This window comes from Daucus carota, chromosome 2, assembly GCF_001625215.2.
Source record: "Daucus carota subsp. sativus chromosome 2, DH1 v3.0, whole genome shotgun sequence".
In the NCBI taxonomy this organism is placed as follows: domain Eukaryota; kingdom Viridiplantae; phylum Streptophyta; class Magnoliopsida; order Apiales; family Apiaceae; genus Daucus; species Daucus carota.
The window spans coordinates 49,034,865-49,100,176 of NC_030382.2; the positions used below are offsets into that span (position 1 = coordinate 49,034,865).

Sequence of the window (65,312 nt, forward strand, 5' to 3'; positions counted from 1 at the left end):
AAAATTTGATTGATCTAAAATCTATCAGTTATCCCTCATTACGAAAATTGTAATATGATTGACATAATTATATCATATATTAAATATAAATGCTATGTATATAATGTATCAAAACTACTTAATCAAATAGTGAATCAATGGATACGTGATACAAATAAGAGTGTTTGGTTGAACTTGCAGATTGCTTATAAAATGATTGTGGTTAAACAAATTTTGATGAGTGACACTAAACTTGAAATGTTTATGTTTTTAGAAAAATGCATGAAATGAAGTCTAATTTTGACTTTTTGCTATTTAAATGAGCATCTTAACAAAAGCATGCATTCTTACTTGTACTGGTTGTTGTTTAAATATCATGCTCTGTCGACTTTTTGCTATTTAAATGAGCATCTTAACAAAATCCTGCATTCTTGCTTGTAATGGCTGTTTTTTGAATGTCATGCTCTGCTGCCTAGGATGTTAACTGTTATAGTTTATCATGATAGAGCTATTTCTCAAATATTTTAGCGATAATTACTTTTTGTAAAATTTTCATTAAATGATTAAAATTAGGTTAATATATTATAATGGAAAGGCTAAAAACAGAAAAGTTATAAAATTATAAACAATTATCAACATGTTATTGTCAAAATATAACGTAAAAACACTATTACTAATATTTTTGGACAGCCCATTGTGGTGTTAAAAACTATCAACTAAATTTATTAAATTATTTATAAATTTCTCCCTCATCTAATAATAAAATTACTTTATGAATGATATGAGTCAATTTAAACGAAAATAATATGAATCAATTAGAAAAATAAAATTATAATTTCTTTGTTTATTTAATGATATGAATCAACTATACAAATAAAATTATAATTTCTTTGTTTAATCAAAACTTTCATTCAACAAAAATATTTTATGTTGCATCAGAAACCAGGAGCCAGAGTACTGAGAGTTTCTGCATTCTAATCATCAACCTTCATTTGTCAAATCCTTTGTTACTTAATACTTTGCGGCAAGTACTTTTTGCCAGAAGATGCCTTGGCTAAACATATATAAAAAGAATCCTCCAAAAAATGAAAGTATTTTGACCATTGCTGTATCATCATATAAAGCTACATAACTCTTTTTTTTTTTTTTTGTTGCTAAGTCCATATATCAAAATTCCAGCAAAAGGAAACAATACAATGGAAAATCGTTTTGAGTCAGACCCCTGACATATAGCAAAAGCTAGCCAACAACATACTACCCATCATATTACCCACGTCAACTGGAAACCTAGATTACATAGAGGCTAGAAACTAAACTGGAATATTAGATACTTCCTGAGACAAATTGGTTCCATTCCATCATCACTTGAGCTACTTCCATTAAATCTGAATTCAAGCTTGAACTGTCATCCACCTCTTCCTCAGATATATCTTGAATCTGGACGGTGGAGTAGGAGGCACTCTGGCCTGAACATGCTTTCCAACCAATGACTGCAAGCTCCAGTACTTACTTTACCTTATGATATCACTCACATTTTACAGAACAAATAGATCTGATTAACATATGAAAAATATAAAATTTTCCTTGTCCTCTAGATGGCCAAAAGCTTTGGCATTGAAACTTACTAAGGGAAAGAAGACTAATATTGTTGTCACAGATTTATCTTCCCACCTGAAATTATCATCGAGATATTGAGCAGGGTCCCAATAGAATTTCATGGCAGACTTGCAAATGACAGTAAACAAAAGGCTAAAGAAGAGCATCCCACTTAATATAGGAGGCTCCTATATTATTCTAGAAATGAAAATTTTATCATAGAAACAGAAGATATGGCAGGCTTTTGCGGTCCTGTGTTGCTTATCACCCCTTTTTCTATAACTGATAAGCTGGAGTCTATAACTTTCAATCACAAAAGTGAATGGAGCATAATACTTGGTAATAACTTAGGAAGGGTACATTTTGCTGGTAAAACTGGCAATACCAAAAAGAAATATAAAGAAAATGAGATAATATAGCTAAGCATCAAGACATAAAAAGAAATTCACCATTTATGGTCTTCCCTTGGCAAGCTGCAGAGGAATATCTTTTAGACTTGAAATTCTATCAAACCTCTGTAAAACAGAACCTGATAGAATATTAGCAAAAAAGACATTCCATATTAGAAAGTACAGAACTTTGATGGAAGCACTCTTTTTTCTACAACTACAGGACCCTCTATTGCTGAGAAAACCATCATTTTTTTTTTTTTTTTGCTAACTTGAGAAAACCATCATTATTGGTGGAACACAGAAAATAAATAATGTCATCATTGCACTTGGTAGGTACCCCCGTAACCAAATCAAAGATCCAGTTTCTGGAAACAAATTGATTGTTTTGGAGGTAGAAGTCGCCTTTTTCTTTCTTTTAATTTCTTAATATAAGTCATGCAGTCTATCTTCTTTTGTCTTTTTTCTTCCATCATTCCACTCCCGAGCCTGTGGCTCATTTGATCACATGCCTAATTCTACAAATGATGCTAGCAAGTTCTTGACGCTTGCAGGACGGGAAAGCTTTACCTCATGGGCCTGTTGTCATATCGCCTGATGTCATTTCCTTCATTGTATCGAGAAGGTGAAATCTCATTCTTTAATAAATAATATTATCCCTCACACAGGCTTTACGCTACTTAATATTCAAGTTTAATTTAGTTTCACGGACTGTATCATATGCCTTTATGTACTTGTAAACATGTATGAGCGATCGTAGAACTTATTGTCTAGTCAAATATACTTGGTATTTGTAATTCAGCATGCATGTCTCTGCCTGTTAATTTGTGGAAGTGTAATTGATTTGTGATCCCTGAAATCCTCTATTCTTATCAGAAGTGTCTTTAAATAATTTATTTTTAAATAAATTAGGGCGTAATGTAATGTGATTTATATGATTGTACATTTTTGTTAGGTTCGATATTTATAGTGTAAACTTTCTTGCGCTAATCCAGCATTATCGAGTATCCCATAATTCTCGCAGCTACAAAAATTACAAATGAAAAAAAAAACAAAAACCAAACCAGCCCATACTTAAATATCGAACCTAACAAAAATGTACAATCATATAAATCACATTACATTACGCCCTAATTTTTAAAAAAAGTATTATCACTCCTAAAAGGAAGAATGAGGGCTAGCATAAATAATTGAAAAAACATAAAAAGGATTGACCTTGGATACTCAGAAGCCTTGATGTAGAAAATCATTGGCAACGATTGAAGAAGCGTGAGTTTTAGATTGAGAGGCGAACCATGCTTTTACTTCTGCTACTCGGGCCGGGTCTGACGCCGGTGGGAGATCGGCCATGGGACTGTGTCTGTGTATTGGTGTTGTGATTGGACTCCCAGTGAAAACGAAATCTAACCATTATCCATGGTAACTGGCTGAGAAGGAAGCGAGGTCCCAGAAGCAAGCGTGATCAGAGGATTGCGTAAGTTTGAAATCGAAGGAGTAACTGGCTGCTGAAATCGCAATGAGTGGAAGGCTTCACCGTCTTCGCATCCGTCGTTAGAGGAGTAAGGAAAACTGCAGGCTGAAATCGTGGGTTGTCACATCTGAAAAACCATTTCAAAAGTAGTTAGTGGATGATCCATGAAGATTCGGGTCCATCGGTAAAGAAGGAAGAAAATTGTTGATTTTTCAAATGGGTCGGTACCCGTTTTTAGTCGGGTGATCCAGTAAGCTTGAGTAATTACGCATAAGTCCTTTGGCAGTATTATAAATAAAAACTGGGAAGGGTATATCAGGTAATTTTCCAACTTGTTTGTATTCACAAATTAGGATTATATAGATATAGATATAGATATAGATAGATATAGATATAGATATAGATATAGATAGATTACAGTTATTTAGATGATAAATTGATCAACAAAAATCGCTGTAATCATCATGGACGTTCTAGAACAAAAGACTCTGAATGTTACAATTTGAATTTAAAATATCTTCAATACCACATTATAAAGATATTGGTCCGGATATCACATTAACGTTAGAGTTGAAAGAATAAAACGTTACACGTTATAGTGTTCAAGAGATATTTTATACGAATATTATTTGTTTGAACTTTCAACGTTAGATAAAGTAACGTTTCATCACCGGTATTTTCAAGATTTTTAGGTATTTTTCTATGAACTTGGGTTAAGAAAATGGTAAACATTATGCGTTATACAACATAGCGTTTTGCTTTTTAAAATAAAACTATAAATATCAAACAATGAATGTTATACAATGATATCTGGGATCAAAATATCAAATAATGAATGTTATACAATGATATTTGGGATCATACTTTTCGGATATGATATTTGAATTGTTATTATTTGATGAAAGGGGTGTTGGTTGGGAAGCCATGTGCATTGACACGTTTCTGTCATATTCGCGACAAACTGCACAGGACGATGATCAGGAGGATGGCTGCTGCTGGATGACAGGCGGAGGATGTGATACTCGATCAAGTATACATACCCCTGATGAGGCGATGTTCTTCAAGGTAAATGATGAGTATTTTCTGTTCCATATGGGAGAGGCTGCGAAAATCTTATAGGGGTAATTCTTACAACTAATTCTGATGCAGTAGTGTCCCTTTTTCTTTATAAGCTGTTTTGTTTTCTGTCAATGGAATCCTTTCTCCTGCTTCCTGTGGGTTTTGCCGTATGATGCTATAAATCTATCTCAGCTTAGATATCCATAGAGAGTATAAGATAAAACTATTCTGCTTCTCCTCTAGGTTCAAGTGCTCAACAGGTTTATAACATTCAGAGGTATTTAGGCAGTGATTTTGAACATTTCACTAGTAGATAAGCTGTGATATTTCAATTCCTAGAGTGTCGTGAGAATCATGATTCATGACCATATCATGCGTTAGCGTTTCAATTTTTTATGATATGGTAACTGTGAGTCTGTGACCATAGCATGTAAACATATAGTTATTGCATTTCACCTTCCTCTTCAACTGCAAAATAATACAAAAATCAGCATTCTTGTGTTTAAAAACGTCCGCAGTAAATTGATTTTTGCTTTCTCCTGCTGCTAGAAAAACTCCGGTTGAACTTTTAGTTTTCTGGGGGGATGATAACAGAAACATAAAATTAATCTGAAAAATACTATGATACAGGTAATGTGATTTAGGAAATCCCACCGAGCATTGACAGACACCAAAACACCAATATACTGTGAACATAAAATCCAGTATACCCTGCCATCAAGGTTGGCATATAAATCTTCCATTTAGCTTTCTATAACAGGGGGGCAAAATAAGTAAGACTATAGTCTGAGGGCGCAATAATACGTAATTTAGAACTTGAAAGAACAATGAAGGATACTATACACCATAAGTTGAGAGATTCCCAGATGTAGTTTATGGAGTAGAGATATTTTTATATGTTTTTTATGCATGTGATGTAATAATAGATGAATGAATAATAATCTGTTTAAATATGATATCTAGACTGCATCTCCGATGGCTGAGTCCTCAGGCATATAAAACTACTCATTAATTTTTTTTCTTTCAGCCAATTTTAAAAAACAAAAGAATATACACCAAGCACATCTATATAACCCATGAGAGCAGATCTAGAACTAGAATAAAAGATTCCTAGAATAAGAGATTCCGAACTTAACAAGAATAATTCTAATTCAGCTTCACAGTCCACAGAAGTAGATAATTCTATGAACATAATAACAACCTGATGAACCCATTATCCATCAGAATTCTCCCCCCCTGTGTCCCTAACAACTATTAGCCAAAAGGCTTTCAAGTGCCAAAGCAAAGCGACTCATAAGAACCTGTCATATGCACCTCAGGCCTTGGCAATTAAAATTTAAAATGCTCTTACACGCGTTACAATTACATAACCCAGTGCATGCACATACTCGATCAGAATGCACTTCAAAATGTATGTGTGTTACATTTGCAATGAGTGCTTGCTTTGTCACACATCATAGGTGTTAATCTAGAACCCAATTTTCTAGTATCTCTTTACAGAAACAAAAGCTAATAGAACATTTATCCTCTAAAATCAGCACTTGCAAAAAGTTTATTAATACAACTTTTTTCTTCGGCTTTACAAAATTGTGTCCCGAGAACAAAACCAGGAACTTGTAATTAAAGAGAGACCTTTTCCATTCAAAAACGATATCCTCTTTACTTTTTCTTCTTGTTTTGTTATGAACCAACACTTCTAGCTATCTATCATCTTCTAATCATATATAAAATAATCATAGCCATAAACCTCCTAACAATACATTTTAATACTAACATCAATAAAATCAGTCAGATATCTAAAAGATCGGTCCATAAGAACAAGAATTGCACCTGATCAAACCGCTCTCATTGCACACATTACACGTCCTAAATCCATCGTTCTTCTCCCTGTAACATTTATGGCTTCCATTACATTCCTCGCACACAACGAATTTAAATCCACCGCATTCCTCACAAACGCCAGCATCCGCCTCTGGCAATTCCGCAATCATTTTCTTCAACTCTCCGGTCTCATTCAATTGCCTCAACTCCTCCGCACCACCAATGTACTTTCCCCCGATAAAAACCCTAGGCAATGCCACTTGCGTCTCCTCACTCACGCCGAAGATTCTCTGCAGCTCAGAACTGAAAGAAGCGTCCATCGAGAGATCCCGCTCGTCGACATTCACTCGAAAACCGGTTAGAATCGATTGCACGGTCTTGCACGCCTCGAAAGTCGGCCGGACGACTCGCAATGAGGTCAAATAAACAACAACGCGGTCCTCGGCGCCGCTGAGCGAACTTTTCGGGTAAAGTTGGGGAGGTTGGATCGGTTCAGGCTCGGGAGGTTGGATTGGGTCGGGCTGTGGCGTTTGGATCGGTTCGGGCTGGGGAGTTCGGATCGGGTCGGGAGGTCGGGTCGTGGACGAAAAGGCGCGGAAAGCGGCCGAGGAGCGGCGAATACGGTGGAAAACCGCGGCAGTCTTCGACGGAGCCGATTGGCGGTCATTGTCGGAGAGAGACTCGACGTCTTTAAATGAATAGCTTTGAGACAACGATTTGTTCAGCGATTTGTTGCTATTAGGGATTATTTTCTCGCGGAAGCGCCACATGAGTGAATTTGATTGTAGATACAGATATCTGTGTGTATATTTGTGTGATGAAATGTGAGATGGTGAAAATGTGAAGATTTGTGTTTGGTGGATTTGTTGGGAGAATGAATAGGAGGAAGAAGAAGATGAATGAGAGAAAGGAGAGAAAAGAGGTTGTTTTTTCGGAGTAATTTTTTTTTAATTTTTTCGTCTTCCATTTGAGAGAATTATAAGGGCCAAATTTTAGTTTTGTTTTTTCTTTTGGATAAAAGTGATTCTTTGTTATTTTTAGGAACAGGATTTTTTATTCTTGTAAATAGATTTAGGTGATAGATACGCATGACTCATCTAATGATACTTGAATTTAGATGAAGAAATTAATAAAAATATTATATTATGATAAAATGATTCAAATTCTCAATATAGAAACAAACTTATAATCTGATGTGGTCTTAATTTTTTGAGTTTATAAATACTACAATTTTATGTTGAAATAAGTGGTGTGTAAATTACCGGGACTTGCATCTACGGTGTCAATGTGGAATACGCATGTCTAGCACAATTAAATTTCAGCAAGTCATTGTGAAAAAAATATATTGTGTAAAACATAAATTTAAATATGATGCCTACGAGTGAAAAAGTATACCCAAACATCGAATACTCTTGTGTCGAATTCATAGACAATTCTCACCCAATGGTAATGTTTCTAACTTTTTGATGCAATGTGTGCGTTTGTTTTAAAGAAGTTGGCTTCTACTTCTAGCTTCTGCTTCTTTGACCCGTTTGTGTAAAGAAGTAGAAGCACTTTTAAGAAGCTAGAAATGCTAGCTTCTCTCTCCCAGAAGTGCTTCTTTTCCAAACACTTTATCAACTTATTTACTTCTCACTTCTAATCCACTTCTTTACATATGTAAAGAAGCACTTTTTTTAAGCTTGCCCAAACGGCCCCAATGTGTGTCAAATTGACGAGAGAATAATGGATAAAGAATATGCTCTTTTTAACATCTTTTTTTTCCCTCTTTTTTTGTCATAATGCTCTTTTTAACTTCATTCTTTGTATAAAGTTAGGAAAAAAACTTAAAACAATGACTATTGTAAATTTCAGATCTTACTCACTAGTAAAAAAAAAAATTATTGTATTCATTTTTGTATATAAATAATTTTATTTGCAAACCGAGAAACCTGAGTCAATGGTCAACAGATTTGTTGTCAGTGTTCATATTATTTAAAAAGAAATGTGTGGTTAAAACAATTATTGTCTTCACTAGAATAGTGGAATGGTGGCACTAGTATACTACAATATTTGGATATGGACATGATTATTTATCTGTAAGAAGATGAATTACTCAACACCAGCTAACATTTTGTAAATTGCGAAGAATCAAGATTTTGTTACACTACTCAATTGTCTGGGGGTGTATTTCAATGGGGTATCCTACAAAGTTTAAAGTAAAAATGATGACAAAAACTTGTACCTAACCAATCATTTTAACCTCCTTTGGTCCCGAAGCATAAAGCAGCAACTAGCAAGATGAGAAATATCAGCTTATATCAGGACAAGAAAATCATAGGCCAGTGGGCTAAGTTAGTCCCCGATGTCCTTAAGTCTACGTAAGTAACTTTTAAGTACCGTTAAAACGGCTTTATAAACTCTTAGTTGAAGTTCATCCGCCTTTAAAGTTTGTGTTGAAACCAAACCCCAAACTGGTTGGCTAACGTTATTGAATAAACGACACCTGCTCTAAATAAATGGTCTGAATTGAGGCAAAGTGGCCACGAGCCCTAAGAGCAACTCCAATGCAATGCTATACTTGGTTCTATTGCTATATTATAGCATCAAAAGTAAAAAAACTCAACTCCAAAGGGGTGCTATATTTGGATGCATCCATGCATAGATGCATCCTTGGTTCTATATTTGAAACCAAGGATGGATCCATCCATGTTGCCACATCATCAATAAATAGAAATTGGAAACTATTTAATGAGTTAGGTAAAAAGTTAAAGAGTTGGTTCTATATAAAAGTTAGGTAAAAGTTAATGAGTTGGTTAAATTTGAAACATGTTATAGAACTTAGCATTGGAGTGCAAGTTTTATTTTAGCACCAAAAAACACTTTTTGATGCTATATTATAGCAATAACAATAGATATATAGCATCTAGCATTGGACTTGCTCTAATCATGTGTGGTTTATCCCAAGCCCAATCAGCCCACTCTTCTCTCCAAGTAGGGATGGAGATGTCTTTCATACCGGAGGGGGAAACCAGACAGATCACTTTAAAAACTGAAAAGAAATGAGCTTACTGGGGACCATAAACTTGTACTAGTCTGCATGTATAATTGCGTTACATGGTGTGCCTCTTCTAGTGCCAAAGTCATTGCTAAAGTTGAAACTCAGATGATGAGTCCTTTCGTCTCAATTATATTGTCCGGAAATATAACCCCACTTATTAATCTGTTATTAATCAACACCAACAGACCCTCTTACATGTATAAAAATCTCCTAACTAAGACCCAAGTAAATATCAAAATTAGGAAAATCCTGAATGACCCAAATAATTATCAAAATCTATAAAAACCCTACATGTCATGCATTGAGTTATGTCTGAATGTTCTAAAAAATGGCCGATTAACTGATTAATCCATCAATTAATTAATAATCGGACGTATTTCTATGCGATACAATAGATCAAAAATGGGTTAAATCATTACTTAACCCGTAGTTAATCAGTCAAAAAATCGAGCAAAATATTAAATTTTATAAGGATTTTGTGAAATATTCTTAATTTTAAAGTTAATTATATCTATAATTATATTATAAATAATATTAAATTTTTGTCAATTAATCATCTCCGATTAATAGCTTATCCGTCCTGACAACACTAGGTTCTGGTGATTTACGTTAATCTTTATCGTTTTTCAAATTAGACAAGCGCGGAGAAGGGTGTAATTGTGTGTGCAGTGGGTTCTGCAAAAGTAGCATGCTTATCTCTGTGCATAGATGGGAGATCTCTGAACCCACATCACATGCTTAGTCTTCACTACCAGTGACTTTGCGCACACATCTAATTTCAGGCCCTACTCATTTCCTTCTCTCTTTTAGTACAGACGAGATAGCACGTGAGCTTGACAAAATTGAACTGCATATGACTTTCGCCTTTTCTTTTCCTACTGCTAAACTTCACACTGATCTGATCCATGTGGACATGAATATATGACCAACTTTGCTATAGTCCCAATACAGATCGGAATTTATTACTCAGTTTTGGGTTTCGACAGTTGTAGTAAACAACACGTGCAGTTACATTTCATCTAAAGAGGCAATAACCGTGGAGGCCGGAAGTATATAACAATATATCCAGCTGATGTTGCTGATCTACTGGATACCAGCAACATCTCTGGAGACCTGTGTTAACTGTTGAGGCGGCAATGTCTAATTGGTTATTCCCAATACACGAAAATTGCTACCAAGCTTTCCAGCAAGTGTTATATAACTAGATTACTACATAGTTATATGACCATGGGAGAGATGGTTATAAATTTTACCGCGAAATATTGTGACAACTATGAACTACTGTCCAAAAAATCATTAACACGTAGTGCAGCAAACATAGAGTGAGACAACCAAGAACCAACACATACAAATATAAAACATAGTGAGCTTGTAGTAGACCTGATTGTCAACACCAAATAATGGTTCGGCAGGCAACAAGGGAAAATAGCTGCGATATCTTTGCAACTACTTCACCCTGTGAGAATCTCTCAACTATAGCACCCAGCAAAAAAGAGTGCAAGAAAACTTTGGAGACGATATAACACATGCAACACTTTAAACATAGGATATGAAAGCAAAATTGCTATATTAATATTCGCTATGCCTGAGAAATGCAGATAAGGTCATGTTAGTGTGTAAACAGATAAAAGACTACAAACACCATCAAAAGGCCAACCACCAATGATAGACTTCTTAAACACTTAATGGTCAGATAGATAAAACATATTCAGATTATAAACCTAAAAGGGGTATGCAACAATGAGATACTCATAGCTACCCTAATCAGATGTATGAAAAAAGTACATAAAGGGTAGATCAATGATTGTGCACTCCCATCAACTAACCTCATAAACTAGAGGGCAAGCAGCATAGCTGACAATATATTGATAAATCTAGCGGAAGTAAATGGATATCTGAGGAATATCAATATCATTGTCATCGTCATCCTCACAGGCCACTACAACATCAAAATGTCGACGGTAAGGCGGAAGCTCCAACTTTGCCACGTCCCTTGCCAAATCCACAACCTTTTTATCCATTCGGTCTTTGTGACGAGGGAACATGCTATTATAAAGAAGGCAACTTCCACACGAAATGCTATAGGCGTTTAGGCCCTTATCTGATAGCCATTTAAGGAGCTCCCTCAATGTTGGATTTCCTTCGACAATCCATCTGTCCCATACAGTCCATTTCATATCCCGGTGAACGAAGACTTTGGGAGGGACTGGCTCAGCGATTGAAAACAAAGGTAGAGCCAGGTTTGCAAATGTGTTGCGGTAGTCTTCCACTTTATGCCCTCCATTTAGAACCTTGTAGAGCTCAAGGCAAACAAGACCGGTAGCCATCGCAGTGGAGGTTGCAATTGCAGGGATAATTCTGCCGGCAATAAATTTTGCTTTCAGCTTGTCAACTTCAGGGATACTATAATTTCTCGCCCTCATGTTGGCCAGTGCAGCTATCATATCCATGTGGTAATTTGTATCATCATCCTGTGGATATTAAACATCAAGAAAACTTGTTAGGCAAATATGTTGTCTTGACAGTTCCATTGAAGTGATATATTTAATATATTAAAGAAAAATGTAATTTGCACTGCATACCAAATTATGATATACATGACAAATTATGGAAAAGGTTTATAGGTCCTATATAATAACAAATTCTTGTAGTTGTAGAAAGAGACCTTTTCAAACTGAATCGGTTTCATCTTAAACCCAGGCAACAGATTCTTCCGACACTGCTCCAGTTTCGTGATTAGTTCATTGATAACCGCACTGTCATCTATTGAAGATGCAGAGAGGTTTGTGGCTTTCTCATCAGTCTCAATTTTGACACCTTTCTTCGGTTGAAATTCGGGAACCATTACTCTATCAACAGCTTCTGCCAGAGCCTTAGGGTGTGTGGCCCAGTCAGGGATAGGAATGCCAAATGTCTCGGCACGTAAAATGGAAGCAGCCATGATAAAATGCAAGTGACTTGGATCAGAAGTAGTGAACTGCAGTGGTCGGGGAAAGCGTTTAGGTGCAGACCAAAATGGGGCTCCAGTACTTGTTGAGGCATCTTCCGGGAAAGTAAAAATCAACTGCTTCACACGGTTGGAGAAATAATCTTCAAACCTAAAGCCATGAAACAATATAAGAGACCATGCAATATGACAGTGTTGCTCATGCATCTATACAAGGGAAAAAAATAGTGAAAACTTAAACAAAGCTGAACCTTAAACGAGCCCATGTAATGCAGTCTTGAAATGCATCACATCTATCCTTATCGAGGCACTCGAGAACCCTTTCCAGTTTGTCCCTAGCCTGAGCATCGCCAGCGTTTACTATTGCAGAAGTATATTCACTTGTATTAGAAAGATAAGCATTCACTTCAGCAGGTGTTTTCTCTAGCAAGCCCTCGAACTCTGACCTCGCCCATGTCAAGCAATGGTCAATGTTGTGCGGAAATGAGTGCACAGTACACATTGGTGCCTGTTTCTCTGGTGGATCCCTTGAGGCACCGTAATTCTCTGTCAGATGAGGGATGACCATCTGTGTGTTGCATTTGGCCCCCAGAGTTCCAGACTCTAAAAGTGGCTTTTGAAAATACAAGCATCTCTGATCAACATACAGCCTAGCATTGACATTGTCCAGGGCATTCACAACTACACTTAGATTCTCCCAGTAGGTATCATCAAAAACATTCTCAGTCTCGGGGCCCACACGATTCTGCAATGCTTCAATATGTAGAGCCGGATTTATTAATGCAGCAGCAGTAGCAGCAACTGTTGATTTTGCCTGCCCAATGTTCCAATCACGAAAGAGAAACTGCCTGCTCAGGTTACTCTTCTCAATCACATCATCATCAGTGACAGTTAGTTTCCCCTGGTTGCCGCATGAAACTCCCATCAAAGCCAAATTTTTGAGGAATTCGCAACCCAGTGCACCAGAACCAACAACAAAAACCTGAGCATCTTCAAGTTTCTTTTGAAGTTTAGCCCCAAACACTGATATCTGTGCATCATAACGGCTGTTCAGCGGTTCAAAGTCCCTATTTTCCAATGATTCAGTGGGAAGCGACTCAACGGAGTCAAAGTAGAAGAACTGTAGAAAAATTTGCAAGATGTTGAAAAAATAGTGAGTCCTTACATAGTACCAAGATATAATGCACCAAGGAAAAAAATAGTGACAAACAGCTGTGCTATCTACAAATAACGAGATAAATACTCATTGAATATCAAGGAATGAAGTAAGAAATTAAAGATATTGAGATAACCTGGAAAAGTGGATGAAACTTTCCTGAACATGCCTTCATAACCTCCTGACCAACAATTCCACCAAACATAGCTGCCATTGGACTCAGCACTGCACGAGCACCAAAGGAAAATTGCCTTAGAAGTTTTGGGCTAATATTATCTACTTTCCTTTCTCCTAAGCTCTCATTCAGGGCACTGACAATGGATATGAGCTTCTGTGCATCTTCTTCAGAACCAGCAACTGGGAAGCGTCCTAATTCAGATACGTACTTGTCAAGTGCTTGAAAAGCCAAGTGCAGGAGTGGTGGCCGGTCAAATTTGGAGAAATCACTGAGCAGATATTCGCCTGGGTCTTCAAGTGCTTCTTTTAATGGCTTAAAATTCAAAACCTTGGGCTGCTTCACCTGAGTGACAATACCTCCTCTCTCATACTGCCCATACTCTGATGTGTCCTCTTCAAGGTTAAAGGAATAGGGTCTTGCATTAATTATCTTTCTTGGCTTCCCATCATTCAGTTCTGTCATACCACGAACCTCTGAAAACACAACAAGATCACCATCCTGGAATTCGAGCCTTTCATCGTCAACACATGATACAAGTGCAGATGCATCATTACTGATTGATGCAATGATGCCTGTGTGAGGTTCCTCGCCATCAACATCAACCACAGTGAACTCTGGGCCAAAATCACAGAACACATTACCAAATAGACCTCTCACTTCAGTCTTTATGAATGCAATAGATGGTTGATGATTATGGCAGTAATCACTAAATTCAATTGCAGTCTCCAAGTCTATATCCGTAAAAACCACAGCCTGACAGACATTAAAACGAAGTATTACTTCCAGGCATGTGAAATAATATAATAATGCACATCATATTATGCCCATCAGTTACAAGCATATACAGAGAGCGAAGCATATTAATTTGCTAATGGTGGAATTTGATAATTTAATAACTGCCAATTCCCTCCTATGCAAACATAGAAGATAGTACGCACAGATTAACAAATTAACGATTCTAATGGCAGTAAAACAATTATTTGAAGCTGAACATTAAAACTTCCAAACAAGGTGTATAATGACGAATACGAATCAATGACATGGTCATCCAAGTCAAAGACAACAGGAAATGTGAAGTACACACTCAGAATTGACATTGCATATTGCAGTGCACTAAGTCCCTCAAAAACAAGAGCAAAGGTCCATACAATCAGAGAAATAATATCAAAATTAGAGAACAGCAGATATCAAAAAATTATAATTCCAGGAAAACAATATTTGACTCGTTCCTGCGTTTACAAGAAATATTTGTAGTTGCCAACACCCTTATATAAAAAGAATATAACAAACTGTTCACTTCTCAAACTTTTGTAATTAAGAATTCCTCATGCAAAAAAGAACAGAGTATTTTAGGTCACAGGCTTGCACCCTGGCATGAATCATACAGTTCAATAAGGCTTCCTCCCCAAAGGAATATGTGCTATACTGTGAATTGTGAAACATCTAATTGTGTTTTTATTCTGTGCTGTTACTAGTTCCCCATTTTTCATCATTCGTTCTTGTAAAATTATTTATTTCTAGATCAGTAAACTAGTAAATGGTATGGTCCTATTTATATCAAATAATAGAAGATATTGTCATTGGTTATATCCAAGCATAAAATAATCCAGACATAATGATCCTACGAGACTACTTAAAAAGTTCAATCTTTCGAAAGATACTGGTGAACACAATAGACATAATAAATATTATTTCAAGGTCTCAACATGACAAGTCTTTTTATCTAAAATCTCATTATGCCTTAGAAACTTGCAAGTCATATCTATCCTCTCCCTTTCTCTCACGAGTTTAATATTTCTAATGAGTATGACAAGGCAAGTAAGAGGGATGCAGTTTTAATCTTGGCTTTTAGATGAATCTAATCTAATGACCTCCTAGAGGTCGCCGCACACAATTAAAATACACCCTCTTCCATATGATCCCACATAATCATCTACGTTTTTTAATTGATTTTTCACGTCAACTGATGAGATTTTTTGAAATCTGACTTCACTGTATATATCTTCATCTCCCAACAATCAATTTGCATACCATATGTGTTAAATTTCGATGTGATTTAGGAAAAAAATTATTTGAGTTTGTAGTTTATATTTTAAAGAGTTTTATATTATAATAATACCAATATAGCACATATGGTATACAAACTGATCGTTGAGAGATGAAGAAAAATATAGTGAAGTTAGATTTCGGAAAAAGCTCACCGGTTAACGGGAAAAACCAAATTAAAATTGGAGAAATTATGTGGGATCATGTGTGAGATGATGCATTTTAATTGTGTGTGATGACTTCTTGGGGCCATTGGATTAGATTCATCCAAGGGCCTAAATTAAGTTTGTAGTTAGTACTCTAAATTGGTTTGTATTTGAGCAATTGCATCTATGTTTCTATTGTTCTTTCTTTCTAACACACACATCATTCTGATATACATACACCCATATATGTATTATGTACACAAGTTCTTTGTTATTTGTGTTTTCATATATATACAATTGGAAAGTGTAGATGAATTTATTATTAGTTTATCACTTATCATTACTTATAAAAGAAAATTTGTGTCTACCTCTAATTTTATCTAGTAATAGTTACACCGACTCTGCTGGTCATGACCCTTTGTAAGATAAAGAAAGTGCATCCCACCGTCCAACAAATTGGATAATACCCATTTTGATGTGACCAATTATGCTATAATTGTGAATTGATAGATGACAATATATCAATAATAAAACCCTAAATGTGATATATAGAAAACCCTAAATGTCAGAATTTCTTTCTATCAATACCTAGGGTCTGGGAGAAACTTGACTTTAAGTCGTGTATCTTTCTAAATAAGTATGGTTTGATTATCCAATTTACTTGTTAGAATTTGCTAGTAGGACAACCCTATTTTTTGGCTCTACTTTGTCTACTTCTAGTCTCCAACTTTTGAGTCTGGTTTAGGATTTAAGCATTGCAAAGAATTGATAGTGATATGGACAGGGATAGGCTTCCATATGAACAACAATTTGGGTTGCTATCTTACAAGGCTACTAAGGGTCTGAAAGAATAAAGGGGCTGCATGGTTTACTCTCAGTTGTTAATACAACTAATTCGCTAGAGCTGGTGGCTCCGGCTTCTTTTGCCTTCAGGCAGCACTATTATTTTGATTTATCAACAAAATTGTCCTTCTCCAAAATATATGAAACAAAATCATGGACGCTAGTAAAACATTCATTTCTGGGGAACTAATTCAATCATATACATAATTAAGTTCTAATTCCAACTTTAAGGGTTAAAAAATGGTTAGCTCATTTTCCAGCAAAAGATAAAAATAGATATAGTAAGACCTCTAAATGGACTCGATAATGTAAGTTATAGTTGTATAGCGAACATATTGTAGCAGTTAAAAACTATCTATTCCCGTTAATGATGTGTCAATCAATCTGTAAAAATAAATCACACAAAAGATACCTGAAAATCAGATAATTGCTCCTTGGTCAATTTTTTTGTTAAGGTGGTAACAACAACAGCATTGTTAAGCTCCTGCAGCTTCTGAACAGAAGCGAGTGCTCTGTTCTTACCAATGTCATTCTCTGTAAAATTAAAGTTGCAGGACATATCCCATAATTCAACATTTCCTTCATCATGCAACGTCACGGACTTGACACCAGCTAGTATCAGATTCTTTGCTGCATGTAAGTTGAATATAAAACTGTCAAACAAGTAAGAATTAACTAACTAATGAAGACAGGATTACAGGAAAACTAACCCCAACCACCAAAAGAATTAATAATAATTAAAATCTATATTTAACCATATTTATTTTAATTAGAATACAAGAAAAGGATAATTTGTCAAACAAAATTGAATACACCAAGTTGATTTAGATCTCAGATATTAGTCACTTCTAACAAAGTATTACCACTTCCCATTTTGTCATTAGCCAAGACCCAAGAGTAGATGGCATACTCTAACAGCAAATACAGGATTAACAGGATTCTTAATTATAAGTTGGCATTATCAGATAAAGGTACAGAAAATTCTAAACTATATAGACCACAATGTACATTAAAATCAATCTAAGCAATCAATGAGACATATAATATTTCACAGTTTGAGAAGGGAAAGGAAAAAAAAACATCCAATCCAAATCTCTGTTCAATTCTAATTATAAATTCAACCAGGAATAATAAACAACAATTTTTGAATTAAATAAGTTTTGTTTTCACAACTAAAAATGATGACTCCTAACAGCACCGGAGCAAAACACTCTCAAAGTGTATAAATCATACAAATATACTTAAACACTACAAATAGTACCATAACATTCCTGAATAAAAAACACATACCTATTTCAGCACCAAGACCTTGCATTCCAGAAACAAGCACATTCGACGCAAAAAGCCGCCTCATCGTCTCTCGGCCATAAACCGCAAGCTGTCTACTATGCAGGTCCTCATCAATCTCCTGCTGATTTCCATCATCCAACGCCATACTCCGCTTCTCAACACTGCTACCTACTCCGCCTACTCCGCTTACACTACCTCCCATATTCCCAACCTTCGTATTTTCGTTACTCGAACTAAACAAACACCCTGTCTTCTGCTTCTTAACTACTTTACCAGAATCACTACTCGTATTTACGCTATCACCGCCTCCAGCTACTCCTTCAACAGATCTCTTTTTAGGAAGCATATAGTGCAACAAACTGTATATAACATCACAAATCATTTTTGTCACAACTAAAATTACGAAAAACGAAGATCAAGATCGTACAAATTAACACATATAAAACTCAAGTTATTAACAGATGATTAAGCCTGGCTTGATAAGTGCGATAGATATGAATAAATAATAAAAGTGATTATATACTTAAAGTGAAGATTAAGATAAGGATTATATTTAAGAGAGATAAGAAACGTACCGATCGGAGCTACGTGAAGTGAGATGATAAGTTAGGAATCAGAGATTGTTGAGTTGTGATATGATGCTTTTGTGTTCACAAAATGAGTTTTTTTGCCCAGCTAGGTTTCTTCGCTTAACTCAATTGTTCATCTCCATTCACGAGAGTAACAATTCAATAAAAATAAAAGTTGTAGTCATGTACCGTTACGTTACGGTATTAAACTGTGATGTTTAATAATTTTACGAGCCATTTTTCCTTTCACGCACTTTATTATATTTTTTTTTTTTCTTCTTACACAAATCAGGAATAGCAATAAAATAGTATATATAAACAGTGAATTCTAAAATTCTCAAACGCTAAAGTTGTGTTCGCTTGGAGTGAATGGAATGGGGGAGAATGGAATGAATTTTGTTATCTAAAATAGTGTTGATAAAAAAAAATGTATATAATTTTCATTCCTTCAATCATTCCAATCTTACTATTTTAACAATAATTCTAATCCACATGTTTTGGAATCACGTGAAATTTAATTACATTCATATTTTGTCACTATTATTTCATACTTTCTTCTTTCTCCTTAAAAATTCTATATAATTTTTCACAGCCTAATATTTTCTCTATTCTTGAAGACGAAGTAGCCTCCGATCCATCATGGGGCTTCCATCGAAATTTTAAATTATTAACTTAGCACTCTTACGAATTAGAAATTTTAAATTATTTAAAAAATTTCGCAAATACTTGCAAAATCTTTGTGTCTACTAACTTAGCACTCTTACGAATTTAGGAATTAGGATGAAACTAAATCCAAGTTGTTCGGATTTTTCTTAACCCAATTATCTGACTTCTTTATACGTGGCCACGTGGGTTTGTTTGGAATCATGTAAGATTTTGGCCGATACACACACTGATTTAACAATAAACTTTTAAATTTATTTATCAAATTATAGTAACAGTCTACATACACCATCGCCCATGTCTACATCGGTCAATTATGCGTGTGAAAACGATCCCTGGATGTCCCGGCGCTTAGTATATCACGGGCAGACAAGATGCACAAGGTATTAGGTATGTGTACAATGTAGAAGACTGAAACAACGTTAATATGCTGACAACTCTGAAAGACTGAAACCCCACCGAAAGAGAATATCTTACAAGCACAGATGAAGGAATATTTCACAAGCAAAGATGCTGCAGAACTATGTTTATATGTCAACAAATTCGGCCTCGGCCCATACTCTCGTGCTTTGAAATTCCACTGAATTAGTGTAAGAAGCTACATGATATGATCTCGATTAGTCGCACAGGAGTAGATGTGATCCGACACAAAGAAGTAAACAATTCAGATGACACATTTATGCACTTTCTTAAAAATAAACTATTACTCTGCAGCTATACTATATAACATAGAAAACGTACCCACGGGATTCTAGACTCTATATCAGACTTTGATAATTAATCACCATTCAACCATTCACATTGATAACCATGTGCCCTGCTCTTGAATAGCTCTTGAATAGCCTGCTAATGTGACCTCCAGTAGGCCATCTGCAAATTGACTAGTTACCAGAAAGAGTGGTACAGTATTATGATATTTCATGGACAATATATTTCCCTAATACATTTGAATGATTTTATGACCAATCTAAATATCCAGAAAAAGTGACCCATGATTAGTGTCATAACCTAGGACTTCCTTTCACATTTGCCCCGTCAATCCAAAATCAGCAAATAAACAAGCACTAATTGAGTGCCGGGTTCCGGGCATGGCGGATGAGAAATAGTCTCAAGAATTAAGACTTCTCAACTCCCACAAGATACATAAAACAAGAATGACCAGCGTTGGGACCCCGGGATAACCACCATAGAAACAAAAAGTGCATGCTTATACAAAAGCCATAAAGTACTCCTAACTTGCTGGTCCATTAGGACACAAACATCATATACTTCAATTGCATCTTTCTACTTTCTCCCTAACTTTTTATGATTCTTGATACAATATACAACATCACACGATACCTAATCTAACTTTTTAATGATTCTTACAAAATCATACAATACCTAATCCTTCATCATGGTAACACGTACCAGGAAAGCACAAAATTTGTTCCCCACTAGCCACATCTTCATATCATGTTTATACTTGTGTAAATATAATCACCTTTTCCCTTGCAAGTGAGAGGAGGTATGGGAGACTGACTAGAAATCACAGGAAGGCTATTATATTTAAATTTCTGCTGAGAAGACTGAACATTGTAGATCAACATCAGAAATGTGGGATAAAATAAGCTCAGAGATACATAATGCCTTTTGTACAAAAACAACTTTTTAACCCTCAAACTAGTGCGCGAGGATAATGTTTATATTTTACCTATTAGTGTTGTTCCCATTGTTTACGGGGCGTGTCAATATTGATAGAATATCTGAAAAATGAGGACGTTTTGAAGGACAGTTGTTCCAACATTTCGACATCAGCGCTCTCAGGAGTTGTGGGCAGTCTTTTGGGATGTCAGGTCTAAGTCCACAAGCAGCTATCTCAACAGCAGCCTGCACGGGCGAATATGCAGAATAAGCAACCTCACCAGTCACCATCTCCCATACTATCATCCCATAGCTATATACATTACTCATCCATGTTTCTGTTACACTTTCTGGGTCACCTGCAATGATCTATAAAAGACCAGAAAACAATATTAATGGCAGTTCCATATAATATCGGAAAGAAATTCGATTTAAGATAAATGATATGGAATGTACGAGAAGACAAACTTTTAGCACTGGGGGATCATCTTCATACAACTTCTCAAGTTTTAAAAAATTAAAAAATTGATGTTTTAATTTGGCCAAAAATAAAATCAAATAGTCTAGCTCTATCAGTTATCCACTACTAATATGATCCCCACCATATGGATAATAAGTGGTCCATAACAATAAATGCCTACAACTAAATTATTATAGAACCTTCTTCTATCTTTTCATTTTTAACAATAAAAACATAAGAATGCCTCCTTGGTCATCAAGTTGTCTTAGTCTGGAGAATATTGAATACTGTACTGAATTAACCAATATTAAATAAAATGGCAGTGACATTAATTAAACATTTATCATTTACTTTTAGTAATACTATCCCATCTTATTTATTAGTAACTGCAGAGAGAATTTTGAGATATATGGTTTGATACCAATGGTGACGGCGTGTAAATCATGCTCAGAAACGGTGATTTGATAAGTGACATAAAGCACTCTGTTTTTCTTTTTCTTATTTGCTAAATGACATAAAGGTCCCTTTAACTATCATGACCAAAGAAAGACTTGTTACATTCATCATATCCTATGGAAATTATTGATTATATTACTGTATCTAATGAATGAAAATATTCCTTACCAAAGTTACGGAAGGAAGGGTTATAGTAGATCATGACGAAGCAATTGAATGGTACAGTTCAAATTCAGATGTACCTCATGCATATTTAAAAGGTCCTACTACATGCTAAGCAATGCTAGCTAGCAATTTAATGTGGAATAGATGTAATATTGAGGTTATAATTTTTGCAAATCATCCTATAAAAATATACTGGCAAGTTAAATTATGGAAGTGTAATCCAAAAATACACCAATTTATAGTCTGTATTTTCATTAACCAAATTTAAAGTTGTAATTATTATATTACTACTTATTACTAGATACAAAAAGAAAGATAACAGACATTCTGTAATAGAATAATCTCAAATCTTAAGTTATTTCAGACAAACATAATCTTTGCCCTACTCTAGATTGTTATTCACTTATTTTTGGAGTGGTTATTTATCAACAGAAATTCGAAAACCTTAAAGGCAGAAAGTAGATGCCTGAAGCATACAAAAAAACACTTAGTGTGTGTGCAACTGTACGTAATACCCCTGGGAAGGAAATAGTATATGACTACCATTATCTAGCTAACCATTGTATTATACTGAAGTTAATATAAAGCAAGTAGTGTGGTTTTAAAAGATATACTTGAGTATAGGTGATATATACCTCAGGGGCTAGCCACCTGTAACCATCAGTTTCATACTCCATGGCTTCAGTAACACTTTTACAAGCCGCCACTACTCCCATATCTCCCAAGCAAGCATTTCCATGTCGATCCAACAGAATCCTATGTGTGTTCAGATCTCTGTATGCAACACCATGATCATTCATGAACTTGATTCCTTCCGCTACATCAGCAGCGATCCTAACAATTTCTTTATTCTGAAGTTTTTTATTCCTAAGCATAAGATCGTGAACTGATCCACCTTCCATCAATTTGGTCACAACGCATAACCCATGATTATCATCAATGCATACTCCACAGAATTGCAAGATATTCTTATGCCCACATGTCATTAACTCTAAAAGATCCTTTCTAATTTCAAACTCGTACGAATTTCCCTTATCACACCCTTTAAGCTTCTCAATTCCAACCTTTTTACCCTTGTAAAGTCCCTTGTATGTGCTGGATCCAATCTGATCCATAAACTCAAGATTATCAGGGTTCAGCAACCATCTACCAATTTCATCCCCTCCAGATTCCACAGTTTGCCACTCGTCAACTGAAACCACAAAAGCCGAATTTGACAAAGGCAATTGAAGCTGCACCCTTGAGTTTGAATTCTCACTCCCATTCCTACTTTCCCCAGAATCCTCGTCAACCTCTCCAACTCCAAGCTCTCTTCCCCTAGTACTCTCTTCTTGACACCCACATAACCCAAATGGAAGCTTCATCCCACTATTCTTCGGCTTCTTTAATCCCAGTTTCAACGCACTATCAATCCGATTCTTAAACAACTTTTCCTGACCAGACTGCACCAACACAAGAACTATCCCTAAAGTAAAACCCTTCTTCTCAAAGATCTGTATCTTCTTACAACAAATCGAAGCATTATCCAAAGCACCAGACATAGTCGGCCACGAAAGCGAAGAAGTACAAGCAAATACAAGCTTGAACACAGACCCTTGAACTTCATCATCAGACACCTCTTGTATCAGAATTGCTGGATGATCTTGCACAGATGCCTGCTCTATCAACTTAATATGCAAAAACACATCCTTCATTTCAAATCCAGCTTGCGCATAACTGTCAGTCCATTAAATTATCGAAATTCACTTAAATAAATCCATATATAAAATTAACACAAGTCAAACTAAAATAACACACAATAGAAGAAAAGGCTAATTCAAAATTAGAATTTGCAATGTAGTTACCTAAGAGGCAAAGAATCGTAATGCTTTCGAATATTCGAAACTAGTTTCTCGGGCAGCTGACTACCAGGATAAAGCTGAGTCAAGTTCCTCACAACTCCGGCCCACACATTCTTCCTGCAATTCTCAACCCGACCCGACGGCCCCGGGGAATCCAAATTCAACGAGTTCTTCAGCGACGCAATCGCCTCCGACACGTTCCGACTCAGCCTCTGAATCCTTTTCTGCATCGCCGACGTCTCCTTAAATCCGGCAGCGCCGCCGGGAGAAACAGCAGACGACAGTACGGCATCGTTTAGAGACTCGGATCTGTGTTGAGTTCGCATGAGGACTTGTTCGACCATGTCTTCGTCGGTGCTGGCGCGGCTTGACCAGCACTCTAGGGCGGCGGACATGGCGGAGATGCGGTGGTAGTTGAGATGTGTGTGTGTGTGTTGAGAGAGTGAGTATAGTTGCTTAGTTTTGTGACATGGAGAGAAATAAGAGGAATGGTGTGAGTTTTTAAATAGTAAAATTTTATTATAGTAACTAGGGCTGTGCATTCGGTTAACCGAAACCGAAACCGAATTTTTTTTCGGTTAACCGAAACCGAATTGTATATAAAATCTCTACCGAATACCGAACCGAATTAAATTCGGTTTTTAACCGAACCGAATTTTAAATTTCGGTTAAAACCGAAAACCGAAATTATAAACCGAATTTCTTAAATAGTGTATGAAAAACCAAAATTTGCTGTCAAAGTTAAAAATAAAATAGCAACAGACAAGCAAGCAGCCAAGCAGGTAAGATTTCAGTCTTTAGTCTTCACTCTGTAATCTAAAGACTTTACTCTTAATCGATACAAGAATATATACCTGGAGCCTGGAGGCTTTGAGCAGCAGGAAGCTAATGAGTAAGATAGTAATCGCCTATGCTTATCTGTAGTTAATGAACTGGGCTCTGCTTAGGAATTTAGATTTAGGTCATATACTCTCAGACTTTCAGTAGAAACATGCCTATACTTATAAGAATATTTATATTATTAATTAAAAATATTAATTTTTTTATAAAATATATGAAAAATCGGTTAACCATTCGGTTTTCGGTTAACCGAGGTTTAAAAACCGAATAACCGAAAAACCGAAATATCAAAATTTGGCTACCGAAAACCGAACCGGAATTTAAAATTCGGTTAACCGAACCGAAATTATTTCGGTTTTTCGGTTCGGTTTTCGGTTAACCGAACCGAATGCACGCCCCTAATAGTAACTGTGTGATTGACAGTGATGGAGTGTGACATAACACGACACTAATTATTTTTCTTCAACTCCCTCCGCCCCGGTCAATTCTATACGGTTTCCTTTTTGGGACGTCCCATCATTTCTATACATTCCAGTCAATTCTATACACTTTCCTTTTTGGGACGTCCCATCATTTCTATACATTCCAAAAATAGTAACTTTTAATAATATAAAACACTATTACACCTGCTACTTTCTTCAACTATCTTCATTCTATAATAATATAAACACTATTACACCCACTACTTTCCTCCACTATCTCAAATCTATCATTAAATATAATTGGGTCCCACCACTTTACCCACTTTTCCTCTAACTTCATTCTATAATAATATAAACACTATTACACCCACTACTTTCCTCCACTATCTCAAATCTATCATTAAATATAATTGGGTCCCACCACTTTACCCACTTTTCCTCTAACTTTACTCACTTTTTACACTTTTTCTTGGTCTCCGTGTCCAAACCATTTGTATATAAATGATTGGGACGGAGGGAGTACTTTTTGTGTAGGGATGCGATAACAGTGATAATGTTTTTGTTTTGTTTTCTCTCAGTAATACAGTAATGATTTATTATTACTAATCTACTATATTATATCTATTATACAAGAACAGCTCCGTTTCCTGAGCAAATTTATTCAGATGCAAAAGACGTTTTTATCCTTCCAAAACTAACGTACATGAGTAGTTTAGTTGTCTGAATAATAGAGAAAGACGTATTTGGCCTTCCAAACCTAATTCAAGACCTCGTTTCTTGAAATATTTTACCGTCACTGAGTTCTCCGTCTTCCCCCAAAATCTCCGTACCTTTATCCATCGTTTATCTACCTTACCGGCTTCGTCCCTTTCTATATCTCTCTTAACATAAAAGGTTAACATGAAAGGGTAAAAGAAACCCAAAACTTGAGGCTCCGTTCACTGCTCTGAACTCTCACTTTATTTGCTGTATACACATCTGCGCCGATGAACGTGATCTGGTCTCGGTTCCTACGAAAAGTCTGTTCTCCACTTGCTCCAGACATAAACTGGTAATTGCGTAATTTGTGTTTAGGATTTATTGATGATGATTGCGATGTTGATTATAGCGCTCGATGTTCTGTGGGACTGTATGTAATTGTTTTTTATTTGATTCTATAATTTGATTGTTCAATTAGGCTGGTATCCAATAATTGGGCATTTTTTCTGAGCATGCTCTTTGTTGGTGCTTATATGATTATAAACCGGCGCAATTCGTTGTCGGACTTTGAATGCATTGAAAATTGTTATGTTCCGGATATACTCACAAGAAAATTTTTTGCCCGTTATTTTTGATTTTACCTCATAGGACTTTCAGTTTATTTATATCTTCGATAAGTAATTGCTCACACAGATTTCCACTATTATATATAAAGTTGAAAATACCATATGACTATAATACTATTCAATTTTTAGTATTCTCTTGGTTCTGTGCAATTTATAGGGCACATTAATATGCAATGCTTGGTGTTTTCTTGTGTTAATTTTTTTGACTTGATCTACTTTTACTTATTTTCTAGCTGTGACTCCGAGACTCTTGTAGTATTTATGAAGGTGGTGTTATGTAGTTAACTATAATCAAGTTTGTGAGAGGACTTTGATTTTGATTTTACAATTGTTCAGATATAGGGGCTGCTAGAGTTCGCTGTTGTGCTTGTGAATATCTCGTCTAATAGGCCAAATCTTTATAATTTTGCTTTTACAATTGGTTGCATATGATGGCTCTACACTTACAGGGGTTATCTTCAGGAGCAAAGGGAATTGCAGTCCTCCCGCTGATGGAAACCCCCACGGGAATGATCGCAAAAGAATGAGGCGCCCATACCAGTCAAAGAATTAAAAAAGTGGAGATTTCCAATGGTGCAAAGATCCCAATGCAAGGCATTGCACAAGCTTTACATGGTCAGGACATTGTGAACTCTCAAGAAGCCCTAAGGTTTCTAGACATCATCCTCCGGCAGCATGCAGCTAAACAGTATGTTATTGTTCCTTATCATGTTTGGTTTTGTATTGCATAATTAATCGTTAATAAGGTGAACTGAAGGGGCCGCATCCTGGTGCGAAAATCATTCTTTCACAATGATGTGAATAACCTCACTGATGTTGGTGGTGGTGTTCTTGCTTGATCGTGTGCATGACACATATCTGCACCGCTTCTCCCCGATCCCCCTTCAGTCGTAAGTCCATGCTCATGTCAACGAATTAGCATATAAAAATGGTTATATCATTACAGATACTCTTCACCTTTTGTGGCCTCTTAGCAAATTAGGGATCACATGTCATGTTTAAGAGCAATTATTAATTACATAGACACATATCTAAAAGCATTCCACCCTTGACATGCTCAACTACAATCTGCAATATATATTAACATGTAACCTCTTATTGCATCATTTTTGAAATTGGCGTTAACCACATAGTCGTTAGGAAGAGTCCAGATGGTGCCCCACAAAGGATCAGCCTAGATATATTAGGCAGTGTTGACTGAATTCCAGGACAACCAAGAATTTTGTGATTAGCAACTAAATATATAGCTATTTTTGTGGGAGTGAGAGTGTGAAGCATAATGAACTGGGGATTCTTGTTTCTTCGTATATTTACATAAGAGTGTAGGGGTAAACGCGAAAGTAACAAGCTATCTGTACGTAATTTAGTCTGGAATATAAACAGTTTGAGACCAATGAAAGTATTTTGAAATATATATGTGGTATAGATAAGCTGCGTCCTCTCTCATTAAATTGAAAGTAAATTTGCTTCTACAACTTTCAAGCTGCAGAAAGATAATGAAGATATCTACATAGAAATAGAATGTGCGCCAATGACTCACCTCAATCACATACTTGCACGAGGCTTCATTAAGAAAGTCACAAGCTAAATTCTTTAAGGCCTTGTGGTGCGACTTATAATAATACCAGCAGGTACATATATTATGTTTTTTTAGTAAATTTGGATTTAGTTCTCGATGATCAAGTTGTGCCATTAAATGGTATACTCTATTCAGACCTTGATAAAAAGGTAGCATCTTGTGGAACAAATATTAGGAGCAAAATACCTTGCGAGTTGCGAATGGAGTGCAAAAGTCACTTTTGCTCTATATTTTGCACAAAAGTTTCCTTTAATTTAACAGGCAAGCGCTCTTGATGACAGTAACAAACGCAGGTCGACTTTGGACAAAGATAAACTATTTCTTTGATTCTTTCATTTTATTTTGTTTTATCGAATTTACTTCCTTCTTTCAGGCGTGTTCATGCTTGTATCTATGTAGAAACATACCTTTTCATTATATGCGCATGTATACATAATAATGCATATGTATATTATATATACAAGCATACCTTTATAATTTCATGTTTATGTCATTTTACTCTTAACTTGTGTCATGATTCAGGTCAAGCTACCGAGCGTTATGAAGCGGGGTTAGAGATTAATAATTTTCATCAAGATGCTAGGTGCAAGGTGGCGCAGAAGAAAACCTTGGTTCCAATTTCAAGAAGGTAGGAGCTGACATCATAATTGGGGGGGCAATATATTCCCCACGGTAAAAACCCAGGGCCAGGGCATGAACAATCTGCGAATAAAGCTAGAGCATAATTAAAAAGAACAGTAAAGGATATAACAAGCCAAACTTCATCCTTTCCAGGTTCTACATTATCAGGATACTCACTGGTGTCCATTTCATAATCTAAAATTACATGTCCGGTAGTCTAGCTACCATTGGCGACTGCCAGAATATGGCTCATATCTGCAAACAATTAGATGTAGAAGAAAATAGATATTTGAAGTCATATAAGAAAATAAACTCTTTTGCCACAATTTACAGCTTATTTTGCTCTCAGCTTATACAGATGCCTTCTAAACAGTTCAATTAAGGAAAAGCAACATAATGCCATATCATAGTGATAGTGTGCGCACATGCAGAAAGACTCAGTGCCCAGTTATTTCTTTGACAGTTCTAGTATTATTTCATCCACTTTTTTATATCAGAAATACTTGGGACATACAGAACCTTTAATCATAAGCTTTCTTTACCAAAAGATAAAGATCTAGATACTAGAGTACAATATTATATCGATATTTAAAAAAGACGATACAGAAGTCCAAAAAAAATCACAAAACGAAGTCTAAAATGATTACCATAAAGTGGTTGCAAATAATTATAAAACACATGATACAAATAAAAGATAATAGACACGTATGCAATTCAAAGCATAACATCATCCTCGTTCGCAAGGCCTAACATCCTCGTGTTTTTTTTTTCCCAAGTTTATTCAACAAAGTATATTGATTTACAAGGGAATAAAAAATTATGTCAAAAAAAAGTTGGATATTTTAAGAACCAAAAATATATATGTAGCGCATATTTGACTGTATTATCCTTACTAAAGCAGGCCATTGCACAGGCTTTGCGTGAATTTACAATATTTTTGAAAGATATATATGTGCACAAAATCATTATATGTATTTCGTTTTAACGGTTGATTTATCTTATTATATTCATTTATTTATTAATATAAATACTGTTTTTATTTAATCATATGTTCAGCTTGATCATAATAATTGTAAATTTGCCGCTTCACATTGTCCCCTCCAAAAATAATTTTTTTGTTAACAATTCTGTCATGAATATTTTTTCTCTAAATTCCTAAAATTTGTTGCTTAATAATCTTACAAAAATATAAATTATGCTTGATTTTTAGTAAATAGATAAAATTACATCTTTTATCATAAAATATTAATATAATATGAATTCTAACACGAGGCCCGTGCCTTGCACGGGCACTAATGCTAGTTGATAATTGATTACTTAAATTAATAGGAGAACAAACAAAAGAAATGGACTATTGAATCAAGTTTTCTCCCATAGCTAGTTGAGAAACCGCGCGTTATGGTGGGTTATAAATATTATATTAATAATTTAATATTAATATTTTTAAAATAAATTAAATTTACGGCAGCTTATAAAAATTATATTAATAATTTAAAATTAATATTTATAGAATAAAATAAATTTTATTTTATAAACATCTCGATGCAATACTAATATTAATATATAAAATTGCAAAATTGAATTAAAATTCATGAGTGAAGAAATGAAAATAAAAATCTGCATGTAATTAACGATTCAAAGCACGACAAATTTTAATTTTGGTTGTGTTTAGCATAGGTGCGTAAAAGCAGGGACGAAGCCAGCAAACATCCACAAGGGGGGCCAAAAAAATTTCTTCGGCACACTAAAATTTTTCGTTAACACAATAAAATATTCAATATAAAATAAATACAAAAATACTAGTAAAAAAAATTATAGTAAAACTTTGCGTTCTTTTAAATCAAGATATCAAATATATAATTGTGTCAACTAAAATATTTAGCTATTTATCTTCAAATATATATAAGTATAAAATATCAGGAAACTCATCATAATAACTCTAAGTTATACTGTTATCTTTAATTAGCAATTAATACACATTAAATGAAATTATATTATGAATAGAAGCAAATAAATTTTAACAATACCTCAAAAACTACATATTATGCCTATTAACCTTACAAAAACAACATATGATTATTTAGAAGATGACAAGTTACAGTTTAAACAAGTAAAAATGTTACTTGGATGATGAAATTTGAATTGACGATGAGTAAAATCAATATTAATATTAATATTAATTAAAAAACTGATAATACACGAGGACTAAATCTATTTTACGATAATGAGAAGTGAGGTATAAGTTTCTGAGACCTCCACCAAAGATTCTTGTTTTTTTAAAAGAACCATATTGATGTTTAACTTTATCACATATTACATTCTACATTTTTTTAAAAATAGTATAATTGTATGTATATTCATATATTTGTTTGTTTTTATTTTTAAATTTGGTCTAATACATGAATTAGAGAAATCTAAGAATTAAAACGTTATTTTACAATGTTAAATATTTTTTAGGAGCGAACAGATATTTTTTTTAGGGGGGCCAAATTTTTATATTTATATAATTATGTAGATAAAATATAATTTTTTTCAAAATTATATAACACAAATTATAACATTATAGAAAACCTAGGGGGGCCATGGCCCCTTCTGGCCCCTATGTAGCTTCGTCCCTGCGTAAAAGTCCGAAAGATATTGAGATGCAATTCCGAAACCATCCCTAATTTTAATTGGGATATACATTATGTTCTATTTGTAGAAATATTAATCATCTCAGGACATATGAACTCCAATCCATTCACGGGTTTATTAGTGATTCCTTCCTTTTGGGATTGGTTGTCCGCAAAAAATATCAATTTAAATCCATGAGATCGCGGTGTATAACTACCCTTACTTGCAAGTTGCAACAACCTTAATTTTTTTATACTATATGTATAAACAGTCTTCAATTAAAAGGTGCTTGAACCGAACAAACAGATATTGTGAAAGTGTTACATGAATAATCTTTTTCTCTATACAAATTAAATCATATAAAAATTAACAACAAACATGTCCGATGAACAAAACAAACATTATAAAAGAATAACGAACAAACATATATCCCTAAAAATTAATTTATTGATTTTTTCATCCATCAAGACTATATTGTTCCCCCGTGTTTGGATTTGTCGACTCCCACATTCGGCGAACTCTTACTCTATCAACCAATCATCTCTATCGCCATTCAAAGCATCTAGCATAGTGTAACTTATTATTGTATTAGATGGAGAAGACAAATAATCTAAAAAAAATTGTGTATGTTAAATTTCATGATGTCTGACCTCAATTTATAGGGGTTGATTTGAGAAAAGGCTGCTTATCAAAAATAATTTCTGTTTTTTATATACACCTTTTCCAAAAATATGATGATACTAATTCTGATTTGATTTTGATATTTTGAAAAAGGTAGTTCTGAAACTTTCTTCTAATATATCTGAAACTAAGAAAGACAGTTTTTATTTTTGATTTTTTTCATTCAAAAAATTCAGAAAATTAGAAAAATCAAACGGAGCTTTCTAAGACACGCCACCTAAACGCCCCATGCTTCTACTTTATATAAGTATATTGATGATTATCATGTTTACATTTTTAATTTTTAAATTAATTATTTATATATTTATATAAATTAATATTATATCTTTTGATTGTATGATATAATTTTATTTAATTTGATTGACCACAAATTTAAAACCTACAACTAAGCCGTGAGGAACTACTGGTTTTTTTTTTGAAGTAGATAGTTAGAGCAACTCCAAGAGTTAGCTTCACCGGCTCCCTACAAAAATGATTATAATATACACTCTTAACCTATTTAGCATAAAATGAACGGAATAACTCCAACAGCTCCTCAACATCTTGTCTATCCATTATGATTGATGGTGAAGTAATAACAAAACATAGAGAAATATCAGAGGGGTAAGGAAATCAAGGGTAGGTTTTGAAGGGAAATTAACAAATATTATATAAAATTGGTCTAGGAGTCAATATGTGCTCCTCTGTATTAAAGAGGCACTTGCAGCTCCTAACTTTTTAGGAGCGAATGAAGAGCCTGTTGGAGTCGAGTTTTCCATCAAATTCACTACAATATGACTTAAGAGGCAGCATAAGGAGTCTCTTGTTGTTGCTCTTACACCTTGTTCCCAAATCAGCAGGGCCTTAAGTTGGAGCGTTGGAGACGGTTGGTCACACAATGCATTTTCTTTTGGTAAATTTGTAAATAGTGTTTTTAAACAATACTTTTTAACTTAACGGTTGCTTTTGGAAAAGAAGGTTTTCCCTTATTTTTGAAAAAGTTGTTTTCCAATTCTTGTTGAAGTTGTCATAAATTTCATGATCTACCCTATTAAACAAACATTCATTTTTGGGTTAAAGTTTAAAATAACTTAAAACCGGGGTCAAAACGCCCCATTGAACAACCTCCTAATTAAACTTATATAAAATAAGAAGTATTGAAAACTAGAGACATTATATTACTACCTATAGTAAATACAGATTTTAATGTGCACGTTCGTGAAAATCTGTTCAGATTTATAAAATAAGAAGCATTTAAATTTTAAAACTAGATAAATTGTATCATTTATCTTTAAAGTTTGTTATTTTTATTTCCAAGTTGGTCTAAACAATTAATGGTTAAAATTTGCAAACAAATCATATAGATCACAACCAATAAGATATCGTAAAATATTCTAAATTTGATATTATTAATTATATCTGAAAGATATCAAAAATATATTATTAAATGACATAATATTTCTTCATAAATGCATATGTACATTTGATCACTATATAAGATCAAACAACACCTACAACATTATAACACAATTAGAGATTTCAAACTAAAGCAAAATGAATAGAATATTTGCTTATTCAATGTTGGTCATGTTAGTTATGAATATGGAGTTTTCACAAAGCTTATTTGTTGAACAAGATACAAGTAAGCATTTTTTCAAATTCATTTTTTAAAATTCATTGATAATTTGTATTTAAATTCCAAATTGACACTAAAATTTGACAATTTACATCCCTCATTTTAATAATTCTCGTTTATATAAAAAAAATTTGTTTGTTATATACAATGCATGTATTATTAGTTTCTAACGTTTACTGTTTTGATTTGACAGACAATAGACATAAAATGGATGAAATCAAGCTACCTGAGTTGTGTAATGACAAGATACCGTTAGATCAATGCATAGACAAACAAAAAGCTCAGAAACAATGCACATGGATATGCGTATTAAAACATGATAACAACCTAAAAGGCTCGGGTTGTCTCGATCAAAATTTTTGTAATTGTATGTATGATTGTTAAATAAATTTATAAAGTCAATTCAGATGAATATATTAAGTTGGAATTAAAACCTGGTGAAATAAACTTATATTTGAATATAGACATAATACATGATTTTACGATACATATCTTCTATAATATTATCTCATTGTTAATTAGAGGTGTCTTTCATTTTAGAAACATATATCTACACTATACAATTAAAGCCGAAACATTAAAATTTTAGTTACGGCATGTTATCATTTTAAAAGTAGTATTATAGATTTATATTATCTATTCATACCATACCATATTGTATGATATTATTATTCTATTAAAACTGAAATATAAATTGATGTTGCAGAAGTTGCAAGTCATATTTTCGTAACTAATTTGAAAAAATATTATATGCTTTAAAAAATTCCAATTTAACAGTATTTTTGTAAATAATTTATAAAAAATTGGTATATTTATAAACATTCCTTTAAAATTTTATAAGTATTTACCGAATGGTATACCATCTGTACATTTATTATCATGATTATGATATACAACTTATTATTACTATATTTAAATGATTGTTACATGATGACCATCCATTCTATTATAACCGAGTATAAACAAATTCTAAATTTTAATTTTAATATAGTATCCAATTCAAATCTACCCTCTCTTTATATATAATATAATATCAGTGGATATATATGGGTTGCAACCCACAATGAATTTTTTTTTAAAAAAAACAAAGTGCACTATCATAATATTTTATTTTTTATTAAAAATGATTTGTTAAGATTGTAATTTCATAATTAAAAACTAATTAAACGTAATTTATGAAATCTAACATCCAAACTCAACCAAATTATTAATATGAAATATTATGGGATCCAGAATAGAATCATGCATATATAATTTGCACGATAAATATTACATAAAATCATGTTATTTTTAATTAATATTTATTGTTAAACATGTTAAGTACCGTCATTATTCATAATAAAAGGTTAATTAGCTTAAAATTAGAATTTAATTCAAATTTTAAATGCATTATATTATATACTTATATATAATACGCGAAAGGGAGATAATTTGGTCGCATGGTCAAAAGCTTATCATCCGTTGGATCGTATATTGAACAAAAAGCATCTTAGATTAGAACAAAATTAACTTCTCTTGTGTAAGGCAACTGATATGTACTTACATGTTTATAATTCCTTTTCCGAATCCAAAACAAATTCGGTCTTTCACGTGTTTATAATTTTTTTAATTCAAAATAAATATTTCCTAACAATTTTATTTGTAAAATCATATAAATCGCACCGTCACAATTTTTATATAATATATATTAAAATTAATAAGCCTGATTTATTTGAGGAACGTATACAAAAACTTTTTCTTAATCCAAAACAGATTTCACCACATGTTTATGATTCCTTTTCTTAATTCAAAACAAATTATGTTTATCAATTTTAATTTAAAACCATATAAATTTTTAGAAAAATACCTAAATCACATTATAATAATTTTAATATAAAATACATTTATAAATATAATCTAATAGAAATTGGCGTCAAATATTCAACTCAAAATATATTAGAATTTGATAAAAAAAATTTAATACTTTGACATGATACATACGAGAAAAAGAATGGTTTTATTACGATAGTTTATTTGAAGCCATTAACCGCTGTGATGATGTATTTACAACACTTCTAACTTACAAACAAATCATAATTTCAAATTTTATTTTATTGAAAATTTTAATTTATTATTTATAAATTAAATTTTTTCACACCATTTAAAATATATTTAAAACGTTTATAAATAATTCAACTCAAAATATATTAGAATTTGATAAAAAAATTTTAATACTTTGACATGATACATACGAGAAAAAGAATGGTTTTATTACGATAGTTTATTTGAAGCCATTAACCGCTGTGATGATGTATTTACAACACTTCTAACTTACAAACAAATCATAATTTCAAATTTTATTTTATTGAAAATTTTAATTTATTATTTATAAATTAAATTTTTTCACACCATTTAAAATATATTTAAAACGTTTATAGATAATTAAAAAGCTCCCGTGCCTTGCACGGGCTATAAGCTAGTATTATATATATAATATCATCGATCAAAATCCATATTTAATGTGTCATGTCATCAGATCGAATATTGGTTCCAATTATTTTTCAACAAATTTATATAAATTTAAATGGCTTTCACAGGACTACTTCGAGAATGTCAAACAAAACAACATTAAAATAATTCCATATATGTGTAAATGGTCTAATAGAAATAAATTTTTTCATTAATTACTACTCCCTCTGTCCCCCTGAGTTGTATACATTGGGGGACGGGGACGCGACACGGACTTTAATGCTCCTGCAAAGTGTTGTTGTGTAATCTATTTTTAAAATTTTTCTTTTCTGAATTAAAGTTTGGATGTTATATTTTTATACAGAAAAAGAAAATCTCAAAAATAAGTTACGGAACTCTATTTTATAAGAACATTGAAATGCGTGTCGAGCAGTTAAAAAGAAACGTATACAATTAAATGGGACAGAGGGAGTATTTATTATAATATTATAATTTATACGTACAAGATAAAAATATAAATAAAAAAATTAAATAAAAAAATTCTAGTGAAACGTCCCAAAAGTTTTATTACGTAACTAGTAGAAAAAATATTAATTCAAATATATCTGAGAATTGGATAAAGGGTTTTTTGCTTTTTTTTTTGAAGCGTGGTATTTGCGTTTTTTTTACTAAGTATTATTATTATTATCATCGCGTATAGTTGGGCAAGCTACCATATAATAAAACCCTAACACAACATATATTAAAAATATATTATAGCGTGTACTCTCCTCTCTGTACCACAGAAACCCTAGATCATCATCATGTCTGGTATGTACGGTCACGAAGGCGACGGATCTGCTCCTCCGTCTTACGGCGGCGGCGGATATGGAGGCGGAGGGGGATACGGAGGCAGCCGTGATGCTGGAGGTTACGGCGGAGGTAATAGAGGAGGTTACGATGGCAGTGGCGGCGGCGGAGGTTACGGCGGTGGCGGAGGTCGTGATGGCGGTGGAGGAGGTTATGGGAATCGAGGCGGCGGAGGTGGCAGAGGCGGCGGCGGCGGAGGATATGGTGGTAATTCACAAAGTAGAGGTAATTGCTGTGTTGTCAATTCATATCTGCGTGTGTATTTTTAAATTATGTTGTGAAAGTAATTTCTGTGAATGTATAATTAATTTTGTAATTGTTTATTAGTTAGGTAGAGTTCGTGCTGTGGTTAAAATTGATTTTAATGGAAGTAATTTGTGTGTCTGTTTATTAGATTGTTAAACTGATTAGCCACAGAGAGTCACTGTTGTGCTTGAAGTTGAAGAAAGTGATTTTAAAGTCGGGTACTGGTTTGGGATGACAGATGTCTGTGTTTTCTTAATTATGATTTTTAGGTGGTGGATATCAAGGGGGAAGTGGTGGCAGAGGAGGTGGCCGTGGCGGTGGAGGAAGTGGCAGGGACGGAGATTGGCGTTGCCCTAATGCCAGGTATCGGGTTGTTCTTGAGGATCTGTTATACTTTTTCTGTACACTGAATTCTTTTGCTTATTCTAAACGTTGTTGACTTTGCTAATTGTTTGATTAGTTTTCAGAAAAACTATTGTTTAAAGTTATTGCAATGTATCCTCAAAATTTTTCTATTTGAGCTGAAAATATATGCAACTGGTGTGTTTATTTTTACTTGATTTTTGGAATTTTTATGTTATTTTTTCGTTTGTTTTATTGAGACTTACATATGTGTGTTTAGCTGTGGGAATATGAATTTTGCGAGAAGAGACAAGTGTAACAAGTGTGGTGCACCGTCTCCGGCTGGTCCTGGTGATAGTCATGGCAGTGACGGTGGCAATTACAGCAGAGGTGGTGGTGGTGGTGGGAGATATGGTGATAGCAGAGGTAAAGGTGATAACTATGACAGTGGGAGAGGTAGTGCGTCTTATGGAGGAAGAGACGGGGGTGGTTATAATCAAAGCGCTCCATCTTATGGTGGCTCTGGCAACAACTACCCACCACCATCGAACTCTTACAATGCGAACCCTATTTACGATGCTGATAATGCAGTTCCTCCACCGACAAGCTATACTGGTGGGCCTACATCGTATCCTCCATCATATGGCGCTTCTACTGGTTATGGGGGTGATGCTAATTCTGACTCTCGTGGTGGTGGTCGGGGTGGACCACCTGGTGGGCAACGTAATGATGGTGGTCTGTATGGCGCTCCTCCTGTAACTGAAGAAAAAGTGAAGCAATGTGATGATAAATGTGATGATACCTGCGACAATGCTAGAATTTACATATCTAATTTGCCTCCGGATGTCACCGTTGATGAACTGCAAAATCTCTTTGGAGGAATTGGACAAGTAATTTACACTGCTCTCTTTTTAATATAACTTCTACTCAATCTTTTACTTGACATATGTAATGGTTTAGTTCATCTTGTTCATAATTGAAGTGTGTACAATTGTTCAAGAACATTTTAGTTTTATCCTGGATCATGGCTACCAGTGATATCGAACTCTTTTTTACAATTAGAAAACAAAGCTTGCTATGAATCGCTAACATTGAAATCTTTTACTTGTTTGTGCTAGTATGTTTACTTTTGATTATATTGTGCCATTGGGAGTGTTAATACAGGTGGCACTTTTTATATTTAGGTTGCAAGAATCAAGCAAAAGAGAGGCTACAAGGATCAGTGGCCCTGGAACATTAAAATATACACAGATGAAAAAGGAAAATCCAAAGGCGATGGTTGTGTAGTCTATGAAGATCCTTCTGCAGCCCATTCTGCTGGGGGCTTTTTTAATAGTATATCTTGAGCAGATTTTATCTCTTCTTTCTAAAAGTATAATCTTTTTGTTAAGTTCTTATAGTAGTTTGTTTTTATCAGATTATGAAATGAGAGGCTATAAAATCACTGTTGGAATGGCTGAGAAGTCGGCACCAAGACCTGCTCCTGCACATGGTCAAGGGTAAATATCCTCCATTATCATTTTTTATTAAGTTTGCGAGTATTTGTCTTTCCCAACCTTGTTTATGGTCTGTTGTGTTATTTACGTTTATGCTAAGGTTTTTTCTGTTGGTTTGGTTACTGAATGTGCGGCATTGTGAATATGTGAACTATACCAAATATCTGGGGTTCGACAATTTTAAGTTTATAATTTTTTGTTTTCATGGAGATTAGACATGAAATGATGGGTGTGATGAGTCGGCTGTTATCTAATAGGTCATTTAGCAGTTACCTATCTTAAATACTGTTTGTGACTTTAAATTTGAAGATTCTCATTTGCATGTACTTACTAGATATGTGCGACCTATGTCTAAAAAAATTTAACAGCAATTAGCTTCGCGACTTATGACTAAAGACATTTGACAGCAATTAGCTGATCTTTTGAAAGTTGAAACAAGCTAAACATTCTGTACAGTTTAAAATCATCAACTAACATACTTGATGAATTATATGTGCAAAAACATAATGAGTTAAACATTCAGGTCTTGAGCTATTAAATGACTACTAGGACTGCAAAGTTCTTAAAATCAACTTAGATGGACAAATGAGATTCTGCAAACTGTTTGACTTCTGACCAGACGATTGATCTTGTGCATTTGAATCCTTAATAAATAAAGCTAAATATGTTCTTTCATTCTTATCAATGTTATGTTTTTTTGTTGGGAATATGGTTTGACATGTCAAATTGCATTTGGTTTCTCCACATTGTACTAATTTAGGGTTATCTCTATTATGGAGCAAAGGGTAAAATTGTATGCTGTGTATTGAATCCTAGATATCTGTGTTAAAATTGTTTCTTTGTTTTAATTTCTCGACATCAGTGCCATGATTATTTTCCTTTTTATGCTGAAATACTTGGATCTGTTTGTAGAAAATGATTATTTTTTTTTTTTTAAAAAAGACGAGAGATGGTAGCTATGGCAGACCTCCACTAATGTAAGAGGGGAAGGGTTTATGTTGTAGTGGGTGTCTGCTGATGATTTATTGGGTTATCAAATTTTTTAAACACAAATTGAAACATGGGCTTAACAATTGGTGGACGAACACAGCCTCTGTCCCACAAGTACATACTCTCTCTGTCCCATTCAATTGTATACGGTACTTTTTGGCACGCTTTTTAAGGCTCCTTTAAAGTATAGTTTCATAATATTTTTTAACTTCTTTTCCTGAATAAAAGTTTGATGTTTTAATTTTTATTCAAAAAAATAAAATTTTGAAAAAACATTAAGTAACTACTCCCTCCGTCCCCCTGAGTTGTATACATTGGGGGACGGGGACGCGGCACGGACTTTAATGCTCCTGTAAAGTGTAGTTGTGTAATTTATTTTTAAAATTTTCTTTTTCTGAATTAAAGTTTGGATGTTATATTTTTATTCAGAAAAAGAAAATCTCAAAAATAAGTTACGGAACTATATTTTATAAGAGCATTGAAATGCGTGTCGAGCAGTTGAAAAGAAACGTATACAATTAAATGGGACAGAGGGAGTATACTTTATAGGAGCCTCGAAATGCGTGCAAAAAGTGAACGTATACTACTCAGAGGAACGGAGGGAGTATATATAATGTTATATAATATTATTCGGCTTGACCCGAGAATGACCCATATTTTCAGTTTCAATTTTAATCGTCTTGAAACCAACCCAAAACTCAGCCTAATTCGTATTTTCCATGTCTGGGTTAGGGTCGTGTTCAATTTGGCCAGCCCTAGTAAGTGACAATATTATTATGGTGGAGTATTAGTTTTGTATGTATATCAATAATAATTTGATATTCCCATTTGAAGTACTATTATATTTTTTCAACTCGTTGCTCATCAAAATGTGGTCCAATTACCTAAAACTTTAAAGTCTATAAGCTAGTTAACCACTGTTTGAAATTCAGTAGTTTGTTTGAAAGTGTGTTCTTTGGTTTCAACTCCTAGGGATGTATAATTAATACTAGAGCTCGAGTGCTTGATACTATATAGTATGATGAACTGATCAAGTACTCTGAGGCAATTGAGTACATCGTTTGTGTAATTGTAAGCCTTATATGCTATACAGAGTAATAATTGATCTGATGACTTAAAGAGCTCAAATTGACAATCATAAGCTGTACCAGCGATCAAGAAGGATTATTTTAGCTTTCACAGTAGTATTTATGAGCAGCAGATTAGGATTCTATCATCTGACATTGGTAATAAAAGCTAGAATTAAGTTACAGACTACATATCCCACTGACAGAATACGAGTAAGATTTACAATTAGATAATGGCTATAGTTGAGTTTTATCTAATTGTTTTTGTGATTCTCCTACTTGAGTTGAACTTGAACTACTTCCATCATGGAAAAAGAATGGCGACGATAGAAAAAGTGATGTCGTACGAAAGTTAGCCAAATTGATCGGAATTAGTGGTTGATTTATTATTCTTGTTGATCTTTGTTTTTAAACTATTATTGGGCTCTATTACTGGGCTTGAAAAGAAGGCTCATACTAGATCTGAGAGAAGATCAATTAAAATAAGCTTAAGATAAGACAGACCTATCAGGTTTGAGGTTATATTTGCCATTTTGGCCCAGACAAAAGTGATGACGATGGAGCCCAATCGGTTGAAGTTGTTCTGATACCAAATCTGTGGGGATCGATAGATTGACATTTATATAATTATAGATTTTAGAAGGTGAATATAAATTATAGTCGAGTATAGCTGATATGTAGTGAGAAAATTAGAGAATAAAGATTAAAGAAATTAACTTGGAAAATGATAGAAGTTAAAAAAGAGAGATTAACTTGGAAAATGATAGAAGTCAAGAAGAAGAGGTGGTGTAAGAGAGATAATTTTAAATCATTCTACGTTAAAGAAAAGGGATGTAATCTGGAAAACTATTTTAGAGGCTGGTCAATTCATTCTCAGTCACAGTTAATTAGTTGTTGATTGATGTTTGACTTCTTCGAGAAACATATGGTGCTTCTAGTTTATTCATGTGGGAAGTATAAATTCTTACAATTGCAAGTTTTTTTAAAACAATATTTGGTTCCATGAAGGAGGGTTTGTTTCAGTTTCTTAGGTTGCTGCAATCTAATAGCTTACCAACTCAACTCTTATATATACTTTCCATAGTTCTAGATTATTGTAGATAATTATGCCACTTGTATATTATGTGAAATTCTTTACTTAATCTGTTCAACATATGTCTTTGCACTCTGTACAAATAACAGCTGGAATTGCCTAATGATATATCTGTGGAGCAATGATATGCACTGCTATTTTAATTTATTATTTTTTGACTGAAGTAAGAGTAATTGTACGAGTGATTGTACATGCGTCTAATTATATGATAGCATGTTTCTCTGACCTCTATACCAAATATTTATTTTTGTTTTTGCTTATGTGGACAAATCTGCATTTCTCCAAACAAGAAGCTTGCGTCTTAATTTTGGACTAGAAATTTGTCCGATTTTTTGTTTATTTGTTTAAATATCAATTTCTTCATGCTGACTGATTATGTGTTTATTTATTTATATAAATCTCATTTTCTCTATTGCAGAGGTCATATATAAATGGATGTGTTGGTACATTTAGTTTTTTTTTTATATAAAAAACTAACTGTTTGGTTGTATAACTCTTTTATTAGCAACACATGCTTCAAGCATTTAGCTTTCAATATCTAATATACTTGTGTGCCACAGAGGTGGAAGAGGAGGTGGAGGTGGGAGAGGTGGCTATGGTGGTGGTGGACGCAGAGACAACTATGGTGGTCCAGATAGGAACAACCGTGGCGGGAACCGTTCAAATCCATACTGAGCTTAAGCCTGAACAATTTATGTACTTGAAAAGCTATTGGTTGAAGGACTTTTTTTGTTTTTCTTTTTAATGCCTGTTTGGAAGTTGCTCTCTTAGATGTGGAAATAGGTAGGTTTACCTATCTATTCATGCCATTTTATTCTTTGTGCTGTTAATTGAGTTGGAATTAATCTGAACTATGCCAATGTTCTTATAGATTCAAGTGGAATGTCTACAAATTGCTGCTAAGATAGTTTGATATTATCAGGTGAGTGTTGCCTCTTTATGCTAGTTTTGGGATGAGAGGGTCCTGTGGATTTGCATGTTAATTATTTTCTTTCTATAATTTTCAGAACTAGTTGTAATATTTTTATATAATTGCTAACATAAACCTGCCATAGAGACCTAGTGTATATTATTAGACAGAATCCATGACTGTGATCCATAATTCATGAACTGCATTTTTTGTGTCTCTCTTTTATTGATTAGAAAGGTACCAGACATTGTGATGAATTGGCTTGTGCATATGATTAAATAGTTTTTTGGTTAATAAGATGGTGAGAGAGGTTGTAAAAGGATATATGAGGTTGAAATTAATTATTTTAAAATAATAGTGTATATTAGAGGTGGAGGGCAGGAAGATTATTGCATAGCAGGAGGATGTGTGGATAATACATAGACCTAACTCTTCTCAATTAAGATAATATTAATAAATGCGGAAGAACATATATCATGACTTTAATGCCGTCAATATAGCCAAACAGTACCCCGTAGCATTTTTAGAAATTTCAGTGAGAGTTATAAATATCATGACAAATGTTTACAAACTAGCGTAGCAATGCCCAAGTTTATTTCAAATTATTCTGTTTGTGCATTAATTATTATGACCAGTCTTTATGTTTACTTGCAAGTTGCAAACCATCTTGGTTCTGATTCGAGATTCAAAAAGAGAACATTAAAAAAGGATATAATTTTTCCTTAATAATTGTGCACTCGAGTTTTAAGAAGTGACGGGGAGACTGGAGTAGGAAGATCTGCCTTGCATTTGTAAGTGGGATGAACAAATTATGAGGACATGAAATAAGCTCCTTAGTTCTATAAATTACAAATATCTTTTTTTAGCAGACATGTTACTTTCTTCATCTCCATCATTTTAGTGCTTAATCTATTTATAATTTTTACCCTCTTGAGAACACACCCCAGAACAGTGGTATGGGATCCATAGCGCTTGGATGTATTCATTGTTTTTCAAACGATCAGTGCAAAACAATAAAGTCTATTAGCTCTTTCAGAACCTGCATAAACTTATGTTTTTCGTGGCCTCGGTATTAGGATTTTAGATTATAGGGCGCTTATGGGATGATATTCTAGAATGAGCTTAGGAAAGGGCTATTATTTCAGTAACATGGAAGTACAGTCCTGATGTTGATGTCATGTATTTGCATTTATCCTTTTGTAGTTTAAAAGTTCTGCAAGAGCTTTTCCTTATTATGTCTATCTTGATCAATTTAAACATTTGGTTTCATAATTTGTTGCCATATTTTGTTAATCATAAATGTGGCGCAAATGTCTTCCTAGTAGATGTGTTGCACAGTTATCTTTTAGTTGCTGATGTAGCCCTGGTTGCGTTCTACAATTGTGTGGGAGTGAGTTTGAAGTAAAAAAAATTTGATAAATGATTACAAATACATATATTCAAAGTGAATTTCAGTTAAAAAAATGTCTTTATTGTTCTCAATTTTATTTCTCGTGTGCTTGTTCAAGGCAGTAGCAACCCTAAGAGAGGAGTTGATGTGTTGACATTATGTGCTAGATATTGCCGAAAAAGGCGTGGTGACTCGTGATGTGTTAATATTACCTCTGATGTTTCATAAATCGGTGTGGAATGCTGTTTACGTTGGTAGAAACAATTGGAGAGTATTACCTGCAAAATGGCTGCTAGGCGAGCCAACTTCTGGTGATGAATGCAGAACATCACTTGCAATTGAAGCTGGGAATGCTTCTTTTAAACGTATATTTAGACTACAAATGAGATCATGAGAGGCATCTCTAGATAAACTGAAGCAGCAATATTTGCATAATATAACTACCTCAATGGGATCTCTGTTGTGTGCTTTAATAGAATAAATCATATTTTAATGCAAATTAACTTCTGTGCCGTGCTTTAGCTTAGAAATAAATGTAATTTAATGCAAATTAAATCTTTAATGAATATAACTCATTTTAAGTCTATTCATGTGTTTTTTATTGTTAGGAAGTTCATGTCAGTTCTAATTAATAAATAAACTAAATGAGCTGGCGTATATTTATACGGGAAAACGGCAAACTCCCAGCATAGAAAAACAGGTGAAAAATACAAGTACTGCTAGAATGCAGAATAAAGTCACAAAACCATAGCAAGATCGGTTAAACATAATTTTGTTCTTTATGCTCCTTCGATGAGAGAACTTTTCAAGAATTTATAGTCAGCCACATTTAAATTGCAAGGACGGGTTTCAATTTAAGATGTTGATACCAAATAACAAATGCCAAATGGGCCACTTGGGATTCGAATGACCCTCACCCAAGATCAGACATGCAAGAGTGTGCTGGTTAATATTTTTTCACTGAAAAATTAAGTACCACAATCACTTAATGGACACTTTTCAACATGCAATTTTTTTTAATCTGTTCAATAATCCCAGTTTATTTGATACTTCTAACACATGTTCATCATATATCTTATAGTTAATTTGGCTACGAATGATTGAAACTGAGTTGGTGTATGTCTGCTTGATTAAATATATTGACTAAATTGAATAATAGTAATATATTGGGTAAAATTTGCTTGTAAGAGATTTTATTTCGATGACTATATTGATTGATCATATTTTAAAAATGATATGTTATTGTTATTTTTGATTGTTATAAATAGAATATATTATTTTAAAGTAGTAATAGATAAATAATAGTAGATAATATGAAATTTTGCTAGAGGTCTTCCAAGGTGGGATAAATATATCTAACATCATGAGATTGACCAAAATATAAATAACATTAATGTATAGTTGGAGTTGACAATTTTTATATAATTTTCATAATATTTTTTTAAAGTTTTTATCAATTAATTTTAGCTATGGTAACTATAGCGGTCGAGACATTGTTACAATAATAAAATAAGAGCTTCGTTGGACGGAATTACGTTATGATAATAAAATTAATTTTTATTAGATATCAAATATATAATGTAGATCAACTATTTTAGTGTAAAATCAAAAATAGATATTATATATTACTTATTTGTGGACTATTTATAATGATAAAATATTAATGGTACCTAAGCACTACAAAATATTAAAAATATAGAAAATAAAAATAAATAAAAATTAGGAACACTAAAAATATTCAAAGAAATATAGAAAAAGCGTATCATATAAATGCAACTTAACTACTATATTAATATATTCGACAAAATCAAGAAAAAAAAACTATATTTAACGAAATAAAAAACAAAAAACACGTACACATGTTACTCCCTCTGTCCCATTTAATTGTATACGTTTATTTTCAACTGCTCGACACGCATTTCAATGCTCTTATAAAATATAGTTCCGTAATTTATTTTTGAAATTTTCTTTTTCTGAATAAAAATATAACATCCAAATTTTAATTCAGAAAAAAAAAATTTAAAAATAAATTACACAACTACACTTTACGGGAGCATTAATCCGTGCCGCGTCCCCGTCCCCCAATATATACAACTCAGGGGGACGGAGGGAGTAGATGGTAGTTATGCAACATAGAAGCTGTGTTAATGTAACAGACCAGTGGCAATAAATACTGGGAGTAAGAATCGGGGTCATACCCTCAACAATCTCTCTCTCTCCCTCTCTCTCTCAGTTATATTTGTTATTATGACCATATGTGCATACGACTCGGGACGAGAATTATGGTGCCGCGACGGCAAGGCCGCGGCTCACTTGAAACTCATTTCTATATTCATCATCTTTTTCACCAGCGTAATCGGCATCTCGCTGCCCGTATTATTCGCTCGTTTCTTCCAGGGCAAGCCGGCCTACGACAAGGCCGTGTTGCTCATCAAATGCTTCGCCGCCGGTGTAATTCTCTCCACCTCGCTCGTCCACGTCCTCCCCGACGCCTTCAACGCCCTCGCCGACTGCCAGGTCTCCTCCCACCATCCCTGGAAAGACTTCCCCTTCTCCGGCCTCGTCACGCTCGTCGGCGTTCTCATGGCGCTGCTCGTCGACTTGACGGCGAGCTCGCACGTGGACAGCCACAGTGAACGTGACGTCAGCGAGTATAAGCCGATTGGAGCGGCGGAGATGAAGTGTTGCGGCGGGAAGGTGGTGGAGAGAGAGGCGGATTTGGAGAGCGAGGAGAGGATGAGTGTGGCGGAGGAGGAGATGGCGGTGAGGGGTTTTGCTTAGGGCGTTTGGAATCAATTCTGCACACCCCTCTGGCGTATAGTTTCTTTGCATTGTTTGACGACCCTCCGGAGGCAAAGCCTCCTGATATGACATCGATGATCCTATCTGTGCCGACCGGGTTAGGCTGGTTAGGGTCTTCGCGTAATGCGAAGTGTGCCAGCTCGCCGCTCTGTATCTTGTTTTCAATTAGATTGCGGAGTTGGTAACACCTTTCGGTCGTATGGCCCGTATCTTCGTGATAGTCACAGTACTTGGAACTCGGAGGCCTGTTGGGATTCATCGGTCGTGGAGGGCGGTAATTTGGGTCCGTCTTCATTATGGCCAGGATGGACGTGATCTCAGTGTTTAATTTGGTGAAGTCCTTCTCCTCCCTCGGGGGGCGAGGAGGCCATGAACCTCTGGACCGCTGAGGCGCGGGGGCGCTTTGTGACTGTTGAGGCTCGGAGGCGTTTTGTGTAGAGTCCGGCTTTTCGGTTCCTTGGGGTACGCGACCCTCCAGCCTCCTTTGTTCCCACCTATTGCCTGCTCCAGGGCCCTTATCCCATCTTTTGGCCTGGGGCGAAGCCATCTGGATGCTGCCCACAGCCTCCTGGATTGTAAGCCTGTGCTCGAAGATTTCCATGGCCGCTTGGAGGGTTCTGGGGTTTTTCTCGAAGAATTCCTCCAAAATTCTACTATGTCTATTCTTGTCCACCCCTGCGGCTAAGTAGTTGATGGCCAATTCGTCGATTAAGTTAGGTATCACTGCCACCTCGTTCCTGAACCTGGCTAGGAAATCTCTGAGCGACTCAGAGGACTTCTGGCGAACCGTCATTAGGGAGGCTGTGATCTTACCACCTCTTTTGTTGCTTGAGAATCGGGTTCGGAACTTGTTTTTTAACGTGTTCCACGAGTCTATGGATCGTGGAGGTAGATTTTCGAACCATTCCAGAGCCGTGCCGCTGAGGCAGGTGCAGAAGAAACGGCAACGTGATATCTCCGAATGTCCGTAATAGCTCATTCTCCCATCGAACTGGCTGATGAAGTCCGATGGAGCCGTGGACCCATCGAACTGACCTATCGATGGAATTTTTTGGTGCTTATCCAATATATAGTTTTCGATCTCTTCTGAGAGAGGGCTCTCGGACGAAGTCTCTGTGCCTCCGGGGCCTGTTTTCATTTCTCTCCTTAGTTTAGCGAGCTCGCCCTTGAGCTTCATTATCTCGGTGCTATTTTTGATTTTGGACCCTGTTTCCTCCTCTTCCTCGTCTTCGTCGCGGATTGACTTCTTTTTGCGGTGGCGAGAACTATAGGAGCCTGCCGAATCCGCTCTAGTGGAGTATTCGCTATTGGCGGAGGACCTCCATGAGACTTCCTCATCGTCTTTGGTTTGATACTCCTGTGAGGCGTTGCCTATTTCAGCCTCGAGGCGGGCGATCTCCCTCTGTTGCCTCACCTTGGCGGCGAGCAAGCGCCTCTTGGTATCTAGGGCTTGGAGCTCATCTTCGAGGTTCACCGTCTCGTGCGCTTTTACTCGTTCCTCGTGCTGCTTCAACGCCTTAATCCTCTCCAGATGGAGCCGTGCATCACTAGTTAGGACATGGCGTCCTTGTGGAGTGAGTACGGTCTGCTTAGGGCCTCGTTTCCGTCCGCCTCCTGTAGGGTCGGAGCGTGCCGGAGCCGCTACCGATCCTTCCGGTGAAGCATCTCCGAACAGTAACCTTTTGGGATGTAAGTTACTGCCGAGATCAATCTCTGGTGAGCTAATGGTCCTTGTCAGCTTAGATTTAACTGTAGATCGCGTGTTTCGCTTTCGCTCTTCTCCTCCGGCCATCTTATGGTCGAAAGAGTGAATTTGTGTTGGAAAATAGTGGAGTCCCCTCCTTCTAGCGCCAAATGTTGGTACTTACAACCACAATATATGTATCTCCTTTCACTCTTCTCTTTTCCAACCCTTTTTACAGGTGTCTCTACTTTCTATATATACTAGTTCCTTCGTGTGCTCCTCACGTGCTAGGCCTATGAGGCTTTGGTGTTTGTGGGCTTTCCTGACGGGCCTTTCTTTCCCTGGGCTATGGCCCAACAAAGATGAAACAGAGATTAGTGTCGCAAGTGCTGGAAATAGGGATTATTTTTCATAGTGTGATTATTGGGGTTACGATGGGGATGTCGCAGAATAAGTGTACTATTAGGCCGCTTGTTGCTGCCTTGGCTTTTCATCAGATTTTTGAAGGCATGGGGCTTGGTGGTTGCATCGCACAGGTACATTTTGTTCTTTCACTTTGTTTTTAACTTGATCAATGGTTTAGTCAAAATAAGACAGCATCAATAGTATAGACTATATAGTCTATCCCACTACAAAATTTCTCTGTTTCGGATAATTTTCTATGAAAGTGGATTTCGTAAGTCCGGGGTAATTTGAAGGAAACGGAGATTCACACGTTGGATATCCATAATTCTGTGAAATAGGAGAAAATATTTATAAATTACTAAGGTTGCGTTCACAGGGAGAATTAAACGAAATTTGTACTCCAAGTTCAGTTTTCATTCCTTCAATAATTTCATTTCAACTATTTGAACTAGAAAGCAAACCCACGTATTCTGGAAGGAATGTTCATTCAACTTCCTCAACATGTTTCTACACAATCTTCATCATAAGAAATTTAGACTCACTCATATTTAGTCACCATTATCTCATAATTTCTTCCTTCTCCATAAAACTTCATTTCAATTTTCCATTCCATCCAAGTGAATGCAACCTAAACGTATATATTATTTACTAGCGGTTTTGGCATGATTTTGTTTCTATTTCAACTTTTTGTTGATTGTAGCCATTATTACTGTTGAGTTCTGCTAGTATTTTTCTTCTAGCAGTAAAGCATTTACTGAAAATAAGGTCTGTTTTGGTTTTCATTACATCTCATATATATTTCTCAATTTTTTGTGGGTGTAATAAGGACAAATAGATCAAAAGACTTGAGGAGCTGTATTTTGTGGTTGTGAAAATTGATTACGAGTCATAAAATACCAGAAAAGTCATTGAAGATAATCACATGATGTGCTTGGTTTTGGAATGAAAAAACTGGATGTCATCTCACTTGAACATCGTTATCACTGGCTTCTTCAGTTCTTCCTAGGAATTTTCTTCCTGAATATGACAATTGTATGATAGGGTCTATTTTTTCTACATCTTCAAATAACCGTCTCTGTGCTATTTATTTCATGTACTCCCTTTTAGCTTTTAAATACCTTTGCTGCAAAACTATAACACCATTTATATTTCTTCTAATGGAATAGCTACTTTACAACTGTCTCAAATCTTAGGCAGGTCACCCCGGAACTGTGAAGGCCCCATACTTAATTTTGGCCAAAGATCCCAACTCTTGGGGTCATGCTTTGTACAATGGAATGCAGTATTTTAGGTGGTCATGGAATGCAAAAATCAAGAACACAATACCATAAAAGAAGTATCTTAGGATCTCAATATATGATCTTCGGGTAAATAGCAGTCAGGATTAGATGTGCTTAAAACAAAAAAATACGGTAATTGGCCCTAAAAAAGTTGAGAGAATCTGATAGCAAGGCCGGTCAAATTCGTAATAGGTAACGATACCAAGGATAGATGAGTGTATTCTTTTATAAATATGATAGCTACTACTGTGGACTATGGAGTAATGAAATATTTGCAATATATGGAGACCTACAAATACTTCAATTAAGATACTCTATTACTCCATCGTAATGGTCTATAACTCAATTCCTTCTTATTTTTCCATGATGAACCAGCAACCAGTAATCGCATTATCTTATCCAATCATATGTATTTTTTTCCCAATTTTTAATTATTTATGTAGTCTTGATTACTGTTGCTGACTACTGACAGTATCAAACTGTGCAGGCAGGTTTCAGTTTTGGGACAACAGCATACATGTGTTTAATGTTCTCTGTAACAACTCCGATGGGGATAGTACTGGGAATGTTAGTATTTTTTGTTACAGGTTACGACGATCACAGCAGCAATGCCCTGATTATTGAAGGTCTACTGGGATCTTTATCATCGGGGATACTCATTTACATGGCTCTTGTCGATCTTATAGCCCTCGATTTTTTTCATAACAAATTAATGAATTCTGAAATATTCTTAAAGAAGGTTTCATTTCTTGCTCTTTTTCTTGGCTCTACATTCATGTCAATCCTTGCCCTGTGGGCTTGAACAGAGATGCAATTCTATTCGACGCGTGTATTTCACAACCCGCTCTTGTATCTTAAACCAGCTTGTAATAATTCTGTCATGTATGATTCTTTTGGTATATGCACATATGAACTAATCAATAGGTATATGTTAAAAGTTGAAGATGTTGAGTTATCATGTTTTCGGTACTAAGAGGTATTTGGTTAATGGTTAATAATGAGCTGGCTTAACGGGAATTGGAACCTGAATTTCATGTCTTAAGTGTTTGGATTAGTCATGGTTAAATATATCATTCCCATTAACCCTGTTCCCCGTAATGAATTAGATAATTGAATTGCAGATACTACAGTTATTGTGAGGTAAAGTTGAAATATGGATCTCGAAAAAAGAAACTGTTCTCCTAAATGCTTAATCGAAAACATTAGTTGAATTTGGCTTATTCAATTGGTTGAGAGGTGTTTTTGTCCTCTTCAATTTTTTTTAAAAATTCTCGACTTGGTTGAAGTCTATACACAACCCAATACGGGGCTAGAGTGGAAATCCAAACGTTGATTTGGTATATGTTTTTTTCAATCCAATAATTTGGGTAGCAACCTAGCTTTAGGAAGCCTTTTGAATGGAGAGCAGAGAGCGGTTATCTAGTTTGCTTCCACTACGACCCTTACGATATAAAGCAGTTGCTTCACGATAAAAAAGTTGTTTAAAGAGCTGTATGAAGCTGCCAAGTTATTTATATTCAACAACAAGTAGTGTGTTTTAGTCTTTACACGCAAGCGGTCCCGTAGCTCAGTTGGTTAGAGCGTTGGTCTTATGAGCCGAAGGTCGCGGGTTCGAGCCCCGCCGGGACCAACAGCTGTGTTATTTCATATTTTAATCTTGTGTGTTCTGTTTTCTTTTTGTTTTTCATGTCCGAAAATTCCAAATTGCTTCAACCTTTCTACTACTATACTATTAGAAGTAACGAATTGAACTATAAGAACAGTTTCATGTTACCAACTCCTGGGGATCAGACACTACAAGTCTGCAATATTAAGCGAGTTTATCCTGTTCAAACAGAACAAAGGTTTCAAGTATTATTGGCTTTTAGCATTTTGTTAATATGCTTTGTTTCATATGTGAAACCTAGCTTTTACGATATTATTACTATGTTGTATCCCAGTCTCCCAGAAATTAAACAGTGCAATGGGAAGACAACTCTTATTTTGAAGCTGAGTACTGAGAACTGAAGACCACTAACTAGGTTATCTATGAGAACATTATTAACAATTGAACCTAAATCATGACAAATTTATTATGAAACGAAGTCATATCGACTGAAACATAGGTTGCAAGGATGCTTTTAAATCCTATCCATCAGAAGTCCACAATATCACTTCCATGGACTAATCGAGTAATTTTGCAAACTAATTTAGCATTTAAACAAATATTTGCCTCCATTTTCTTCGTATTCCAGTAACTTCTGAGCCCTCACTTTCATATAGATGTTGAATTTCTGATCACAATTCAGACCTAGTTTTTCAGTGCCATCCAACGCAAACTTTTGGATGTGAAAGATCAACTCTTTAAGATCTTCATTAAAGGAGAAGATGCACGATATGTCTGCACCTTGTGGTGGCAGTCTCCGTCCTTCACTTTGTGTTATGTTCCTGTTATGGCCAAATATCAACTCGGCAGATGATTGCGTAGAACTCGCCTGTCAACACGGAAGGAACCAATCTCTGAGATTGTCCTCGCCCATTATATGGGTCTCGCCATATATGAAGCCCAGGAAGTGAGGACCCAGTAACATATGGACCCAGGTCAACAGGACGGTCCTCGCCCGGTATGGACCCTCGTCCTAGACATGTATCAGGCTACACGGCCCATTGGCTAGCGGCCCAGGTCTTCAAGAGAGAGTCCTCGCCCATTGCTGAAGGACCTCGCCCATTGCTTACCTTCCTCGCCCAATACTGAAAAGGGCCGAATACGTGTGACAGCCCTCAAATCCGGGGGTCTAGATTTGGTGCCACGTGTAAATAAAAATAATTTAAAACCTGTATTAGAGAAAGTAAAAACAAGTATTTCAAAACCTGGATATAAAAAAAATGATTTAAATTAAAACTCAATTTCACCCCCTTTAAAACAGGATCGCAAACAGGTTATAGTATTGAAATCAGAAAAGTAAAACTAATAAATCTTATTACATGATTTTACAACTAAATCAAGTTTAGACAACTCTAATTACCACTAGTCCCAAAGACTCGATCTTGGATACTCTTCCTGACCATCAGGTTGAAACTTAGTCACTTGCAATCCTTGCCTAGCATTACTCTTACACTTAGCATAAATAGGCGAACCATCTTTAACATTATCTGAAAGGGGTTAGAAGAAATAGCAAGAATGAGCAAAAGAATGCTCAGCAAGTATAATAGTTAAAAAGAAACAGGAGTTAATGCAGAGAAAGTAATTGAACTGGAAGTATACAAAACAACATGCTTTTAACTTGAAACCAAAACAGTTCAAAAGTATATATGAATTTCTAAAGCATTCAGATATATTGGACGTTAATAGTCACTGTAAATGATCAGTCTACAGTAACCCGGACAATGGTTACGCATTGCCCTAAAATAAAATGTTCCGGAACTGAAGACTAGCTAGGTCTCCATATAACGCTGGGCCAAGGGCCTCTTATAGGGCTGCTCATGGGTTGTCCAACCCGTTCAAACCAACCCAACCCAACCTTGAACTAGGCCGACTAACCCGACCCATTCCAAACCGTGGGTTAATTGGGTTGATTTTTGGTTGAGCCGTTTATAATGGGTTGGGTCGAAATATGACTTTTAAAAACCCTAAACCAACCCAACCCGGTCAAAATATATCTTTAACACTCCCTCCGTTTCTTTATTCTTTTCTCGTTTTATATGTCGGGACTGTTCATAACATGAGACTAATTATTAATTTACGTTTAATCTATAAGACTAAATATAGTCGTGAGTGATTTTGTTGGATTCGTATTTACGAGTACTTTAATACAATAAAGTTTTTATATTTAACACTAATACAAAATTAATGATATTAAGGATCAAAAGTGTGTATTGGCAAACGTGCTAGAGAGAAACAGGAAAAGTAATAAGAGACGGAGGGAGTAGAATATTTTTGGTTGCTTACGGAACTATATTTACTTATTTGATGATAGAATGTGCAGTGAGTGTAGTGCAGTGTGCAGAAACAATTAGAAATAAAGCTAGTTCTTATGATTATATATCATGGCGGAAACATGATTTTTAATAGTTATTAGTGTATTAAGATTCAGTTGTCCACCTTAGTATGTCGAGAATATCTGTACTCTAAAAGCACCTGATATTTTGTATCGGTGCAATGTCCTATGTTATTGCTAATTATATACAACAAAATGGTGCAAAACATATTTTGGATTATGCTTATCTTGCAAATTTTTCAACCCGATCAACCCTACCCTAACCAACCCAACCCGTCATACAATTAGTAGGGTTGGGTTTCTAATTCTTTTTATGATTAATGGGTTAAATTTTTCTAACCCGTACTACATGGGTTGGGTAGCTTGAATGGCCGAAACCGGCCCAACCCAGCCCATGTGCAGCCCTAGCCTCTTATGCAAACAAAACAATAGGCTGGGCATAGACCTCTTACGCAAAGCTGGGCATCGGCCTCTTACGCAAACAAAACAATAGTCCAATGATTATATCTGAATTTTTCTTTTACTTCCCAGTTTCAAAAAATTTCAATGTAATTTAAGTGTCTCCTTTGGAAGGATAATAAGTACTATTCCCATAAAGCATTCATTAATCGTTCCAATTCAAGTTTTAGGAAAGACTTTTTCCCAAGGTACAAGTGTTAAATAAAAGCAGTATTCATAGAGAAAGATTGGTTAGATATACTTGCTTTTAAATAAAGAAGTAGCATAGGAATACTTGCAGTAATTTCAAGTTGAGAATAGAGTTACTCGCAAGAAAGCTTGAGAGAAATTAATCTATCAATATCATGATTGAACAAAATATCTCACTTGAACAATAAGTGAAGAGTTATAGTACTTGCCTCAGTTCTGCTGATTTTCACACCAATTAATTTCTATCGGACTATCTCACAGCACAGCTTCATCTTAAGGAACTATTCCTGATTCCATTCACAAAGCTATTCAACTACGTCTGAATGTCCTTGATATACAAGTCTCAGTTGATTCTCCACGAGTAACACGGTACTTCGGCTGTCGATGCCGACGGAGTTAACTAATATCGAATAGCGTATAAAATCTGTAATTAGCTACCCTTCGTAAATCCATATACATACCACATAGTCAGATAAACACATAGCACATAGTTGAACAATTAACTTTTATAACTATTAACAGTCAATATTGATAAGTTAACAAATAACATGTTCCAATCAACCATGTCGCCTTATTCTTAACTATTTAATATCTTTTAACAAATAAACATATATAAATTCTAATGAAAATCCGGCAGCACCTCCTCTATTTATAGGACTATCCACCTGTTTTCTTATACTACTCAACAAATAATCAACCCAATCCAACTCAATAAACCAATCAAATAACATTAACCATTACTCATTGACTGAATTTAAATAATTAGCAAATTCTGAAATCATAGCTAAATTATAAGTCATAATTCAACTTTTTAACAGAATATTTCTCAGAGATCTTTATAAATCTTATATGCAGAGTTCACAGAAATTTCAAACTCAACTCATAGATTCAACTTGCAAAAACAATTCTCTTTGTGACATCAAAACTGAATTTTCACAAGTTTGCGCTACTAACATTCAAACATTTTTAATAAATCAAAAATACATGATTTTTACTTGAAATTTTTAGGAGACCTCCCTGAACTCCTTGAACAGCTACAAAATAAGTTTTGGCTTAAAAATCAAAGTTTAAGTAATTTAAGTATAATTTAGAAAGTTAAAAAGCGAAGCAGTTTTGTACTCTGCACATACTATACCAAAATAATCATAACTAATAGCTCGTTAACTCAAATAACACAAGGTTTTCGCGTGGACAAACTAGACTCCGAGTAGAACATTCCCATCCTATACCCACTATACAAAATAAGGGACAAGCAGTCACGATATACCATAACAGAACAGGACAGTGCAGATTCCAGTTCATATCAATTTCACTACTAAACAACTCATATAACTGCATAAAATTGTATATATAACTGATTTAAATCAACACTAACAATTCACAAAACCCCAACACAACACAAACGAGTTATACGCATATACATACATGGGGACCCTACATACATACATACATAACTAATAGAGGAGACAATTCGAGATATACCCAATCAGAATAATCAAAGAAAGGGTGGACTGCTGGCCAGAAAACGGAGTTAATTGGCCGAAGAATTGAAGGACAACTACTGGCTTCGAGCAGAGTAAAAACGGAGGACATAGCAGCGGTGGTGGAGATTGGCAGCGGCTGGAAATCACGGCGAAGTCTGGAGGCAGTGAATTTAAAGGTGAAAGATGGAAACGGAAAGGTGTGTAGGGATGTAGCGATCGTCTCGGTGGAGTTGAGGGAGAGAGGCGGTGAGGTCGAGAGATTAACAGAGGGGTTGATACGTGGCACAAAACAAGAAAAAGGGTGTGAGCACCTGTTATTATCACAATTAGCCCACTATAGTTCAATTGCTCACTAATCACTTATATTATATCCTTTAACTAATTTACGGGAAGGGTTAATTATCAAATTGGGCATCCACTTCACACCAATATATCATCCGGGACACTCTCGAATTTTCGATCTCATTTGAAACACCGTTTTCAGAAATTGTATCAGTCTTAAAAATAAAACATTAAATTCAAAAACAAATCGACAGTTTGAGAAGTGTTACTCATGGGGCTTTGATAGAATAGGCTATAGAGATTATGTAGGTACGATTAACTTAATTTTTACATTCAAAAAATGGGTAAAATTGATGGTGGAAGAGATATGTTATGAAAAACCCTAATAATCCATATATAGCCATTTTCTTGAGGCGGAAATTCAATTAATCGTGCCTACATAATCTCTATAGCCTATTGTGTTAAAGCCTCATGAGTAACACTTGTCATACCGTCGATTTGTTTTCAAATTTAACGTTTTATTTCTAAGAATGATACAATTTCTGAAAATGGTGTTCCAAATGAGACCGAAAATTCGAGAGTGTCCCGGATGATATATTTGTGTGAAGTGAGTGCCCAATTAGATAATTAACCCTTTACGGGAATAACATACTAGTAAGATTTCTCCCGACAACTACCGAAATATTTTTACAAATCTCGGAATATTATAAAACTAATCAAATAAAAGTTTTAGGATTTATAGAGTATTTTCACAATTTATACAAAATTACGAAGTTAGCTGCGTTCGGAAACTAATTAAAAATCATGTCCTTATAGAAATATAATTTTAATATTTTTAAAAACTCCTAAAAATATTTATAATCACTATCGAGCAATTATAATAATTTCTCAAATTATCTTTATATTTTTCCAAAAATAACACTCCATTTAGGGGGATAACAAATTTTAATAAAATTATATAATAAGATCAAATACATAAATAAATGCACACACAAGCATAATTGTACACAAATAAATCAATTAAATCTCATAACAGATAATTGCACGATCAACAGATATTTTCCCATAACCCCGATGACCAGTAAAATATTTAAACAAATATATATATATATATATATATATATATATATATATATTTTTTTTACCAAACTGGAATAAAATATTAAATTTTATTCCTCCTTTTTATAAAAACCATTAATAAAATATTTTGAAAAATCCGGGTTGTCACAATACGCCTGGCTCTCAGGCCTAGTTATTATTGTTTTAACCAGGGCCCAGGCCCACCATCAGCCTCGCCCTAAGAGAGGACGGAGGGTTGGCCCAAACAGCTGAGTCTAAGGAGGTCCACGTGGGCTAGTGCTGGTCAGCCCACCTAGTTCCATGCTCCTCGGAGGAAGCTGGGCTCCAGAAGCCCATATCCGTCTGATCTAAAGCGGTGGCCCATAGCCGGAACCAGGGAATAAGAAACCTATTCTGATTAGGTTACTTGTTCCCCAAGAACTACGTATGGCTTGATCCCTATAAATAGGGTACGTAGGCACATCGTTTGGGATAAGTCACAACCCTTGCAAGAACGAATACTCCTTCGCTCTTGTGAGAAAACCCTGATTCCCTGAACGATCTCAGCCAAACCTAAAATCACCACCCATACTCCGTCGTCCGCTGTCATCGTCCACCACAAGTTCCAGCAACCCTCCCCGAATCTTGTTATCACCAGATTCCTCCGTTAACAATTGGCGCTAGAAGGAGGGGCTTTTGACATCTATTGGAGGAAGGATGTCTCAGGATATGAACAAAGACGCTACGGATCAGAACCAGAAGGCTCCGGTAGACCCAACTGTCATAGAGATTACTGATGCACCACCGCCGCCACCGTCCGACAATCAACAATCCCTACTCAATACTCCCCTGACGACAATTCAAGCACCCATCATGATGTCCAACACCCAGATCTTCGACACCTTCGCCGCCTTCACCAATACCATGAAAGCTGTCTCCACCCGCCTGGACTCCATGGAAGACGTGGTACGGTCGCTGTCGAAAAACACCGGGAAGCCACACGGGCAGAATCGTCGTCACCACACTGGAGGAGATGGGAGCGGGGCGAGGTCCCCCCATAGGACACATCGCCAAGGGAAAGAACCCATAACAGAACCACCAGAATCAAACAAGAAGGCTGATGATAGGTTTCGCACTATAACACCCCGGAGCTTGCACTACGATACTCCCGGGACGCGACGTCCCCTTGAAGACCAAAGACAAGCAAAAATCGTGATCTCCCAATACATCGACAAATCCTTAACTGAAGAGCAACGACGGGAGGCCAATAGAAAGCACGAAGAAGAACTTGCCCGGGATATCCGCAGCATCAGACAACAACATCGACTTGCAACCGTCAAAAGTGAGTTCGAGGGCCATCCCCCACCACCAATCAGAGGCAATAAGAAAGTCCTTGAACCATCCTCGGAAGGGAAACGTTCTTCTGGGAACGAGAAAGCTAACGAGGAGAAACAACTGGTAGTATATGAAGGAAAGAGGAAACCAGCCTATCCGGAAAAGACATATGCAGGAAGTTACTATAGAGAGAATCGCCCTTCGTCACTTCCCAGGCGTCAAGACTACCGACAGAACTCCTCCCAGAACCATCGCTTGGGTTATCACCGAAATTCATCTCAGGACTACCACGGGAACTACCGACGTACCTCGCCTCACTACTATCGCCGCCCGAGAACACCTCCGATGTACCGTAGCTCAGCATCACAGTCTGACGGGCGCGTAACTCCCTCCAGCAGCCGAGGCCCAACTCCACAAGGAAACCTTCCTCCTCCTCCACAAGGAAACCTTCCTCCTCCACAAGGAAACCTTCCTCCTCCTCCACAAGGAAACCTTCCTCCTCCACAAGGAAACCTTCCTCCTCATCCACAAGGGAACCCGGTAATGATTGCAGGGCTAGATGGTGTATCTGTTGACGCTCTGAAAGGATTGTTGGTACAATTCGGCGTGCAAGGTCACACGGTTCCAGAGGAAGCAGCCTCCCCCTTCTCCACCGCGGTACGACAATCCCCCCTACCGGCAACCTTCCGAGGCACAGGAGATCTAAGGTATAATGGAACAACGGATCCGGCAGAGTACATTGGGCGCTTTACAACGGAGATGGAGTTACACCAGGTATCTGATCTGACCAAGTGTCGACTTTTAGCTTCAACTTTGAGGGGAAATGCCCACCAATGGTTTCAGAAGATCGGACCAGGTAGCATTGGGTCATGGGAGCAGATGCGTAGAATGTTCCTCACTCAGTTTCAATCATCAATCCACTATGCCCCGCCTGTTACCACTTTAGCCAATATCAGACAGAAGGAAGGAGAGACTCTTCAAGCCTATTTCCGGAGGTTCAACGCTGAAGTCCCACAGGTGAGAGGAGCAACCGACGAGACCGTTAAGAATTTCTTGATAGCAGGAGTAAGAGTAGGCACGGACTTTTGGAAGGCGCTTCAGAGGAAAGAACCACCTACACTAGCAGCCCTGTATCTCTTGGCAGAACCGTATAAGAGGGAGGAAGAGGCTCTCGCAAGTATTACCAGACATGACGCCAGTTCATCAAGGACATCTAGGCAAAGGAAGAGAGATAGGACACCTAGTCCCAGGAAGGAGAAAAAGAATACGGTCAACGCCCTTGATATCAGACCTGTCTCGGAAGAACGGAACAGCCCACCACGCCAACCTAGCCCTATAAGAAGAAGGTCAGATATCGATCATTACACTCCCTTGGTTGCATCTATTGAACATATATTCGAGGTGAACAAGAAATCAGGAATCTTTAAAAAACCAAATCCACTGACCTCTACTCAAGTCAAAGATAAGAAGAAGTATTGTGCCTACCACGAATCACATGGTCATGATACCCACGAGTGTCGCCAACTTAAGGAAGAGATTGAACAGTTGATCAGGAGTGGTAAGCTGACGGATTGGGTTGTCAGAGAGGTGAGAAAGCATAAGGATACTCCCATCATCACTTTAGTACCCGAAGCCGAGTCTGAAGCACCCGCATCTACTGAACCCCCAAGAACAGCCAGAGAAGGTAGCATTCATACAATTTTTGGAGGTCCACATGTGGGAGGAGACAGCAGGAGTGCCATGGATAGGTATGCCAGGGAAGCTAAACAACCCCCTCTCACTAATGTCTTTCGTCTTTCGGAGAGACCACCTAAGTTGTTCAAGGGAGAAGATACCCAGATCATATTCTCAGAGGAAGATGCTCGATGGGTCCATCACCCCCACGCTGATGCTCTGGTCATAAATGTAAGGATTGGATCGAGGAACGTTCACAGGGTGTTTGTGGACAATGGCAGCTCTGTAAACCTATTGTACTACTCCACTTTCCAGAAGATGGGTTTACTAGACAAGGATATGACTCGAAAGACAACCTACCTATACGGTTTCACGGGGGATGCAATCAGAGTTAAAGGGACTATAAGGCTACCGGTAACGCTCGGAGAGGACCCGGTCTCCGCTACCCAAGTGGCTGAGTTTATGATCGTAGAAGCCCCAGCCTACTATAATGCTCTAATCGGGAGACCTATTTTGAAAGACATGAGAGTTGTAACCTCCATATATCATCTGTCTATGAAGTTCCCAACTCCCAGGGGGGTAGGTTGTATCAAAGGTTGTCAATATGACTCTAGGGATTGCTATAACCGTACCATAAAGACAGCCTCGAAGTTCAAAGCTGATATTGATCCTGACGAAGAGATGCTCGACTTCAAAGAAGAGAATGCGGAGGAGACAAAAAGATCCTTTAGACCACTCAGGTTCACCAAAGGCTCCACCAACATGATTTATACGGTACAGTTCCCCGAAGAAAAGAACCCACAGCAAATTGGATGGGAAGAAGAAAAGCAGAAGAGGTTAGAATGGAAAGAGACGATAACCGCATTCCCCAACCAAACCATATTGCAAATCGAAGGACCTCCGCCTATGCCATCCGACACATTCGTCGAAGGGATAGTCGAAGAAGCCAGCGAAGATGAAACGGAAGAGCAGAAGCTGATGCGGGCGAGAAAGGGAAAGATGGTTATTAACGATCCAGCATTACACCCATCAGATTACCCGAGGCTCCCCCCGTTTGAAGGAGAAAGTTCAAAGTCTGCTGACACTGTTCATCCGAAGGATAATGATGACGATCTAAGAGATGTCGATCTTGACCCCAGACTACCAGAAACACTGCGGAAGGTAGGACCAGCCGAGGACACAGTTGGGATCCTGGTTGATGAGAATGATGCAACGAAAGTCTTATTCATTGGTACTCGTCTTGACAATCTGATGAGAAAGAAGATGGTGGATTTTTTGAAAAGCAATCTTGATGTATTCGCCTGGAGCCATGCTGATATGACAGGAATTGATCCGAACATTATGTGTCACCACTTGAACATTGATCCAAGGAAGAAAGGTATCAGACAAAAACGAAGACCCATCAGCGGTGAACGAGCAGAAGCACTAAAAGCGGAGGTCGATAGACTTCAGAAGGTTGGTTTGGTTAAAGAAGCTTATTACCCGGAATGGCTGGCGAACCCAGTGCTGGTGAAGAAGGCCAATGGAAAATGGAGGGTATGTATCGATTTCACAGATCTGAATAAGGCATGTCCAAAAGACAGTTTTCCCCTTCCAAGGATAGATCAACTAGTTGACGCTACTGCTGGCCACGCCCTGTTAAGCTTTATGGATGCCTACTCCGGCTACAATCAGATCCCAATGTATGAGCCAGACCAGGAACACACCTCTTTCATCACGGACCGTGGTCTCTACTGCTACATTGGAATGCCTTTTGGACTTTTGAACGCTGGTGCTACTTATCAAAGACTAGTGAATATGATGTTTAAAGACTTGATAGGGAAGACGATGGAGGTCTACGTTGATGATATGCTTGTGAAGTCTAAGAAGGCCCCAGACCACATCAAACACCTTTCCGAGATGTTTTCGATACTCAGGAAGTTTAACATGAAACTCAACCCACAGAAGTGCGTCTTTGGCGTGGAGTCGGGAAAGTTTTTGGGATTTATGGTAAATCACAGAGGTATAGAGGCTAACCCAGCAAAGATACAAGCCTTGCTTGACATGAGATCGCCCAGCACTGTGAAGGAGGTCCAAAGTCTTACAGGAAGGATAGCCGCCCTCAACAGGTTCGTCTCTAAGTCAACTGATAGATGCCAAGAATTCTTCAAGGTCATCAAAGGAGTTGGGAAAGATTTCAGGTGGACGGCCGAATGCGAAGCAGCTTTCTAGAGTTTGAAGAACCATCTTGCCACACCTCCCATGCTTGCCAAACCTCTCGAAGGTGAAACACTTATCCTTTATTTGGCTGTCTCTGATTATGCTATTAGTGCTGTTCTTGTTAGAGAAGAGGGGAACTTGCAGCTGCCTGTGTATTATGTGAGCAAAAGGTTGCTCGATGCTGAGACTAGATACACGAATATGGAAAGGCTGGTTTTCGCCTTACTCCTGGCAGCGAGGAAACTTAGACCATACTTCCAGGCTCATAAAATCGAGGTACGAACCTCCTACCCGTTGCGCCAAGTTCTGTACAAACCTGAGGCTTCAGGAAGGATGTTGAAGTGGGCAGTTGAGTTAGGACAATTCGATATCGAGTGCAAGCCCAGAAGTTCCATCAAAGGCCAGGCGTTGGCCGACTTCATATTAGAGTTTCCGAACGACCCTGTGTTGGTGGATGAGGTATCATGTAGCGAGGTAGAAGTTAGGACCGGAGAAGAAGAAGAGGCTTCCTATCCATGGTGGGTGATGAACGTTGATGGGGCAGTTAATCAGGATGGTGCCGGCACTGGCATCTTACTTACCAGCCCCGAGGGAAGGAAGTTTAAAAGCGCCATACATCTTGGCTTCCCTGCCACCAATAACGACGCTGAATATGAAGCCTTAATTGCTGGATTGAGATTCGCAAAAGAGTTGGGCGTCCAGAGAATCGCAATCCACAGTGACTCGATGTTGGTAGTCTACCAGGTCAATGGGGGGTACCAGGTAAAGGCATACAGAACAGAACTTTACATGAACCTAGTCCGAAGGCTGATTGAAAATTTCAAGACGGTTAGACTCGAACAAATCCCAAGAGAAAGTAACGCCGAAGCTGACTCCCTGGCCAAGGCCGCATCCCAGAAAGATCCTGGAGTTTTAGGAATGGTCTCTCTTGAGCTACTTGATCACCCTAGCGTGCCCGAAGCGGAGATACACCAGATCGAAGCTGAAGAGGCTGTCGACACATGGATGACCCCAATCTGGTCTTACATCAAGAATGGTACCCTTCCAGAAGACAAGATGGAGGCAAGAAAACTACGCTATAAGGCAGCCAGGTACGTTGATTATGAGGGGTCACTCTACAAGCGAGGCTTTAACCAACCTCTACTGAAGTGCATCGGAGGCGATGAATGTAACTACATCCTGAGAGAGGTACACGAGGGAATATGCGGTAACCACTCGGGGGGTAGCTCGTTGGCCCAAAAGATACTTCGGCAAGGGTACTACTGGCCTACACTAAAAGAGGATGCACTGAAATTTGCTAAGGCTTGCGATAAGTGTCAGAGGTTCGCCAACTACGTCAACAGTCCTGCAGCTCCGCTTACATCATTGACGAGTCCATGGCCCTTTGCTATGTGGGGAATAGACCTGATTGGCGAGCTACCAAAAGGCAAAGGAGGTGTCAAATATGCAGTGGTAGCGGTTGATTATTTCACGAAGTGGACAGAAGCAGAGCCATTAACAACTATCACGGCGAAGAAGTTGGTCGAATTTGTATATAGAGCTATAGTGTGCCGCTTCGGCATTCCGTATAAATTGATCTCCGACAACGGAAAACAGTTCGACTGCAAAGAGATGAGGGAGTTATGTGACAACCTAGGAATCAAGAAAGGTTTCTCCGCTGTCAGCCACCCACAGTCGAATGGCCAGACGGAAGCAGTTAACAAGATCATAAAGCATACTCTGAAGGCGAAGCTTGAAGACAAGAAAGGCAATTGGCCTGAAGAGCTACCCAATGTGCTTTGGTCCTACAACACGACTCCTAGAACAACAACCGAGGAGTCACCTTTCAACCTTACCTATGGATGTGAAGCTATGATACCTGTGGAGCTAGGAGCCGGATCATTCAGAAGAGATAATTTCAACCCAGAAGTGAACGAGGTCAACCATCGTCTACACCTGGATATGCTCGAAGAAACCAGATCAGGAGCTCAGCTAAGGATTGCATCATACCAGCAAAGAGTGGCGAGGCATTATAACACCAAAGTCAAGGCTAGGCCATTCCAGGTAGGCGATCTAGTTCTGCGAAGAGTCATGCCAAACACCAAGGTGGCGAGCCATGGAGTCTTCGGAGCTAATTGGGAAGGACCGTACAAGGTAAGAGTGGTGCTGTTTTCTGGAACATATTACTTGGCAGACCTAGAAGGGAGAGACATCCCCCGAGCATGGAATGCCGAACATC

The 65,312-nt window shown here is 36.3% G+C and overlaps 6 protein-coding genes, 2 long non-coding RNA genes and 1 other non-coding gene across 11 annotated transcripts in view; 5 read left to right on the plus strand and 4 right to left on the minus strand.

Annotated features, from left to right (window-relative positions):
• Positions 1–5,987: 5,987 nt before the first annotated feature.
• LOC108210199 (uncharacterized protein At5g39865) lies at positions 5,988–7,296 on the minus strand. Its single transcript, XM_017381490.2, has one exon. It carries the CDS (start codon positions 7,083–7,085, stop codon positions 6,291–6,293), a length of 795 nt encoding a protein of 264 aa, XP_017236979.2. The 5' UTR covers positions 7,086–7,296; the 3' UTR covers positions 5,988–6,290.
• Positions 7,297–10,941: 3,645 nt separating this feature from the next.
• Positions 10,942–18,717, minus strand: LOC108209462 (ubiquitin-activating enzyme E1 1). The gene is made up of 7 exons (XM_017380380.2): positions 18,537–18,717; positions 17,962–18,320; positions 17,084–17,301; positions 13,595–14,389; positions 12,554–13,422; positions 12,021–12,453; positions 10,942–11,826 (listed from the first exon to the last, which is right to left on the minus strand). Exons 2-7 carry the CDS (start codon positions 18,305–18,307, stop codon positions 11,230–11,232), a joined length of 3,258 nt encoding a protein of 1,085 aa, XP_017235869.1. The 5' UTR covers positions 18,308–18,320; positions 18,537–18,717; the 3' UTR covers positions 10,942–11,229.
• A 1,665-nt stretch (positions 18,718–20,382) lies between these two features.
• LOC108205594 (serine/threonine-protein kinase STY46) lies at positions 20,383–24,239 on the minus strand. The gene is made up of 3 exons (XM_017375557.2): positions 23,742–24,239; positions 22,533–23,613; positions 20,383–21,185 (listed from the first exon to the last, which is right to left on the minus strand). Exons 1-3 carry the CDS (start codon positions 24,131–24,133, stop codon positions 20,883–20,885), a joined length of 1,776 nt encoding a protein of 591 aa, XP_017231046.2. The 5' UTR covers positions 24,134–24,239; the 3' UTR covers positions 20,383–20,882.
• A 1,154-nt stretch (positions 24,240–25,393) lies between these two features.
• Positions 25,394–28,724, plus strand: LOC108208627 (uncharacterized). The gene is made up of 3 exons (XR_001804357.2): positions 25,394–26,051; positions 26,775–27,013; positions 28,427–28,724. It is a non-coding gene; the product is annotated as an uncharacterized LOC108208627 (long non-coding RNA).
• Positions 28,725–36,614: 7,890 nt separating this feature from the next.
• On the plus strand, positions 36,615–43,091 carry LOC108209269 (transcription initiation factor TFIID subunit 15b). 2 transcript variants are annotated; one of them, XR_001804543.2, is made up of 7 exons: positions 36,615–36,956; positions 37,247–37,340; positions 37,600–38,209; positions 38,504–38,654; positions 38,737–38,818; positions 42,526–42,748; positions 42,837–43,091. XR_001804543.2 is itself a non-coding variant. In XM_017380088.2 (6 exons), the coding sequence occupies exons 1-6, from the start codon at positions 36,686–36,688 to the stop codon at positions 42,638–42,640; spliced, it is 1,323 nt and encodes a 440-aa protein (XP_017235577.1). In that variant the 5' UTR covers positions 36,615–36,685; the 3' UTR covers positions 42,641–42,883. The 2 variants fall into 2 exon arrangements, 1 of the variants encoding a protein (XP_017235577.1); XM_017380088.2 differs by having other exon boundaries at positions 42,526–42,883.
• A 3,354-nt stretch (positions 43,092–46,445) lies between these two features.
• On the plus strand, positions 46,446–51,357 carry LOC108209270 (zinc transporter 6, chloroplastic). The gene is made up of 3 exons (XM_017380090.2): positions 46,446–47,031; positions 49,111–49,287; positions 50,924–51,357. Exons 1-3 carry the CDS (start codon positions 46,513–46,515, stop codon positions 51,236–51,238), a joined length of 1,011 nt encoding a protein of 336 aa, XP_017235579.1. The 5' UTR covers positions 46,446–46,512; the 3' UTR covers positions 51,239–51,357.
• A 635-nt stretch (positions 51,358–51,992) lies between these two features.
• Positions 51,993–52,066, plus strand: TRNAI-UAU (transfer RNA isoleucine (anticodon UAU)). Its single transcript has one exon. It is a non-coding gene; the product is annotated as a tRNA-Ile (tRNA).
• A 446-nt stretch (positions 52,067–52,512) lies between these two features.
• LOC108205912 (uncharacterized) lies at positions 52,513–56,890 on the minus strand. Of its 2 annotated transcripts, XR_001804028.2 has the most exons (4): positions 56,544–56,890; positions 55,271–55,461; positions 53,442–53,568; positions 52,513–53,250 (listed from the first exon to the last, which is right to left on the minus strand). It is a non-coding gene; the product is annotated as an uncharacterized LOC108205912 (long non-coding RNA). The 2 variants fall into 2 exon arrangements; XR_010289060.1 differs by lacking the exon at positions 52,513–53,250 and having other exon boundaries at positions 53,294–53,568; positions 56,544–56,889.
• A 6,246-nt stretch (positions 56,891–63,136) lies between these two features.
• LOC135150550 (uncharacterized) overlaps positions 63,137–65,312 on the plus strand; it is a 2,196-nt gene continuing 20 nt past the window's right edge. Inside the window, exon 1 of the mRNA XM_064086918.1 lies at positions 63,137–65,312. This exon is cut by the window's right edge and continues 20 nt beyond it. Coding sequence (XP_063942988.1) covers positions 63,137–65,312 — 2,176 coding nt within the window.

What these genes read in the sequence shown, in the direction of transcription:
- LOC108205594 (XM_017375557.2), bottom strand. Translation starts at nt 24,133, where the DNA reads ATGTCCGCCGCCCTAGAGTGCTGGTCAAGCCGCGCCAGCACCGACGAA. An exon ending in TACGATTCTTTGCCTCTTAG is followed by an intron (nt 23,614 to 23,741) that starts GTAACTACATTG and finishes ATGGACTGACAG; the next exon opens with TTATGCGCAAGCTGGATTTG. An exon ending in ACAGGTGGCTAGCCCCTGAG is followed by an intron (nt 21,186 to 22,532) that starts GTATATATCACC and finishes GGTCTTTTATAG; the next exon opens with ATCATTGCAGGTGACCCAGA.
- LOC108210199 (XM_017381490.2), bottom strand. Translation starts at nt 7,085, where the DNA reads ATGTGGCGCTTCCGCGAGAAAATAATCCCTAATAGCAACAAATCGCTG.
- LOC108209270 (XM_017380090.2), top strand. Translation starts at nt 46,513, where the DNA reads ATGACCATATGTGCATACGACTCGGGACGAGAATTATGGTGCCGCGAC. An exon ending in CGGAGGAGGAGATGGCGGTG is followed by an intron (nt 47,032 to 49,110) that starts AGGGGTTTTGCT and finishes TATGGCCCAACA; the next exon opens with AAGATGAAACAGAGATTAGT. An exon ending in TTGGTGGTTGCATCGCACAG is followed by an intron (nt 49,288 to 50,923) that starts GTACATTTTGTT and finishes CAAACTGTGCAG; the next exon opens with GCAGGTTTCAGTTTTGGGAC.
- LOC108209269 (XM_017380088.2), top strand. Translation starts at nt 36,686, where the DNA reads ATGTCTGGTATGTACGGTCACGAAGGCGACGGATCTGCTCCTCCGTCT. An exon ending in TCTTTGGAGGAATTGGACAA is followed by an intron (nt 38,210 to 38,503) that starts GTAATTTACACT and finishes TTTTATATTTAG; the next exon opens with GTTGCAAGAATCAAGCAAAA. An exon ending in TGCTGGGGGCTTTTTTAATA is followed by an intron (nt 38,655 to 38,736) that starts GTATATCTTGAG and finishes TGTTTTTATCAG; the next exon opens with ATTATGAAATGAGAGGCTAT.
- LOC108209462 (XM_017380380.2), bottom strand. Translation starts at nt 18,307, where the DNA reads ATGCTTCCTAAAAAGAGATCTGTTGAAGGAGTAGCTGGAGGCGGTGAT. An exon ending in AGCAATTATCTGATTTTCAG is followed by an intron (nt 14,390 to 17,083) that starts GTATCTTTTGTG and finishes AATGTCTGTCAG; the next exon opens with GCTGTGGTTTTTACGGATAT. An exon ending in AGTTTCATCCACTTTTCCAG is followed by an intron (nt 13,423 to 13,594) that starts GTTATCTCAATA and finishes ATTTTTCTACAG; the next exon opens with TTCTTCTACTTTGACTCCGT.